This window comes from Lampetra planeri, chromosome 11 (genome assembly GCF_965212315.1).
Source record: "Lampetra planeri chromosome 11, kcLamPlan1.2.h2, whole genome shotgun sequence".
NCBI classification, from domain to species: Eukaryota; Metazoa; Chordata; class Hyperoartia; order Petromyzontiformes; family Petromyzontidae; genus Lampetra; species Lampetra planeri.
The window spans coordinates 13,379,206-13,450,404 of record NC_136117.1 but is presented as its reverse complement, the minus strand read 5'-3'; the positions used below and the strand labels follow the sequence as shown (position 1 = coordinate 13,450,404).

Genomic DNA, 71,199 nt, shown 5'->3' with positions numbered 1-71,199 from the left:
TCCTGGAATCTAAAGATGCTCGAACCTCGATTAAAGCCTCGGAGTGTTGCATGGATGGGCTGTCACCGTGCATGATAGGTGTCGTAAAGCTGCCACACCTCTCTGGCAGCCTGCCACGTGAAGTTGATGGAGGGGATGGTGCTTGGGATGGCCGGCATTCTCTGCTGCGCCCTCTTGAAGTCGTGCGTGAACGGGGCCATCTTCCCATCGGAGACGATGTAGATGTTTTCCTCCAAGCCTGCGCGACATTTCGGAAGGCAACTTATTGTAAATTGTAAAAAAAAAGAGTTTTGATTGGATTGACAAAAGACCCATTTTTCATCTGGGTGGGGGGTGTGAGGGGTGGGGCTGGGTGGGGAGGGGCTGGTCACCCCGTGGTGCCCTTATAAAACTCAACGTTTAACCTACTCCCCCTCACAGTCGGGCATATTTGCGGAATACACCACGCCGCCGTTGACATTGGCACATTGACCGAGCAACCCAACGTTCCTACCAGCTCCCTCCGCAGGAATGTGTTGATGAGGAGGATTCCAGTTCCGGGTTCCACAACCCAAGGCATTTACGTTCGCATCCTTGACCCGATTTAGGGCATTCCACATGACTATGACAGTAAGCCAGTCCACCCATCAGACGGAACATTATTTGGTGATAGTACTGCGTTGGCAGTGGTGCACAAACATCTAACACCCAATACATCCGTCAATGGCACAGTGATAATACGGCTTTATTTGGGTTAGAGCGCGTAATCATATAAATGTGTCGTTCAACCGGCCACCACCTAACACAGCCAATGAGTAAGGTTTGTCACGCCGGTGTGTCGGAGTGGCTTGGCTCTCCAACACACCGGTTAGTGCTGTACTCGTGACGATTTGGCACGTTCTGTTTACGTGACAAACATTACTAGTTGGCTGTGTCGGGTGGTGGCGGGTTTGACGACAAATTTATACATTTACGCGATCTAAACCGAAAAACTTATATTGTGGATGATATTGATCGCGAAACCCTCCTGCGTGTTAAAGAACACAGTGGCCTTCAAACTAAAACATAGAATAGATATCTAATAGCCCGTGTGCTATGAAGAAGGGCCGTTACCCATAACGTCACCTATTTATAAATATTTACGTTAATTTGTTTCCCTGTAAAGGCCACGGTGTTAGTTTGTTGTCCGTCCGCCGCTCCTCCGATGAGCACGGGTGGCCACGTACGGTGCGAAAGAAGTTCAACGCACTCTATACATTCAACGCACTCTACACGCATACGAGCCGATGTGTCGAGTGTCTTGTTAACACACGAAAACACTGACGTTGACTTGCCTACGCTATTCAGTACCTACGCAGTCGAGGTGTTATTAACTCGTTGTCAAATGTATTTTTGAACGCTTGGAAGTGTTTTTCATATCGACACGTAACACGCAAGGTGTTAATGCCCTTTGTTAAACCCAAGAAAATCTCTCAAAACTCTTTTTTTCCGGAGGGTCCTGCCAAGTTAGGATCTTTTTGCAATTTCCATCAAATGAGCATTTTATTTCATGCGGGAGGAAGCTTGTGGAGTGTCTGGAGAAACCCCACGCACACCCATGTAAGGCTTCACGCTCCGCACAGATGGATTCAAGAAAATCCATTGCTGTGCAGCCATCTGGCCAACCTCGCAATGAAATAAATAAGCACACCACATGTCTCTGCATGCATAATGGATTTGTATTCAGCAGGACAATATTTAACTTCCAAAATACCACATATCCCGTATGTCCACATGACAATCCGTTTTGACCAAATCACCCGGAATGTGCCCAACCTCATCATATCTCGGAAGCTAAGCAGGCCAGAGCCTGGATAGCGGTTGGATAGTTAGCCACCATGGGCGGTTCAATGAGTGACCGCCTCGGGCTTTGCATGCGCAGTTGGCATTGTTTGGTAATAGAGCGGTGGTGGAGCGGTTAGCGCCACGCTGCGCTACGAACCCAGCGATCCGAGTTCGATACCCGCTCACGGTCGACATCAGTGACGATTGTCTGAAACGGTGCAGGGCCTCCCCGAGGTCGATTCGGCCTCAAACGAGTACCTGGTGAAATCTGTATACATCACCACCGGGGAGACAAAGGCGGCCGGTCGTGGTGCTGACCACTCACCCCCTCATGTGCCATGACGGCCTTCATAGGTGCTTGCTAATGACACTTTCCCCAGCAGTCTGTTTAGGCTACACGGTGTGGGGGGTGGGGGGATCTTTGTCTGTGTTGATCGTAGAGGGCATGTGCAGCGAACCCAATGTTGTCCTGCCCCTCCCCTCCCCTCCACTTTCACCCGCCTGACAAAACCGGGGGTCCAGCACATGAGAAGTTCTTACACTTATATGGAAAATCAACAGCCAACTGTCCGATGGAACTGTCCGATGGAACTGACCAACTCCCGCCATGGGAACGTGGAAAGATTCACCGTCGGTCCTGATCCGTCGACTGAGACGATCGCTCATCAATGCCGCAGCGTCATCAGCATCATCGGCAGCAGCAGGAGCTGCGATCCATCCCCTGCTCGATGAAGAAGGCCTCTCCGAGCCACCAACCATCGCAATTCAACATCATTCCATACAGCTCCAAGATCACGCGAGCCGATACCAGGGCTCCATCTCCTCGTTGGGCGTTCTCTCGATCGTTCGCCCTCCTAACCCCACCTTTGGCTGTCGCTCCGTCGCAAGTCTCGACTACCGGCCATCGGCCATCGTGCCCCTTCTAGCGACGTGTCCTACCAAAGCCCAGTGTGTGTTTGTAAAAAAAAATATTTTTAAACGCAAAGGTTAAGGCGCAGCCCTGCAATTGCTTGCTCAAGCCACTGCTGGCGGAAGGGGACTTCGCTCACAGAAGCTATAGAGACCGAAACAGGGAGATTTATTCACGATTCTGGCTAATCGCCTAATGAAGTTGGTTAGTAATTACCAGCTAAACGTCACGGTACCCGAATTGTAAATGTTGGAGGTTTACTCTCCAACACACCGGTGTGCTGAAGTAGTAACTAATTGTCACGTTTTGTTTACGTGACAAACTTTACCAACTGGTTGTGTCGGGTGGTGGCGGGTTTAACGACGCATTTATATTTAATCGATCTAACGCAAACAAACCTCTATTATGGATGATATTTGTCGCGAAAGCCTGCGTGTTAAACCAAGCCCATTTACAAGTGATTCTGCCCACACTTCCACACTGGCCCAACATCTTCTAAGAGGTATACCCCCCACTTTACCCCACCACACGTGACCTTCCAGTATTGCCGTGGTGTGTGTTTCCATTTGATTTTGACAGCGCCGGTGAGATTCAAGAAACCTCTCCCATTTTAAACAGCCGCGCCAGGAGATCGAATCGAACCGGCGACCTTTGGAATGCAAGTCACAGCATGCGCATCGTTAACAACGCAGCAGCAGCATCATCAGACGATTGTATCCATCTGCAAATAATGAAATCCCTTCCCGTGCTCTCTGGCGCCGATAGAGCATCGGACATGGTGAAGCGGCATTGTCCAAATCAGCCACGTGGTGCGCATCTAGCAGAGTCTTGTCAGATGCGATGAGATATTTGAAAAAAACGGTGTTAAGCTACCGATCCTTTGGTGATGGTCTCGTTTATTTTGGGCGCAGGTAAAACTCATTGCGCAATAGATTGATGGGGACATATAGCATAGACACCCTGGTTACAGCAAAACAACGCGGACAGAAACACTCCAAAAGCTATACACGGTCAAGTTGCGAGAAAAGTATTGGGTGCACAAAAAAACAGAGTCCGATTAAGATCGGTGAGATTATTAGAAAACAAACACACGAACAAAATCGCACGTGTAACTCAGGGTCTGCGGAGAAGAGCGATCAATTCCACTGAAATACGAATGCATTAAGCACGCACACAAACATGCACTTGCGACATCACGCGAGTGATGTCGACGTTCATGCTGTACACTGTCTCGACAATTGACCACCGCCATCTGAATCCGAGTCCGCGCGCGACAGCACGTCCCAGGAGACGGAGCGATGGAATCGGACCGCGTGCAGGAGGCGGATGGGCTGTTGCGTCGAAGGATCGTGAAAGACGGCAACGGACTTGGGGATTTCTACATCCAGCGGTGGATAGATAGCGGCTGATAAGATTGGCGATTTACGTATTGAACTATGCGTGCATGCTCAGACGAGTGACGTATGAACCGTGGTGAAGTATGGTGGAATAACCTCCATAATTACGTCAGCATGGGAAAGGCATTCGTTCAGCAACTGATTGATTCGAGGCTTTCGATTTATCATAGAAAAATACGATAATTATATTATATATATGTACATGACATTTCGTCTGAAAGGATTGGCACCTGGTTTAAATACATTGTGTAATTTAATTAAATATTACAGACTTCATTCGGTTGCCAAGACAAATACGATTATACTAGAAGAAGTATTTCTCAGGTACTGGGAAAAAGTAACCTCCAAGGTAAATCATTGTCAATGAAGACGATATTGTGCAGACTACTCAATATTCCCAGACCATATAGTGCGCAAAAATTGCTTCGTCATGATCTTTCAACTCTTGACAGCTTCCTTGCATTGTTTACAACTTTCTTTTTTCATCCTTAAAGGTACAACGCTGACCAAGATATCGTCACCGTCCTCGGCACCGTGACTGAAATATCGAGTTCAATGAATGCTGCTGGTCACTCTGCACCTCATTTCTGTACGGGCAGAAGCTGGAAAGGATGATGATGATGATGACGGCCCGTTGTCAAGACGTGCGACGGAATGACAACCAAAGGAGGAAGGAATCACGCCCTGAGAAGGAGCGGTGAACTAGTCATAACCTATAACGCTCGACATTACATTATGCCTATACATTATGCCAAGAGATGTAGCGGTCTCTGGCATGGGATTGTGGAATTTCCACCACTGGCTTAGAACCATTAACGGAGAAAATCACCGTCCCACGCGAGTCCATTCTCCCTTGAAATATAAATCCTTAAGGTTCAATGGGGGTTTCCTGAAAATATCAACGAAAACTGAGAGAGCGCTTTGTCGCGATGGCGAGATGTTAACTACCTCGCCGGGTATACAGGAGGTCGTAGGTTTGATCTCGACCATGACGCCTGGATATTTGGAGTTTGCATATCTCTTTCTCCGTAATCGCATAGATTTTTCTCCGAGTCCTCCGGTTTTCCCCTCCACATTTAGAAACATGCGCTTGAAGTATTCGGCTGCTATAAATTTCCACACGAGAAGCCACTTCGGTGAGCTATCATTTGTGGCCAGGTGGCTTCTGAAAAAGAGCTACACAACTCAGTGGGCCTTACCTGGCAAAATACAAAGTTGATCGTGTTTTAGTCACTGCTAAATGAATGGGCTGCCACCCCAGCTGTTAAAGTGTCACGGTGCCGCTGTGGCATGCAGGCTCTTACCGATCAGGTCACGGGCTTGGGTCGCATCTATCCACAGCGCCAACGGGTCTTGGCTCATCATGGGTCCCGCATGGATGCCCGGGGCTCCACACACGACCACCACCGTCAGGGCCACCATCGCCCACAAAGGACCCATCGCTACTGAACTACCTTCGATGGGCAATGATGAGCTATAAAAAAAAAACACACTGGGGCTATGCTCGATGGGTCTTGTGCTGAAGTGTGGTTATGGTTCAGCAAAGTGAATGTGCTCTCAACTGTCGTGATACCAACAGAACGGATGTTAGGCTAAATATAAAATATTTGCTGAATGTGTGTCAATATGCGCTCTGGAATATATCTATAAAATATGTTATTTTATGAACGATTGCCCTGAACTTTTTCCCTGTATAATGTGACCCATGTAACAATAGACAATGTGTAGGTTGTTATATTTGTGTTGCCTGTGTATGGTTGGGAATATATCGAATATGCATATACTCAGTATAGATCTCGTGAATTTTACACGAATAACCAACGTCAAAATCTACTGACTAAAAGTATTTATGTATATCCTAACCTATAGATGTCGTATTTTAGTTACGTTTAGTTTACTTAGAGATGTAGCTACTTACTCTTGCTTTGACTATCGACTACACATGGAGCGTGACACAAACGTGCAAGCTTATGCCCCATCCGAGTTGCAGCGTCTCTCTCTCTCTCTTATCGGTTGCTCGAGTGACTTTTTCTCAACAAGTGCTGCCCCTCCCTCCCCGTGAGTCTCCGCGTCTCTCTCTCTGTTCGCCGCTCTCCCCCTCTCCACCGACTGCTGTTTCTGCTCTCTCTCTCTGCCTTGCATTGCCCATAAGAAGGTGGTGGGGTGGGGGTTGTACGTAGGAGGAGGAGCCGATTGCGTCCAGGGGTCCTGGCTGGGCACTGGGCGGATCGCAGCTCTCTTGATTAGGAGCCCTGCAAAAAGGAAACCACCGCACACGTACGCACCTCCCAAACCCCACCTACTGGCTGGGTGTAGAGCAATCTTAACTTTGATATGTGTGCCTGGGGATATGATGATTTGGAGGGGGGGCTATTTTTCCACGTTCGATTCCTTCCCGCATTATTTTGTTCACCTCCACACATGCCCAGTGCCAACCACTCCCTCCCGTGGTGCAGCCACCTTGTGTTATTATGAGTTCTCTGGTTTCTCAATGTGACGTACAAAGTGTACGAGCGTTACTGAGCAGTTAAAACGATCCTCTTAGGGTTTTTTTTCGGTAAAGTCACGTAGGTAAAAAATAAAAATGAATAATAAAAATAATTTAAAAAAAAAATAGAAATAAAATAATAAATCACTTGTGATTTCTATTATTATTTCTATTATCTTTATTATTTAGTTTTATTTTTTACCTACGTGACTTTACCGAAAAAAAATTAACCCGTAAAAACAAAGTTTTTCACTATAAATCCTTGATATGCGTGGCGGCTAGAGTCCTCTCGTCCTCTGGCTTGAGATGGCTGCCACCTATGGGTCAGATGATTGTCTGCCACCATTAAGCAATTGGTAATTAAATATTTTTAAAAAAATTGCCTAAACAGTGTAAAATTTAGGAAAAAAATTTTCACGAAAATTTATTGTCACGCACAACGAGTGTGTGTGCAAAATGTCAGCTCGATTGGATCACGGGAAGTGGGTTAAAAAACGACCGAAAGATTTGCACGGTCGTAAGCAAGCACGCAAGCACGCAAGCAAGCAAGCAAGTGAACTTAATATAAAGGATTTAAAAAACCTAAGAGTATGAATCCTTGCAGTCACAAAAGCTTCAAATCTAGAGTTAAAACGATGTTAGATTTGGCCCGTAACTGGAAGCAATACATTCGTAGTGGTGCGATTGGTTTTAATGATAAAGTTACCTCGAGAAATTATCTTCGTGGGAGTAATGCATTTCAACTATTATAAGACGGCACATGTTTATATTTAAAATATACATTTGGCTACCCCCCACCCCTCCCACCCCACCCCACCCCCCAATCACAGCGCCGGCTGCAGCGTCAATGCAGTCCTAATGGGTGGCGAGGGGAGTCGTGGGTCGTGGGTTCGATCCCAACCCATGACGCCTGCTGTATATTTGGAGTTTGCGTGTTCTCCCCGTGGGTCGCATGGATTTTTGCCCGGTTCCTCCGGTTCTTCCCTCCACATTTGGAATCAACATCACGCGCGTGGAGTATTTGGCTGCGATGTATTTCCACGTGGTTATAAGCCACTTCGCTTCTGAAAAAAGAGCTCTTATAGCTGAGCGAGCCTTATCTGCTATAATAACAAATAATTGTTTTAATTTAGCCTGTCGACGAGTTTTTTATACAGTACATACCCACATTTGTGCTCATCCTCTCCGCGCCCCTATGGCATGAACAATCGAGCAGTGTGCAGGCCGTGCAACTGCACCGACGACGCCCATTGGGATGGAGGGGGGGGGTCTATGAGCCTAGCCACAAAGAGGAGGGGAAATGCACCGGGGGGGGGGGGGTTCTCAATCTCCTCGTTGTTGCAGCGCCCGTGCCATCTCTGGCACGTCACTGATGTGGCACGAGGCTGGGCCACGCTCCGAGTTTCTCGCAGTAAATTTGCATCCGAGTCGGGACGGTGGTGGCGCACGGCCGCAATCCAGCACCGTGGACGCGAAGGTTGTTGGTGGATCGCACAAATGCCCGCTGATGCTCGTGCCAAGTTGGTGTCGAGTAGGTGCCATAATTCTAGATTTGAAGTTTTCGTGACTGCAAGGATACATACACTTTGTTTTTTTCGGTTAAGTCAGGTAGGTAAAAAATATTAAATAAATAAAAATGAAAACAAATAAAATAAAATTACGACGTTTCGGATCAATGCAAGCAACCGCCATCAGGTGTTGACTGCTCCAGCTTGGTGCTTGCCACAGACCCCCCTCCCCATTACACCATATATAAACACGGTGTCTCGTAATAACTCTCTTCAGAAGCTTCAGTAATTTTTGCTGGAGCAGTCAACACCTGATGACGGTTGCTTGTGTTGCTTCCGAAACGTCGTGAGTTTATTTTATTTGTTTTTAATTTTAATTTATTTGATATATTTTACCTACGTGACTTCATCGAAAAAGCCAAAGCGTAGGTGCCATAACCCTGGCTCACCAGAAGAAGGCAGCAACATCGAGCACAGCAAAACGTGTGCCTCTGCTCCACCACCTCTGTTCTGCCCGTGCGGGGGAGAGGCGCTCCACTTTCCTCCCGCACGGCAGCACCCGTTCATTGGCCGATAACGCAGCGCGATACGGAAAGGAGCGCAGAACTTGGACCAAGTGTTGATCACGCCCGTTCGCGACGTGGATTCCTTCCTCCCTCCGCGCGCCCCTCACTCGTTCTCGCTCTCCGAGAGCGAGCGAATGCTATGCGACGCGTCGCAAGACGAAATTCTAAACGTCGATCCTGAAGTCGCGATGATGATGCGACGTAAGGGTGGCCACGCGTTGATTTGAACTGCAGTTGAGGGATTTCTAAGAAAGATATTTGTTTGAAAAGCAAGTGCAGCAAAGCACAAAAATAATACAATGCAAGTGCAAATTAGAAGTACAAAGGAACGGGAGACTGATATCACCGTAACGTCATATCTAAAAAAAATTGAATCATTGTGAAAATTGACATTGTGGGCAACGCTGCCAGCCTCCGTGATAACTTTAAGATGCAATGTGGTAATTTATTGCCTGGCCAATGTGCGTGTGTACAACGTGCAGTGCATGAGTCATCCTTAGCTGCAAAACTCTCTGATCCACACAGCTTTGGCCACTGATGAAACAAATCCACACCGTCCAAAATTAAAAGGAAGATAAAGCTATCACAATCAAATTTCGATTTAAAGCTTTCGTGACTGCAGGGATTCATCTTCTTGGTTCTTTCGGTAAAGTCACGTAGAAGGGAAATAATAAAATAATAAAAATAAAACATAATAAAATAATTCTCACGACGTTTCGGCCACAACGCAAGCAGCCGTCCTCAGGTGAAGAACAGGTGTGTCGGAAAGACAGCGTCTAAAATGGCTATCACAATCAGCCTTTGGAAAAAACAACACTCGGTATGCGTCCGATCTCTTCAGCACGATTCACAGCGAGTTATCGTTACGTTTGCGGGAGGTGGTGGGGGGGGGCAATTTGTGGTTGCCAGCGGAGGGGAGGTGCGGCAAGAAAAATTGTTAGCCTGTACTCCTATGCTCCCCACCGTCGCCATCCCACACTGAGCAGCGTGGGTGGAGTTTCATCAAAACCCGCACCGCCCGCACTCATCCATCAGTGGATTGACACAAAGGGCGGATTAGTTGATTGCACAAATATTATTATTATTAAGACTACCATTTTGGCATGGAGGTCGCAGTGGTTATGGACTTGAATTGGAATAACGTCTCAAGTGGAATCTTGCAAATGGCTCGAGAAACACGACGGATTATCTGTAACGGAAGTTTTTTGGGTTAGATCGCGTAAATATAAATGTTGTGTCGTTAAACCCGCCACCACCCGACGCAGCCAATTAGTACTGTTTCTCACGTAAACAAAACGTGCCAATTCGTTACGACTTCAGCAACGCCGGTTTGTTGGAGAGTAAATCCACAACATTTCCCATTCGATGGATTAGGTATTTTCCTTGTTTCCATTCAGAAATTCCGTGGATCGGGGTCGTGGGTGGGGGGCACTGCCCCCCTCCCCCCCCCCCCCACCTTATTCCATCTCGGTCATAAATGTTGCTCAAGATTACCGCGACAGAATCGTAGCCTTGGCCATAATGCACTAGTCCAGTTGGGCTGCAGCCATGTGCTCGACTGCAAGCGAATCAAATTGCATACCCATAGGCTTAACCCTCGAGGAATCGTATTTCACGTTCACAAGCCTATCCCGGTGGGATTCACAGGCACCTTTAACGAGCACGATCCTCTGGGAATCGGGTTGCGTGTTAACAGGCTTAGCGCTCGCCCAATCCATACCCATGCACATTAAAGGTTAATAAGATGGGGTGGGTGGGGGGTGGAGTTGTCAGCTAGAGCTGTGAGCCAAAGGGCAGCGTCATGCCTGGATCGGTTCCATGGGGATCGGCACGTTGACACGCACCGTACGATGTTACGTATTCAAGTCGCTCGGGACTGGGTGATAGGCGAGTGCGTGTGACAAGGCGGGATATGTGAGCGGTGGCGGAGCGGTTAACGCGCTGCGCTACAAACCCAGCGACCCGAGTTCGATTCCCGCTCACGGCCACCAACACCTGTGACGATTTTCTGAGTCGGTCCTGGGCCACCCCTAGGTCGACTCAGCCTCAAATGAGTACCTGGTGCGGTGTGTACATATCGTAACTATGTGCCGTTCCGGCCTTCATAGGTGCTCACAAACAGTATTTGCCCCAACAGTCTGTAAAGGCTATATAGGGAATCTTTGTCTTCGTATGTGAACATCTGTACACAAACAATATAAAGCACACATTCGCCTACTTTAGAAGTACTTTAGAAGTAGGCGAATGTGTGGAGTATCAAGGTTAAGTTGCTGTATGTGAAGAGGTCAGATCTGTCTCCCACGCCTCTGCTTTGTGTGTGTTAAAATTCAAACTGCTCATTATTCATGATTGTGAACATATTTATAAAAATGGAAGTTATGTCGTGAACAAATTCTGCACTGGCTGTGGGCGGTTAATTGGTCGGGAAGAATTCGTCACTCTGGGATATGCGACGTTGACATGTATTTGGATGCCGCGCGTTTGGGTTTTGTTGACAAATGATACGCAAAGGGATTTCATTTGAAAGGAAGAGTTGCTGACGCGAAATTGAATTACATTTGGGTAGGTACTCTGACATGCAATTAAATTAACACATTATTGCAGGATCAGGCTGGAGTTGTGGCACAGCGTTTGGCGTCCTGTACTGTGATCCCGGCGACCAGAGTTCGATTCCAAGACTAGCCCTGGCTCATCTCCCTTCACCAACACACAGAGCGTGGTGAGGTATGATAAAAAACAATTCCATGTGACTATCCCAGCAGTGGACTGACAGGGAGAACGTATAAAACATGCATGGCATTCCTCTACGAACTTTGAAGCTGATTTTGGCTCAGGAGAAACTAAATTTTACAACGGTTGTGCAATAATGGGGCATCTTGATCGACAGTTCAAATTCTTCAAAGATGTTTGTGATCTCCACAACGTGAACAAAAAAGAACGCCTTTTGGCGTCCTCTGGTCTAACACCGTTTGAGACTAGGCTCGAAAGAAATCTGTCTCTGGTGTGGACCAATTAGTTTCAAAGACAATGCATATACAAAATTTCGATTTAAAGCTTTCGTGACTGCAGGGATTCATCTTCTTGTTTCTTTCGGTAAAGTCACGTATAAGGGAAATAATAAAATAATAAAAATTCAAGATAATAAAATATTATATTATTTTTTATATCTTATTATGTTTTATTTTTATTGAAAAATTTTTTATTGAAAATAAAACATAATAAAATAATATCATATTTTAATGTTTTATTTTTGTTATTTTATTATTTTCCTTCTACGTGACTTTAAATAAAAATAAAACATAATAAGATATAAAAAATAATAAAGTAATATAATATTTTATTATGTTTTATTTTTATTATTTTATTATTTCCCTTGTACGTGACTTTACCGAAAATATTATATTATTTAATTGTTTTATTTTTATTATTTTATTATTTCCTTTCTACGTGACTTTACCGAAATAACCAAGAAAATGCATATATTATCAGAGTATTTTTTTGTTTGCATTCCGACCACAAATATTGTGGTTAATGCAGACATGATTCCTTGTAAAAGGTTTCAGTTTGGTGTTTTAACATCTTAACAACTGTTTGTTGCCAGAAAAAATGGGAAAACCTATTCTCAAAAAAAAACAGCTTATAAATCATATACAACAAAATATAGAAAGATACCCCATAGAGGATTTAACAAAATGTTTGGGCAAGTCATGTCGGTGAGCACCTATGAAGACCAGCACGGCACACGTACCTGGAAATTGTCCAGAGTGCTCACCATTACACCACGGCATCATCGAAATTTTCTACTTAACAAGGAATATCATTAAAAAGTAATGTTTACATTAAATGGAGAAACATCACACCCAGTCGTCTTGTCTCCCCAAATGTGTTATGTTCTACAGACGGCACCAGGCACTCATTCAAGGATGAATCGATCTAGGGGAGGCTCGGAAGCAATTCATATATGTGCTACTGTTATCGATCGTGAGTGGGAATCGAATTTGGGTAGCTGGGTTTGTAGCACAGTGCGATCACCATTACACTACTGCTCCCCACTATATTTATATCGTATATACACATACACACACGCTACACTTGGCAATAATAACTCCCTTTTATGAATTACAACTTCGTGAATGACATCACCTGTAAATCATACGAGTTATTAATGTCAGCCACCGAAAGCACTCCCATGTGGGAATCTTACATTTTTATTACCTAGTACTGATTATTCTCGGCTGTTTTAAGTTGCAAGGTGCTACACGTTTGTGCATTTTTTTTTGTATTCACCGTTCAACAGTCCGAATGGCTGCTTCTTAGTCTTAAGTTGCTGCTGCTGTTGTTGTGGTGAATTTTCCTTTAAAAATTGTTTCGCTGTTACTTTTTATTTTTCAATGCTTCATTTTTCTGCATCCTCCTTCTACTCCCCCTGCTGACCCCTTGATAAATATATATTTTAAAATCTCAATTGGTCCCTACCCCGGGTGAACAAAAATAACGCGGTCATCCTTTTTCACGAGGAATTCACATGTGACCCTGTGTCTCTGCCACTCTGATTTTGCAATCAGGCTGCGCCCTCTGATGGTAGTTGGCTGACACTGCCACCTAAATCAAAATTGCCACCTAAAGTCGACCTGCCGCTACTTCAATTCGAAAACTAAAAACACGTGCGTCAACAACACAGACACAATTTCGGCGACGTTTCGGGAAATGTCCCTTCTTTATGACACAACAGAGAGATGATATATTTGGTCTCTCCGCTGGCTGTGTAATGTGTTGAAATTTTTATTATCTGTGCTTGTGGACCGCTCCCAAGGCAGTATATCACGAAACATTTCATTCCAATTCAAGAAGACTTTAAATACCTTTAGCGAGCAGCCACACGTTAACACAAACCTCGGTGTTATCCAATAATAACTGGCAACAAAAGCAATAGCATGCGTGTAAAGCCGAGTATAAAGTGGCACTCGTCGTTAAAAGAGTGACTGAGCGAGCCAAAGCTGCTGAGAATTGTCCGTTGGACGACAGTCCTCCTCCAGTACCCAATTAGTGCCGCCAAGATGCTTGCAGTGACGGATTAAAACAAAATAGTTGATGGTCTCTTCTTGCATGGTTAGGTCGAGTGCGACCACGAGGTCACATTACATTTGTTTGGTTTGTTATCCTTCCCCGCGCACCTCCGATTAACACGGTTGGTGGCTACGTACGGCGCAAAAGAAGTTCAACATACACACGTAGGTCCTCCACCCCTGAATTTACAGGATAAATGAAAAAATAAGCATTGCAGTTTTGCCAATTACAATCACGGGGCATTCAAAAAACCCACCGAATGCATCACTGTTTATTGTTCTTCTAAATCGAATCTCAATGCCCTCCATCAACATCAAAGGCAGCGTATTCGTGGCTTGATGTGAAAAGGGGACATCTCTGATGCAGAAGTATCAACAAAACACCACGATTATGTAAGGTTTTTTAACGTTTTTTTCTAGGACGTTCTCCTCTCTCAGCCTCAGATGTAGGAATATCCAACAGGTACGGGTGCACATTTTATTTGATCCTGCACTCAGACACATATGAAACTCAACACATTCATCAATAACATCACTTCCCTTCATGAAAAGAGCCATTCAGTAAAACGTCGCATATTATGTATATACAATTTTTGGACAAATGTGTTGAGTTTTTGTTCGTTTTGCTTATGCACCACTGCCAACGAAGCATCACCACGTGATTTGTATCGGGTCAAACTTCAGGCATCTCGCCGACAAGCAGACTAGAACACAAACAGTACTCTACGTATCTGTACTTATATGCCCTTACTTTGGAACTCCTGTAAATAACAAACATTAATCTCCAGGTAGTTGCGAGTGGTGATATTTGCATATTACTAATTTATTCAAGACAGTGATGGTCCTTGCCAATAACGTCTGGCAGTTTACCAGCGCAGTGCTTTGAGCAGGTCTGACAACTGATGAGACACGGTGTGCTGAAACCAGTCTAGTTTGCTTGAACTGAATGCTGATTAAATTATACACTCGCAGGGCATGTGGTTACGTGGCCCAACGTTGGAGCAAAGTTGGGTCAACGTTAATCGTTTACTGGGAGGCCTTGGGGCTGATGGGTTGACTAAAATAAACATTTTACGTGGAACACGGAGGGAGCTGGTAGGAACGTTGGGTTGCTCGGTCAATGGCCAGGGTCAACGGCGGCGTGGTGTATTCCGCAAATATGCCCGACTGCGAGGGCGGGCACAAGCCGGCGTGAGTAGGTTAAACGTTGAGTTTTATAAGGGCACCACGCGGTGACCAGCCCCTCCCCACCCAGCCCCACCCCTCCCACCCCCCACCCAGCCCCACCCTCCCCACCCAGCCCCTCCCCACCCTCCCCTCCCCACCCAGCCCCTCTCCACCCTCCCCTCTCCACCCAGCCCCACCCCTCCCATTTTTGGATTCACGACAGATGGACGGACACAATAATCCCCTGTGGGCTGGTGGAACCAGGTGGTTCCTACCAGTAACAGGTTATATGAAGAAGGCATTGCTTATCTATTGTTATATTCGCAATAACTGTAACTTTATTGACAACCAGGCATGTGTAGAGTGCGTCTGGGGCCCCCAACGCCTTATAATTGAGACAATACGGTAATAGTGGTGGATGCGTCTTATAATCGAGACAATACGGCAATAGTGGTGGTGCGTCTTTTAATCGGGACAATACGGTAATAGTGGTGGTGCGTCTTATAATCGGGACAATACGGTAATAGTGGTGGTGCGTCTTATAATCGGGACAATACGGTAATAGTGGTGGTGCGTCTTATAATCGGGACAATACGGTAATAGTGGTGGTGCGTCTTATAATTGGGGCAATACGGTAATAGTGGTGGTGCGTCTTATAATCGGGACAATACGGTAATAGTGGTGGTGCGTCTTATAATCGGGACAATGCGGTAATAGTGGTGGTGCGTCTTTTAATCGGGACAATACGGTAATAGTGGTGGTGCGTCTTATAATTGGGACAATACGGTAATAGTGGTGGTGCGTCTTATAATCGGGACAATACGGTAATAGTGGTGGTGCGTCTTATAATTGGGACAATACGGTAATAGTGGTGGTGCGTCTTATAATCGGGACAATACGGTAATAGTGGTGGTGCGTCTTATAATCGGGACAATACGGCAATAGTGGTGAGTGCGTCTTATAATCGAGACATTACGGCAATAGTGGTGGTGCGTCTTATAATCGAGACATTACGGCAATAGTGGTGGTGCGTCTTATAATCGGGACAATACGGCAATAGTGGTGGTGCGTCTTATAATCGAGACATTACGGCAATAGTGGTGGTGCGTCTTATAATCGGGACAATACGGCAATAGTGGTGAGTGCGTCTTATAATCGAGACATTACGGCAATAGTGGTGGTGCGTCTTATAATCGAGACATTACGGCAATAGTGGTGGTGCGTCTTATAATCGAGACATTACGGCAATAGTGGTGGTGCGTCTTATAATCGGGACAATACGGCAATAGTGGTGAGTGCGTCTTATAATCGAGACATTACGGCAATAGTGGTGGTGCGTCTTATAATCGGGACAATACGGTAATAGTGGCTTCGCTCTCCCTCGCACGTGCGCGTCCCGTCGCGTACACATGCCGCCACTTCCTGTTGCGAGTGACGTCACGTCCGGCTCCCCCTCCCCCACTTGGTGGGGTGGGGGGGATGAGGAGCCCCCCCCCCCGCATGAGAAGAAGAAGAAGATGGCGGCGCGGGTGAGGGACGGCGTCTCGCCTCGCTCCGCCGTCACCTCCTCCTCCTCCACGCGGCTGCCCGCACGCAGCAGACTCGGCAGGCGCTCCAAGGACGGAGATGGAGGAGGAGGAGGCAGCGGCGGCGGCGGCTTCGATCAACGCGACGACGATAAGGAGAGGGAGAGCCGAGTTCAGGAGCAGCAGCAGCAGCGTCACCTCCACCCTGAGCAGCAGCAGCAGGCGGCGGCGGCGAGGTCGGTCGGGAGGCCGCGCAGTCGGCGGATCGGCGTGGGCTTCAGCTCGGACGAGAGCGAGGGAGAGGCGGGTGTGTCCCACCACCACCATCATCATCATCCCGTGTCCCCGTTCCCATCCATTCCGCACCCGCCGCCGCTGTCCCCTCACTCCCCTCCTCGCTACCAACATCCCCCTCCACCTTCTCCCCGCAAGGCCGAACTCAACAACGGCCTCAAGCGCGGCGACGCTTCGCAGTTCAAAGCCCCGGCGCCGTTGCCGAGCCCCAATGGCCGAGGAGGGGGTGCCAATGGGAACAGCAGCGGTAGCAGCAGCAGCGGCAGCGAAGGATATTCGGCATCCGAGGGCGAGGACGACGAGGGGAGGAAGCCCACTGGTGCCGCGAGGTTGCACGGGGACTCGAGGAGGCATCAACACCCTCGCCACCAGCACCACCACCAGCAGCAGCATCAACACCACCGGTTGCAGAGGCAACAACAGCAGCAGCAACAACAACAGGCTGTGGGCAGAGGGCTTGTCAAGTCTTCTCCGGGCGTCCAGCAGAATCCGAGCGAGAAGTTGTTCGGGGCGCGTTACGTAGCTGATGGCACAAACGGCGGTGGAACTGGACGTGGTGTTGAAGTTGATGGCGTTGCTGGCGACGGAGTGGTGGCTGGTGGCGGTGTTGGTGGTGATCGTGCCACCAAGCAGGGTGACCATCACGGCAACTGCGTGGTGCGAAACCGGCAGGTTGCGGGGTCAAGCGAGACCCACGCACCCACGGTCACCACCACCACCTCAACCTCGTCGTCGTCTACTACAACCACCACCACCTCCACCCCCCCGGACGCCAACCACTCTGGCAGCAACCACACGCGAGCGAGACGCGGCTCGGAGACTGAGCGGGAGCTGCTTCGCCAGTTCAAGGTGGAGGAGGGCGAGGCGGTGACCCGCCGGCGAGCCTTCTGTGCCCAGTACCTGTCCATGCTGCTCCTGCTGAGCACGGCTCTCTTCTTCCTGTGCCTCGCGTTCGTCTACGTGAACATCAGGACGGCGAACGAGCGACAGGGCAACGCCAGTGAGTTGTTGAGGCTGGGTGGCCGTGGTCAACGTGGGATGGATGGGGTGGGGGGATGGTTGTGTATCTGTGCGTGTGTGTTGAACTTATTTCGTATCGTGCGTTAATAAGTCTGGGATGCGGGGGAAAGACGACACGCTGAAGGCAAAAAGCAGTTCTAAAGAAAATGTGTTTTTTTTTTTTAAATCTGGATTTAAAAGTGCATGGCTCCCATGGGCTTCCTAATATCTGAAGGAAGAGAAGAATAAGACAGTCGGTTGTAGAGGCAGACGGAGATGAGATAAAGGAGGGTTAGATTAGATCATCTGTTTAATGTTATGACCAAGTAGGACACCAGGAATCCTTTTTGAAAGGGAGACTTGGGAGTTAAATGTAGAGGTTAGATAAGGTCATAGCCGGATAAGTTCATATCCGAGAGGACGTCCACCAGGGAGATGGAGTGATAAAATCCGCTCCAGTGCAGGGTGCTAGGTGGATTATTACACGGCAAAGTTACTTCAGCTGGTGGTGCTTTGGAAAGCCCTTCATTCACGGTGGATTAACCACGGTTGATGATTTGCATCTCGCCTGGAATGCTGCACCAATATCTCAGAAGCCAACTAGGCATGAGCCTGGCGCTAGGGCTTTGGTGGGTGATCACCACACGTACAACAGGTTGTCATAGGGCTTGCAGGCATGCGTGGTTGGGCAGTATAGCAAAATGTGTTGTTCTGTACCTCTGATTCCACGACCATGCTCCACGCCAGTGTTCTTAAATAATTTTCAGAGGGGGGAGGGGGCACTTTCGGCGATAAGACATCATCAGTGTGAGGGCCGCCACACCATTTAAAACCATTGGGTTTGACGACACGATCGGGGTGTTTTCACATTTGTGTGTTGTCGGGGGGGCAGTGGCCTGCAGGCCTTGCAATGAAGACCGCTGCTCCACTCCTTCACCAACCCGCACTGACCAATGCGGTGAATTCTGGTCAAATAACCCCACGTCTCATTAAGATCAAGAGTCTGTTTTGCAAGGGAAACCTTTCAAATATAATGTAGAGGGTAGGTAGGTGTTGTAATGCGTGGAATCATATGTCTATGTGGGTGCCCTTTGACACCAGGCATTTAAATTTGGGTTTAAATTACGACATACGAAACGGTAAAAGTAATTAAACGTGTAAGAAAGGCAGGGCGTCCAAAGAAATGTGTAGTACTGGGATAAATAGTAAAGAAAACCTTAAGTATTTTCATCAACAAATTGAAAAAGCCAAAAAAGATTCACCTGTTCACAAAAAGGCTATAAGCAACTAACTGCTATGTTGCGCCAGTGAACAGGTGGATGTGTGTGAACTGACACATCTCTTTTGTAACGTTCTAACATAAACCCAGCTCTGCTGCTTAGGCAATGCGTTGTAGCATCCTTTATGGATAGGAAGCTTGAAAAAAATAAAACCTGATTTCTGCCACATATAGCCGACCCCAAACCAACTCAGACCAATTCTGTTACCTAAACTGATGGCATATAACCAAAGTGCCCAGAATTTGCCCCATCTCATCGATGCTTGGAAGCTATGCAGCACTGAGCCCGGCTAGTGCTTGGATGGGCGGAATACATCCACAGATACATGGGGCCACCGGACTACTTGGTGGGCAGCATAAAGCAGTGCACCAAAGTGCACTGTTATGCTGCGTAATTTTATGCTCTCACATCTATGCGCTCCGTGTTCACCCACACCGCACACCGCACCAGCGTGGGTTACTTGATGGTCAAATGATCCCGCACGGCGTGGGGGAGCCCCTCGTCCAGCAGCGGATGAGAGGGCCTTCCCCCAATGCTGGCTCACGTGAAGCTGAAGCGAACGCTGGGATTGCAAGCGTGGGACGAGAGTGCAGTTTAGTCGCCCAGTCGTGGTGCATATTTGCTGCGACGTTGGGCACCTTTTGCCAAAACAGACGTATGAGCAAAATGAGGTCGAATGGGTTTCTTGTTTGAATTAAAGGCTCGATCAAACCTTTGCATTAACCCACACGAGCATTAGTGGATGATAGGAAAAACCCACTTTTCAGGAAGGGGCAAATCTTTTTTGCTGTGCTACACTAATATTTAATTGCCAACCACAGATTATTGCTAAATGTGACTTGGTCGACCTGCTTGTCTTGAAATTAGAAGTTTATATTGGGCTTCATTATTGCACAGAATCTATTTCTGTGTAACCTGTTCTGACCAGTATGGTGAAGTATGGTGAAAATAAAGAATCGCCCATGACCAGCAATTGTGTGGGGAGGCCTTTATCCATCAGTTGGTTGCCAAAGGGCTGTAGAAAGAGTAATTTAAGAGATTAAACACACCTGTTATGTGCTTCAATGTTTTTTCTGTTTTTTTTCTGCAGCATCAAGCAGTGCTTGCTGTAACCATTCTGCCTTGGTAAGTTTATAACCGCACCAACAACTTGCATGTGCCAAGACTAGAGTGTGAACCCTTTGGCAAAGAGGAGGGAGAAATCTTTTCCCCTGAGGAGAAGACTACGACGGGCACACCTTGGCATTATTATTTCGAGAAATAAGAGGGCTCGCATTATTGCCTCGTGCGATTTTTTTTTTATATCACGTATGCTTTCCTCTCGCAAGCACATAGTGAATGGCGGGCTGCATTTCTGAAATAAGACATGTGGCTATGATGTTTGCAGTTGAAGGATAAATATATTTTGCTGTCCATGTTGAAGTCTGTAGGCCTTGTGTGGCACCGGGTCGTATGAAGTGAAGTCATGGGCCCTATCTGGGCCATAATTTGCTCAACCCTGCATTAGCACACGTAGTTTTTCCACAAAGGGGCTATAACCCCCTGTTGTTAAATGGTCACGTTGTTGGTGGTGGTTTGTCTGGCAAAAAAGAGATAGGCTTCATTAAACCCACATTACAAGGTGCAATTGCAGCAAAGTAATTGGCCTAAATTAGCCGGCAAAACTGCGGCATTAAACTGCTGCTCATTGGTAACCGGGCACTGGAAGGGGAGTGCCCTTGGGGTGGTGTGGGATAATTTAAAATAAAATGTTCCCCCACCTCCCCCCCCCCCTTCTTACCATTACACTGTGCTGAATGCTAATGTTATAAATACATTTGTAACTTCAGAGTGCCTGACTCTTTTCAGCTGTCGGCTTTGCGAATGCTTGATTGAAACATAGGTTATCTGAGGCAACTTGTGATCAGGCACAGCTGCTGCTGCATTGTTGCCGCCGCAGTTTTCCCGCTTATGCCGCCGTTTAGGTTTTGACTATTTACTCATTCTGATCAATACGAGTCCCCCCCCCCACAACAGAGGTAAGCTGAGGTTAGCTACCGTCTCCGTATGACCTCTATGCCTTCTCTTAATGTCAGCGCAGTTCATGGCGTTTCATAGAACGTTTATTGCGCATTGATTTTTTTTTTTACCAGTAATTTTAAGGTCAAAAACTTGAAAGTTGAGTCCGATGTTCTGAAAGCCTCTCTCTCGTACCAGTGTGTTTGCCTGTGCACATGATATCTGTTCAACTTTGACCAGATTGGATGGTGGTTTTATGGGTTATGCCAGTATCTCAAACTGATGGCTCTGATTGCAGTTTAGCTGGTAGGTCAAAGGTCAGGGGCAACATGCATTTTTTTTCTGTTTCGTATGCCGAGGATTTGATCAACTATGTTTGTGTTCATGTCCGAGGCTGGTGAGTGAGCCAGTGGATGGCGTCAGGAGTATCTTCGTGGTGACTTATCAACATTTCTGCCAGTCAGTTAGCGAAGCGGGCAGTGGCATTACTTTGTGCTTATTTTTTTCAGATCGAGTCATATAGAGGTTCATAAACTCGCATATTCTATTCTTGCCTATGGCGGTATGTTCAGTAGCTAAATGCCTATGAGGTTTGCGAGCCACAAGAGGGCTTCAGGAGAGAGTTGTTGTAGTTTTGCTATTCCTCTTCCGTTGATGAAGCGCAGACTACGGTGGTGTACTATGTGGTCCGTAGTTTGGGTTGCTTGGCCATAATTGCACCGTGGTTTGTCTTTAATCTTTCATATATTAAGGAGATGGGTGCATTAGTTCGTTAATTTTCTGATGTGGTTGATGGTACATCAGTGTCTTCGAGGAATGTCAAAGCTATTTGACATTCCAGATCTGGGTGAGATTCTAGGAGGGTAACAGCACGATCCCAGAAGGGGGGGATCATCAGGACTTGTCAGCTAAGAGTTACATTGATGAGGTCTTCATTGATGGGCAGGTTGTCGTTGGCAAGAAAACCATGTACATTTATTTTGCAGTTCGCATCTCCCTGCAGATATTTGGTGGTAAAAGTTCACCATAACAGGGAGCCAGCGGATTTGTGTCGGTTGCGGTGTACCAGTTATGGTGCGTATCGCATTATTTGCTTGTGCATATAGCAGTTTAGGTTACAAACTCTTGGACCAGGCTGGAGGGCACAGTACTCTGCCACCAGCTTACATAGAGACCCACAGACTTGAATACAGAGTTCTTATTTCGTGCGACGGGGCGTCGATCGGCAATTTGGTATGACGGAGTTAATCAGCAATGTTTCTATATTCATGTTGAGGTTGGTGGGTGAGCGAGTGGGAACCTTCAGGAGTAGCCTCAAGGTGAGTATCTGAAATTCTGCCGTTGAATGATGGAAGCGGGGCAGCGGGCATTTCTATGTGGTCCATGGTTTTGAGACTGGCGACCTCAGTCGCACCCTTGGCTATTCTTAATTGTCCACCGGTGTATGCGATAGCCGCATATGCGATACGATGTTCTTGTGCGGTTCAATACAGGCCATTGTTTGCGTGGGTAAATTGAAACCGGGAGGTTTCTTCCATGGGGTCGGCGATTAGAGTGCTTGTTCAGAACATTGGCATTGTCCCACTGGGAGACAGACATGGGGTGAGCAAGTGAGGAGTTGACGGAGGTCTCGTGAACAGAATTACTGGTTGTATCACGGTGGCTGGCACCGGGTAAAGAATCGGGCCTGTTGCCATAATATGGGGCGCCCAGCTCTTTAAAACCTGGGGAGGAGGCGGGAAAGTGGAAATATTCATAAAAAAGAGAACACGGAGGATTGAATTATAGTTTAGCAACGGGGGGCTAACGATCATTCATTCCTGCTGCCCCTGATGAGTGCCGCAAAATGCATTCAGCATTCGCAGTTCTTTTACAAAAGCACTGTAAGTGCCCTTTGCAAGCATGCCCGTTGCTTTTAACGCTTTCCAAAGAAGGTTGAAAGCAATTAATGCGTTCGCTCTGTCCGTCTGTGGCAGGAGGGGATCATTTTAACTCTAAGAGGTGATCCAATGCGAACACGACTTTGGTGTGAGGGTTGTGTTGCTATTAGGGACTTACCCAAACCGAGAAAACCAGGGAAAGTGATCAAACGGTTTCCCCGGGCAGAGCCGTTATCCGAACGCCGGTGTCTCAGGTTGGCCTCCAAACACACCGCTTCCCGTCTGCCTCGTGAAAATGCTACTGATAGTGTCGCTTTGAGGATGAGCGTATGGCGGAAAGCTTAACAGAATCCACTCGTTTGCTTGATTTCCTTGCTTTTTTTGCCCCCCACCCCCCCCCCCCAATAAACACGGAGGGAAAAGTGAAGATTACGGCACGTACACGTGATGTGCAAGCCAAGTTCCGGCAATGTGTATTCGAGTTCTGGAATTGGGGGCGGCCCTTTGCTTTGTGATAGACTTATGTTGCTGGAATAGGTTAAGTCGATGTGCGATTAAGTGCTAGGAGGATGTGAAGGGTCTGTTAGGAAGTGGTGGGGGGCGGGCGGGCGGGCGTGTCCTGCAGCTAGACAGGAGACTGCCAGGAAATGAGGCAGAAATGTGCAGAGCTGTCTGTGAATTCGAGTCATGTGCAGTTGCATGCGTGCTTGTTCGTAGCAAAAAAAAAAGATGTCTGGCATTGTTCCACCGACACGAGAGATATCCAGTGACTCATGTCCAAGTCCGGCTACTTATTTGCGTGAATTCTGAAAGAGATTGAAGTTCAAACCCATTGTGAGTTCCACTGAATGCGTTTTCTTTGTATTGCCATAGAACGAGTTAATTTTAAATGGGAATGGGGAAAATGCACTTAAAATATGTCGGTGCTTCGCAGAGGCTAGGTTTGAAAAAGGGAAAATAATATGAAAGTTTTGATTTTTTTTAAAATCGAGCGGAATTAAGTGTTAAAACATTCAGTATTGTTTAAACAGCATTGTTTCGGCCCTATATGAGGTTTGGTGTGGCATCATCTGAAGCATGGTTGTAACATGTGATACATCCACTCCCAGTCTGTGCGACCGAGTCTGAACATATCCACAGTTGAGCTCGATGAATATGCATTGTACTGTAATGTAATTATCGGACCACTTGTGGTTTGGCAGTCTTTCACTGTGGCTCTGTCACAGATTATAAGCTACTTGGTACTCTGAATGTCAAGCGCAGCATTCCTTTACCTTACTGTACTAAGTTCATATACATGCCACAGAATAAGCAGTTGACTCCCTCGACAGAGCCTGATGATATCGTGCCTACAGTTTGTGATTGGATTAGGAGCCTCCGTGGCGGGGCGGGGGGCACATTACAAAAGTGCGCTAGATGAATCGCTCCTTGCAGGTTGCACCCCTTGCACATTGTGAGACTTTGCAAGTGGATGCAGCCAATTTGTAACAAGAAAATCTAATTTGTCCGCCGCTATGGAAGCAGGAGTCGTTTGGGCCGTACTTGCAGTAATGCCTAGACGTTTGGAGCCCTCTGCTCTTGTGCGTGCCCATCTGCAGATGCCTCGCTGAGTGTCCTGCAGCTGCCGATGTCACCGCCGTCACGTGTTAGGGCCTCGCTGTCAGACGTGCGTGTATGTCCCTGTCATTATTGCTGGGCCACCTGATTATTTCAGTAATAGATAACGCGGCCGATTTTGAGGTTGATACTCGAGTAATCGTATAATGGCAAAATAGTTGGAGGAAAAACAAGTCAAACCTTACCTCATCGTCATTATCAGACGCGTCACGTTGGGCATTGCTTATAGGGGGTTTTCCCACCTTAAGGATTCAGAATGTCAGGGTCGTTTCCATTCTCAATGCGGCCTGAGTAATCGAACGTACAAAAAAAAGTAGTCGTTAACAATTTTTAGGAGATAAATTGACTTAATCGGCTGATCGTCCCAGCTTCAATTGGGATTTATGGTATTGAGAGCGATGGTTCAGCGGCGAGGGTTTTGTTTCTGTCGTGGCGTTCGGTGCCTTGTAAACGGAATGCTGCCACGGACCCCCGGGGTGCATAATGGATTGGGCAGCTGCAGCGGCACTGCCATGGATGCGCGGCGGTGTCGGTGCGTGCTCGCTGGCGCTCGTTTGGCGGCGGTCGCCCTGGCCTTGTGCCGGTGACGGGTGGGGGGCGGGCGGGGAGTACGCCGGTCCGCGGGCCTGGCGCGCGGAGCGTCTGCGTGAGCGCCACTCTGTCCCCGCTGACCCCCGGATGTGTCTGTGTCCCGTAGATATTTGAGATGCGCACTTAGAGGCATTAACGTTCAATGCGGTTGGTTTCTTTTAGTTTTTCTGCACTGCAATTTGGTTATAACAAAACCACTCCCGAGTTCACTGTGTCTCGTCAGATCTTGGAAACCAAGCTGGTTTTCGTCCTGGTTTTTACTTGGATAGGGTTGTGAAATGGCCAGGAGGTGGTAGTAGAGCACTGGATACTTGAATCCATCTGTGCAGAGCTTTGAGTGTTATCATTTCATGCCAGTGTGTTCTCTGGATGCTTCCGTTTGTCAAATGCGCAATACCATATTTAACCAAGCATCCCAATACAGGAGTCTCCAAAAAAAGTCTTGAGATTCAATTATGGGCAAATCAAGGGCGATTTTTAAGTTAATGTTGAAAAAAAAAGTTGCACAAGTCAGCATAAATAATGCAATATTAATGACCAAAGCATTGGGAGTCGATGTTGAATGGTTCCTTGTTCATTTCTATATCCTGGCATTTCTGAGCAGATTGTTATTGCAACATTAGCTTTAAAAAAAACAATGCTTGACATTGCCCTGAATGAACTAATATTAGATGTACGTATGCATTGAAATAATGCATACGTACATCTCATATCTGAGGTGGTTGTGAAACGGTTGTAAGAGCCGGTTCTTTTTGTGTTGACATTTGCTATGCTTCTTCCCTGACAGGACGATGGCCCCGAGTGGCAGATCCTCAGCAAACTCTACGATCATCTGGCCACCATCGCCGGTACATTGACAACAGCAGCAGTAGCAACAGCTGGTTCTCTTTGACGCGAATTGTCTTGCTGTCCACAATAATTGCAGCACAGCATATCGGATCAATTTTATCTGTACATACCAAATTAGCTGATAAATTATACGCCGATACTCCAGCGGTGTTTAATTTAGTAAAAAAAAATTACTTGGCCAAGGCAATGTGCTAGCAATTATTTCTTGAGCGTGTCCTCAAAGTTCGTGTAAATTTTTTTCCAAGGCATTCAAAGAATCCGGTGAAATAATTGAACCTAGAATTAACCGCGGGCAAGAATAAGTTGTTTTAATTGCCCATTTAAAGATGCACCCAAGTCAAAGTTCTTTCGCTCGCTTGTAGACTACAGCAGTGCAATTAGTAGTGGCGATTGCACCTTTAGAACACTGCACAGGTAATTACACGTGAAACGCATGAATAACTTGGAGCTCATTACAGTTAAATCTGAATTGGCGCAGCGTAATTGTTGCGCGGCGAGCGTAGCGCCCGATCGCCGGAGTGGCGCGTGTGTAATTGAGTGCAAGGTGGTACCCCCCCTTCCCCCGCCTGCGGGTTCAGGTCTCGTTCATTACCGCACCGCAGTGTTTCTGGGAGACGGTGGAAAGGGCGAGATTTCCCTCCTCGGGTTTTGATTTCGAAGAGATTTCTCTTGGTGGGGGGTGGGGGCGGTGAGCACCACTGTGCCGGTAACAAGGGGGGAAGTTTCCGCATATTGGGGCAATCTTGGAGCAAAAGTCTTAGGGTCCTCCGGTTTTTCCCTCCACATTTATAAACGTGCATTCTTTTGATTATTTTTTTGCTACAAATGTCCAAATGATAAGCCACTTTGTTGAGCTGTCATTTGTGGCCCAGGTCACTTCTTCTGACAAATAAGCTAATACCTCGGTGGGTTTGACTGGTAGGATGGGAATGGTTTCGTTGTATTTGTATGTTTGGGTGATTTGTTTACCTTGTACTTTGCACGACTATCGTGTTTTTGTATTTTTTTATATTGTTGTAATGTGTTTACCCGCCCCTTCTGGACATTTGTGAAAAAGAGCTTAATAGCTCATCGGATTCCTCCAGTATAAATACATATTCTGATTCTGTTCATGCACATGGAGTGTCATTTTGATGGTAATTTTAGTTGTAGAAAATGTGGCTTATTTATGGAATGAGTGAATGGCCCACGTACGTGAAACTTAATGCACCACTGTCGTCCCTGCGCTGATGAAATCGTGAGTTCGTCTGGGTGCATCCAACACCGCGGTATTTCATGAGCATTTCTCCCGTATGGGGAGAAAGTTGGACAGTATTTATATCTAAAGTGCAGTCCTAGTTAGTTGACTCGCTGCCCACTGTTCAAGTGCCTGTGACCGACTGCCTCTCTACGTAAATGAAATGTCCAGTATTTCTGCACAGCATAATTTGCGGAGATACTGTAGCATTTGGATGCTATGGGCATCAAATTGTATTGTAATGTATTAAAACGTTAGTTCAGCTGGGTGTCAGACAATTCAATATTTTGAGCATTTCTCCCCTTGTCACATTACTTTTGCTTGAATTGCAGTCCTGGTTGCTTTTTATGCCGTACCTATGTGAAAAGAAAAGCCACTTAGCCGTTATACCAATGATTACTCGCATCGATAAAATGTCTGGACCTGCTCACGAACGCCACGTGTCTCGCACAGGTGACCTGGACTGCGGGGACCACGTTCACATCAAGAGCCGCAGGATTTCGTTTGTAGATGCATACGCGTTCATCACGGTAACTTTCGGTCGGCGCTGCACCATTCTCGCATCGCGACACTGAGCGATCCTATATAGTCGGGGGAGGGGGTATGACATCGGTGCCATTTAACGATATACCTAAACCGGTTCAAGCCTGCCGTAAAATCACGTGATTTCTGTGTGGCCACCCCCACTCTAAATCCCTCCCTTCTCCCCCCTCCACCCCCTGTGAACAGCCGCTGCTCCGTTACGGGTCACTCTGTTTGCTCTTTCCTCATCACTCCCTCTCTTCCCTCCCCTCTCATCCCTGACATCTTTGCCGGGTCATGCCTTCTCTTCCCCTTCCTGTTTGGCTCTCTCCATTTCTTCCCGCTCCTCATCTTGAGCCGTGTCCACTTTGCCCGTCTTGGGGACTCTTGTCCCAGCGGCCCTACCCTATCCCAGTCTACTTGCTCATCTGCCTTTCTGTGCAACCGACTCTTCTCGCCTTCCCGTGGTGTCCCATGGGCACAAAGTTGTATCAATCATTAATTAAGTTATGTGTAATGGATATACTATCCTGAGTTTTTTCCAAATTTAGTAATGATATTCATTCAGCCCCCGATGACCACATCACCTGGAATGCACCTCATCTCATTAGATCTCGGAATCTAAGCTCGGTTAAGTGTGGATAGTGCTTGGGTGGGTGTCAACTATGCACAGGCAGGTTGTTATAGGGCTTGGGAGGAGACATGGTGGGCATTAGCTTGGGAAGAGCAGCAAATTCGATTATTTTACTTTTCGCCTATTCTTCCGGTCTTATCGAAATCTGCAGCTATCATCGTGGTAAAGTATGGTTAAATAAGCTGTGGGGAGGCCGTCATCCAGCAGTGGATTAACAAGTGAGTAGTCATGCAGCTGTGTGCAGTGTACATATTGATTCTGCTACACCATTGCTATATTTTGCGAAGAAACACAACGGAGGGAGTGTTACCCCCGCCCCCTCCCACTAGTACGTTTATTTTTGCTATGTTATCTCCACTGATGTGTTTGATGGTTTTAGACTCAAGTTTTCCCTTGTGCCTTTGGCGTAGACACCGAGAGGTCTCCTAATTGGCGGACGTCATTTGCTGCTCGTGAGTTTGCGTCGTCTTTGTGTTGCAGTCGACATCCCCATTGGTCAACGAGTCGATGTTCAACGCTTCACTCCAGACGATCATCGGGAGCGAAGCCGACCTCGGCATTCGGTGAGTTTGCATCACCCCCCAACACTCTGTGCACAGGACACCGTGAGCAGGACCTCGTGTGAAAGATGAATATAGCGTGCTCCATGAATCGCAGAGCAGTCGGCTACTGGTTGACAAACGACGGTCTTATTCCCACAACTGATCCCAGCTGTGCTGTCGTCATCGCGTCATGCGACGAAGCATCCATTTCGCACCTGTTACAGGGCAGTGGTAACCTTTCACGTTAGAGGAACGGTCCATGAAAGAGGATGTTGCAGAGCTACCTCTGAAATCCCTTGAAGTGACCCTCTGGTCCAGACAGTCGTGGACAGCAGTTTCCCACCTGCCTCTACACGACAGTCAAACCCATATCTTTAATTCTAACCAAATTAAGTACGAAAGCAAATGTGATTTATATCATTTATTTGGTGCAGTTATTGGTGACCAGAATTCACTTTGATTAAACTGAACCCAAACTCTCAATGTTTGAGTCACCGGGCCACCCCGCACCTCCCTTCAGCTCGGTTGGCTACGTACGGTGCGAAAGAAGTTCAACACGCGTACATTTTAATCCGCTTGATGCTACTTTTGACGTTCGCCACCATTTTGCGTGTCACCAGGTTGCTCGGCGAGGACACGGAGCAGGAGGTCGCGAACCTCGTGGACGTTCGATACCTCGAGTCGACGCACCCGCAGAGGTCCTTCATCTGCCGCCTGCGCAGGGCCTTCCTCACAGTGCTGCACAAGCTGTTCATTGTGTTTGCAGGTGAGGGGCCACACACACACACACACCCTCTTGCCACCTTTGTCGCCACTACCAGCACCGCCACCACACTTGCGGAGCCGTGAAGATAAACTGAAAACGACATTATTTTGTATTCTACCAGGTAAAGCCCACTGAGCTATGCTGCTCTTTATCAGAAGTGATCTGGTCACAAATGATGGCCCAACGAAGTGGCTTATCACATGTGGAAATGTATAGCTTGCCAAATACTCTAAACGCATGTTGATTCTAAATGTGGAGGGAAAAACCGGAGGACCTGGAGAAAAATCCATGCAACCACGGGTAGAACATGCAAACTCCAAATATAGACCCCACAACCTCCTGTATACCAGGCGAGGTAGTTACCATCTCGCCACCGTGGCAACATTAATTACCTCGGGAAGAGGTGCCACTGTATAGTAAATCAGCGCAGGCCTCACGGTTTGACAACTGTTTGTCAAACCGAGTAGTCGGTAAGGGAATTTACATGGTGATGGATTATTTACATTGCAAAATTATAGATGTGTCTAAGTGTTACCGCATCTCAAGATGTTGTACAGCAACAGTCATCATATTTATGTAATAGAGAATGGCAGTTTGCCAATGGCAGAGGAGAACAGGATGTTTTTTTTTGCCTGAACTTGAAGAGGCTTGGAATCAAAAGCACGGATGGCTGGGGTAAGGGAGCTGCAGATTGGGCAGCAGTTTGAAACAATCTTGATGTAGCCTAGATTTTGTACTAGGATTAATTGCATGGCAAAGGTGAGAGCTAGTGATACGATTACCTCTAAGCTTCAGGTAAATTCCTCAATGTAGATAATCTTATCACCTCTTCCCTATCAACCGGCCCTCGTCGAATCGACATTTGCGACATTTGCGACGCGTTCTCGTGACACCACCGGTTGAAAAATTTCCATAGCCGAGTGCACACGGCGGTCAAACCTGGACGCGTGTTGTGTGCGCCCACAGGTGTGGGGATTGTGCTGGGCGTGCTGGCCTACATGAAGTATCGCTGGCGGAAGGAGGAGGAAGAGACCAGGAACATGTATGACCTGGTCGAGAGAATCGTCGGTAAGTAAATCACCTTTCTTTCTTAACTTAATTTGAAAGCCCATGACTGTTATGGTGAGTTTCTAAGGCCGTTCAATGTCATCTTGCATCTATTTAAGACCGAAACAGGAGGAATTATCCACAATTCTTGCCATCGCCTGTTGAAGCTGGTTGTAATTACCAGCGAAACGCCACGGTACTCGAATTGTAAATGTGGGTTTACTCTCCAACACACCTGTGTGCTAAACTATTATCTAATTGGCATGTTTTTCTTACGTGACAAACCTCACTAATTGGCTGTCAGGTGATGGCGGGTTTAACTACACATTTATCTGTACGCGATCTAACCGGAAACCAAAAAAAACCTCTCATGAATCGATTCCATTTTGTTTCTCCTGCAAAAGCATCCGTGGCGATGTTTGGTGATGCGAGAGAGATTTAATTTCACTTGACTGCTGTCACAAATTAGATGATGGAGGGAATTACCTGCCACGTGTCGTGCTAACACGGTGGTTAAGAGACGAGGAGAAGCCAGGTGGTAGTTCCTTTGTTGAATCTCCAATTAGGTGACTTGTTAGGATCATCGCGTGCGGCCACTTATCCTGCCCCACCGGCTGTCGGTGCCTTTCCCGGCTGACAAAAGCGTCGAGGCGTCGAGTGGGTTTGAAATGAAATGGCTTGAAGGAGAGTTGGCGCATTCCTAATTGGCACAGTTACTCCAGATTCCGGGCTTTGAAGGTCGAACATATTAATAGCTTCGCTTTCGGTGGTGGCCGTCTTTCGCTTTGACGCTTTGGCTGTCGGCAGATCTCGCACGCCATGAACCTCAGGGGGATGGTCCGTGTGTGAAATCTCGATTGCATTCTTTCCCCCCACTCCCCCGGGTACAGCGCAAGTTAATACAGCGGCATAGGACCGGTCGCTCCGTAACACCGGTGCTGGCGACTGCCGTAGTGTGTGTAACGATTGTTACTTTGCAACTGGTTTACATGCCCTAAGATTACGGAGTTTGGAGACATGACGGCGATTCTGTGTGTGCGTGGTTTTTTTGTTTTCCGTTTTCATCATACAGTGCACAATGATGATCGCTGTTTACTCCTTGTGACATTTCTAACACATTTTTTGACCTGCAATAAAACAGGAGGAATTATTTACTTTCACGTGAATACTCAACATGCACAGAACATATTGCAACTATAAATTACTGATGTGGTTATATATTTAAATATAGAACGTTTAAACCTGCAGTTGTTTAAATACCATTATGTGTGTGTGTGTGTTTCGTGTGGCTATATGACAACTCATCTGCAATGCACTCAATCTCTTCAGATCTCAGAGACTAAGCTGGGGTGGAGCCTGGATAGTGCTTGGATGGGCAGCCACCAAGCATGACAGCTGTGGGGGCTATGTGGTTGTGGGCAGCAGAGGGCAGTGCAGCATAATACAATGATGTACTGTACTTTGCTGCCCACCGTCACCAATCCACACTGACGGGAGCGTGACGGTGCGGTCAAACAAAACCCCACAACCCGCACAACGCGGGGAGGGTGCGATTCAGTCGTGGATTGTACGCACGTGGAACGTCTCTCGCACCGTACGTAGCCGACCACGCCAATCGGAGGTGCGGAGAAGGACGACAAACAATGAGGTTGTAAGTGTACAGATAAATGAGGTGGGTGAATGGAAGATGTGCGTTCATTTGTAACTGAAAGGCCCGCTCGTTGTTGCAGAAATGCTGCGGAGCCACAGCGAGAACTGCGTGGAGAACAAATCCCTGCAGCCCGTGCTGCCTCTTCCCCACGTCAGGGACACGCTCATTCCGCTGCAGGAGAGGTGAGTAGCTCGTGGGGCAACCTCTTTTTAGAATCGGAATCTTTATTTATCCTGGAGAAGCTCTTGAAGACAAGGGCGGGCTTCCCAAAAACGATTCCGCAAGGGAAAAGGAAAGAGATGAGGAAGGGAATGGATCGGTTTGTGGGACAATTTGAGCAGTTGGACAGGACTTTCCATGAGAGACGAAAGGTTGAAAGCATCTTTTGTGGGACACCGACCCACCCATCATCCCTCACTTATCAAACAAGCTCAACACATTCGACTGATGAGGATGACAGTAGATGTGGGCAGCGGAGAGTAGTGGAGCAAAATCCATCGTACTGTGATTTTATGCTCTTACATCAATGCTCCCTGCATTCACCAACACGCAATGACCAACGTGGTGAATTTTTGTTTTTTAAACTTCCACGACCCACACGGCATCGGGAGGCCCTCATCCAGCAGTGGATTGACAAAAGGGGCTGTACATGTGCGTGTACAACAGCACTTGTCCCAACAGTCTCTGCGGCAGTGGGTGATGACGTGCCCAGTGGGAGCACGTTCACCACTTTCTGCAGATGTTCACGGTATGAATCAGAATATTTATTTATTAGAGGAATCCGATGAGCTGCAAAGCTTTTTTTCCACAGATGTCACGGTGTAAATCCAGCGGCCGCCCTGATTAATACTGCGGTGGGCATTAACCGCAAGAATACGCTACGTGACTGGGCCCTTGTGTGCCGGCGTCGTGGTTCAAATTTTGCCAAATAAAAAAACGCACGCATATTACTCTTATTTGTTGACATCCACAGATGGAATGCGCCTTACAAATGTAAATGATTAACACATTCCTGCGGAGGGAGCCAGGGTCAACGGCGGCGTGGTGTATTCCGCAAATATGGCCGACTGAGGGCGGGGCACAAGCCGGCGTGAGGAGGTTAAACGTTGAGTTTTATAAGGGCACCACGGGATTTCCAGCCCCTCCCCACCCAGCCCCACCCCTCCCACCCCTCACCCTCCCCACCCAGCTTCTCCCCACCCTCCCCTCTCCACCCAGCCCCACCCCTCCCATTTTTGGATGCACGACGGACGGACGGACGGACACAATAATCTCCTGTGGGCTGGTGGAACCAGGTGGTTCCTACCAGTATTATTGCTCACAAATGTGGAAATCTGGCAGACCTCTCCTGAAAAAGAATTGTGCGATTAAGTGAGGCTTTCCTGGATAAAGAAGCCTAAATATGATAATGGAAAAATGCGGGAGGATCTTTATTTTGTGGGTGTGTGACTACGCACACGAACAGCACTTGCTCCGACAGTCTGCTAATGCTATACGGGGGATCTTTGTCTTCGTCTTTGTACGCAGGCGGAGGATGCGCCGGGTCTGGCGCCGCGCCGTGGCGTTCATCGCCGCCAACGAATCGCGCGTGCGCACGGAGCGGCAGCGCATGGCCGGCGAGGACTGCGAGGTCTGGCGCTGGACGCAGGCCGCGGTCACGGCTCCGCCGCCGGGGAAGCTGCCCGCCAAGATCTGGCAGGGCAAGGGTGAGCTGCTCGGCGTGATCCCCCCCCCTCCGCTTTGCTCAGCCGTGCGCACGCGCAGGGTTCGGGCCTTTCGTATGTCCTGCATGTTGAGCTTCTTTCACGCCGTACGTACGTAGCCAACCGTACTAATCGGAGGTGCGTGGGACGAACCACGAGTTAAATACAGCGTAGGCTTCCCAGGAGTGGAGAACATGCCACCACGGCCCACCGATAACAATAATAATGATTATTTCAACTTGTAACACACCGCCCTGTTGTTCGCTCGCTCTCGAAGAGCGAGAGAACGACTGAGGCATGAGGAACCACAGGCAAGCCGGGAGGCGGCAGCCGCGCCATGAGCCGGCGCCAATAATTTTCCCCAGCTCTACGTGAAGGTGTTAGCGGACATTTACTGAGTGTGTTTACTTGCAGGAGGAGACTGGAGCACCTGTTTTTGTACCCACTAATCGGGTACCAGAGTCTCAAAAAAAAAATTCTCACACCGGTTGCCATGTGTAGTAGTAGTTGCGAGTGTTGGCATTGATTTTAATCGATGACTCATTACGTGCCTATCATTCAGCCCTAATTACAATGCAACGCTTGCCTTGGGAGTTTATCATACTTTACCCTTGAACATTTCTTTCCTGATATTGCGGTAGTTTAATGATTACTCGGTGTTTGTTCTTCAAAGTGCATGCTGGCATGCTCTGACTGACGTGGCAATGTTTTTCTGTGCCTCTTTGCAGCCTTCCATCTGGATCGGAGGAACTCCCCACTGCACAGCCTCACTCCCTGCCTCAAGATACGCAACATGTTTGACCCAGACATGTATGTACACTGTCTTAAGCGGATTAGCCTTCCCGTCTGGGAGGGGGATGAGGGGGTGTATTTGTGGTGAAGTAGCTTACTTGCAGCTGGAGTGGCCGCCGAATACAAATGTGCCTGTGCAGGAACGTTCGTAATCAATGCAAAAACTCCCTTCTGTGGCGTGTGGATCAAAAACATGGACATGAAATAAATGAATTGAACTCAACCTGTGAAGAAGCACACACAGATGCCTGCTTGGAAACACATTGAGACAAAGGGGAACATAGGAATTAGACAACACGTGCAGGTTCATGATAAAATTCTGACCGTTAAGAAAAATTATTTGGCTTGGGCAGCACGCGTCGCTCAGAACGACGGAGCAGCAGCCAAGGCATGGGACACATCCGGGAGGACATATTCTGACATCGAGCGATAAAACCAGCTCATGTGCAGGTGCTAGGCGTGTTCTATCGCACGATCGTGAGAGACGGCAAAGGTTGATTGGCACGACGCGTGAGCTTCGCTGTTCGCGCTGGGACCTTCTTCAAGACCTGAATTGAGCAGCTCATGCCGTATAAACGAGGAGGCGGTAGTAGAACCTCCCAAAACATTGGGCGAAACCTATGACATGGCACAGAGCACGCTGTGCATTCCGAGAACACATGGGCGAGCTAGAGAGCATCTTATTTTCTCTGCTGTGGAGGCGAGGCATTAATTCTTGGATTGCTGATATTTTGTCATAAAAAAAAAATCCTCTTCTCGGTTCTTGCCACTGGCACTGCGGAGGCTCTGCATCTCTGTTGATGATGATGTTTTGCTGCTGCCGATGATGTTGATGCTTTGCTGTTGATGACGATGATGCTATTGTCCTTTTCAGGGAAATTGGGGAGAACTGGCACCTGTCAATCAACGATGCCATCATGGAGAAGTGCCATGACAACGGTGGCATCGTCCACATCGAGGTGGACAAGACCTCGCATGAGGTGAACAGTGCAGCTGCTGCGCCCACCACCCCACTGCCTCCGATTTAGGACGGTTGGCTACGTACGGTGCGAAAGAAGTTGAGCATACATACACACAGACTCATTCTGCCTTTCGTGTGCTGCCCAGGGCTGCGTGTACGTCAAGTGCCTTTCGCCTGAGCACGCTGGGAAGGCATTCAAATCGTTGCACGGATCGTGGTTTGACGGTAAGGAGCACAACCATCACCCTCCGCGCCTGGAATGGCAATAATTAATAACCGTGGTATCGCAGCAAAGGGGTATTTCTTCTCCTTGGTCGCCTTTGCATGTGCCAATCCCATATTCCTATGTCGGGAGCGTAGAGGAGGAATTCAAAGGCAAAAACCTAGCTCCCTCTGGAACGATCACCATGACCAGAGAAAACAAGAAGTGGAACACGTTCATCCAGCCTTATCCGTCGACTGCCTTGCGGCGACTTTTGGAAGAAAAGAAAGAGGGAAATATCAGGAGGCAGTCTACCCATACGGACAGCCACTTTGACTTGCCACGAAGTGTTATTAATTCAATCGACCCTGGAGGGAAAGGTGGGGCTGGTGCCTTCATTGCTGGAGGGACAAAAGTGGTTATTGTAAACAAATGACTGGCGTTTCCTTTTACGTTAAAGCGCGTGCCACTGTTTCCCACAGGCAAGCTGGTGACGGTGAAGTACCTGTGGTTGGAGCGGTACCACCAGCGGTTTCCGCACGCCGTCACCAGCAACATCCCCATGCAGCCGTCGAACCGAGCGGCAAACGCGGCCCCCTCCTCCTCCCCCCCCGGTTGCCAAGTGGAGAGGCACGGCGACAAGACAATCTAAAAATCACGCTGCTTCCTCGCCGCAACACCGCGAGTCCCCTCGCCTTCTTCAAACCGGCCTTGCCTGCCTCAAGTTCTCTCTCCTTCCTTGACCGTCCCCTGCTACCCGTCGCGCCAACACTCCACTCACCCCCCCCCCCCCTTTCCCGACCGTGCTCCCTTTTTACGCATGGGAAAAATCACCCGTTGAGTCGGCGTTGATCTCAGACGATCGCTTGATGCTTCGTTTTTCTGTTTATCCCTCCTACGGCTCGACTTTTTTGTGTTTGACCCTTTGGACTACTGCCTGCGAGTGCCCGTATGTACGCTGCTATTCTGTCAAAGTGCAGTATTACTAATGGGGGTGGGGGGGGTTTGGCATATGCTTCTTGTTGTAGGACCCTTGAATTCACTCTGGTCTACAGATTCCAATCCCATCTGAAAAATGTGCATTTAAAAAAAGCCATTTTTACAATCAACTTAATTGAACTCAATTTTCCTATTTTTATGTAAGAAGTAGCGTCAACCTTTTTTACATGTGAGAAAAAAATTACAAAAATCTTTTAAACAATAAGTCTGATGTTTCTTAACGAATACTGCAAATTGCGGTGTTTCGTTATATATTTTTTACCTTGTATATTTTGTTGCAAAGGCCTCCTTGACAGCCGTGGCAACCCCGTGGACTGTTTCGCCATGTCCCCGTGCGAGCCGCAGCGCTGCTTGATCACCGTGGGTCCACGGTGGGAGACGCGTTGCATAACCGCCACGGCCTCCCTCTCTCGCTGGCATTCGTTTGCACAATAACGCCGGGGGGGCTTGCCTCTCCGCCTCCCCACAGGGGATCTCCAGGCTAAATTCCTCGCACCCCCGCCACGGTCTGCCTTTTACAATCGCCGAGCGAGAGACGCTTGCTATCCGCCGCCTTGTTGACTGGGGTCGGATCGCTCTGGACACCATGCCGTGTGTGCGAAAACACCCAAGGTTTTTGCAGTGCTGTGCGCTGGCCACCGGAAAGTAAAGCAAATAGTTTGCGAACAGGGTGATCCATTTTATCGACTGACCTGAGCTCGCGCGTGATTAAATGTTGTGTAAGCACGTCACACCCGCTACGTTGGAGTGCATCGGGAGGGCATTGGTGATGTAATGAGTGGAATGAGATTGTTAGGAGATGTGCCGGACGCTTCAAAATGAAGTTGTGCTCTCCTTATAGTTTTTCGCTTATTTAAGCGGGGTACTGGTAAGTGGATCGCCCATGTATTTCTCTTTCGGAGTACGAGAGTGTGCCGGTTGTTGCCAAGCGCGCCCCCACCCCCCATGTTCGCGTGCAAGTGAGGAATTGGCCGAAACTTCTGAATGCGGGACCCTCCTCCTGAGAGAGTCCCGAGGCTCGGCCACGACTTCCTTGGATTCCAAAAAAGTACAACACTCTTCTGTACGACGTGAAATTGTGGTTTTATGACGTGTTCAGTCTGTTGAAGCGAGACGAAACAAACCTTGGCCTGTGGTGGGGATTGAGCACAGGAGTTTGAGGGTCCCCCGGTACACAGGGTGTTTTAAAATTCTTACTGCAAGCAAGATACACGGCGAGTCACCCAAGCTCCCGTATTACAATTTGTTCCTGACGGTCCACTCTTGGTGTTGCGTTTGCGATGGATTCGTTTATTTTAGTTTTATATCTATATTTTCCTACCTAATCGCATATATTGATTTTCGTGTCTTTTTTGGGACCTGTTAATAGGTTGTGTTTGTATTGGATGCTACCTGCGTTAGGAGAGTGGGGAGGCGGGGTGGTTGTTACAAATGTTTTAAGTGGGTGCATCTCCCGAGTGTAAATGCAAACTGTGCATTTTATTTTTTCCGTCGGGTTATTTTGCAAAGATGTAAAGTTGTAATGGTGATGCTTTGTTTGCGTGCCCGCCTCTCGGGTGGCGATGTTGGTCCGGAACAGACCGCGATCCCCCATCCGAAAGCGCACTCGAATCTCACAAAATTTTATGAAACTCTTGAAACTGCTGAGCAACAATTGCGCAAAGTGTGAATTGAACAATTTTTTTTAAAGGTCTCGTTTTTTGTACAGGTTCGGTGTTTTGTTTTAAAGCGTTTTTTGTAACGACAGTGCTGAGATTGCAATTCCATTAAAGCCATTTTGTGACTGAAACCATTATAAAATGCGTAATTGCAAGGGGCACTTGCTTTTCTTATTTTTAAACAATTGGACTTTGTACATTTTTAAACATGTATTATTATTAATGCATTTATATTTAAACATTTTGCCATTTGCTTCATTTCCATTGCTGTGCACTTGAATGCATTTGCATTTCCGTCAAGAAGTGGCCGCATCGCAAGAGAGTTTCCGTTGGAGCCGTGGTTTCGTTCACAATCGCGGTGTTTATACGAATACAACAAAAAAAAACCACCACGTGACCCCTTGACCCACCATTGCTCACGACCTCTTCTCGGGCTCTTGCAAAAAAATGTTTGGCCAAAAAAAAAATCTGACCTCCATTTCCAGCATCTGTTTACAAAACGGGCCCTGTGAAACAACCTTGTACTGACAATGTTATCTGGTGCTTGGGTTTGGACAGCACAGTATATTCCAGGCTCAATTATGTCTCAATCCCCAATTTACACTGCAGCAAAACCGCTTAGATTTTCCAGTTTATTTCTTTTTTTAAGTGCGCTTTTGTTCACCAAACACCTAAAGCCGGTTGTGGAAACGTTGACGTCCCATTGCATGAGCATAGCCTTCTGTTGACAGCTGAGCAGCTCCCTGTTATATTTTTCTTTAAAAATGTATTTCCAAAGTATTACAGCAATACCACCGCATTGCGTACGTGTACCTAAAGTGCAAAGACATTATTAGACAGTGTTACCCAGCTTGCGTACTGGCGATGCATATCTTGTTGGTGTGCCTTAACTACAAAAAGAAACTGCATTTCATGCTTGAAGAGGCTGCTGTTTGAATGTTGTTGCACGGCGTTTTGGTTTTTTTAATGGGGGTGGTGGTGGGGGGGGATTCACGCGTAAAGTCATGTCGGTGTGTCTGACGTGTGTGTTCCTATATTACAAACAATAAAAAGGTGCTTTTTTATTTTAAACACGTGCGTGCACGCACACGCGCGCGCACGAGTGCATGTGGCGCGTAGTGTTCGCGCGCGCACTCTGCGCTCTCCGTGTCGGGGACAGGGACGGGGATTTGCGTTCACCTCGCTCCCTCGTCCGCGCAAGTTTTGGAACACGGTTCGATTTAAATTCCGTGAACTGGTGCGAGCTTGGGGTTGGTTTGGCTTTTGGTTGTGGTGGCGGTGGAGTGCGCTCGGAACACGAGAGGACGCGTCGTGGCCGCTCGCCCCGCGTGGACGGGCGGAACTTTTTTTGTCTAAAGGCTGCAGCCCTAAATTTGTTATCCGAGTACTGTACAAAGGTATTTAATTAAAGTTTACTCATTTTTCAGACGCCGTCTCCTCTTCTGTTGTACATTCACAGCTGTGCGGTCAGTGGTACAGGTTGGCCCAAAATGCGGAACACATACGGTTATATTTTGATTTCAAGCTTTCATGACTGCAGGGATTCATATTCTTGGTTCGTTCGGTAAAGTCACGTAGAAGGGAAATAATAAAATAATATAAATATAAAACTATAAAAATTCTCACGACGTTTCGACTGCAACACAAGCAATCATCATCAGGTGTGAAATCATCGCTCCCTCTTGCTGTGGATTTCACACCTGATGATGATTGCTTGTGTTGCAGTCGAAACGTCGTGAGAATTTAAATTTTTTATATTTCTATTTTATTATTTCCCTTCCACGTGACTTTACCGATAGAACCAAGAATATACATACGGTTATTTCATTTATTTAAAACATTTTAATGTATTATTTAAGTTAATATTTTATCTCAATATATTTTCTTATTTCTGTGGGGTCACCTCGTATGCGTCATGTACGAAACTGGACCAAGAACCCTGAATTAATTGAAACAAAACAATTGGTGAATGCTTCAAGATTACACAGCTGTAATCTTTTTTTAAGTCTTAAATTAATTTCAAAAGAATCCATGCATACGTTAGTGTTCAGAGAAGTGGGTTTGAATATTTGTGAAATTGAAAAAACCTTTTATGTGATTTGTTCAAATATAACCCTTTGTGCCCTGACTTGGGCCACCTTGTAAATTATCTCAATTTCAGCGAAAGCTGATGCACTGAAGTGGTTTCTCTACTCGGGTGGAAAATATAGTTGTAGGCAGTGTTGTACAAAACGAAATCCTACATTTTATGTTGAACTTATTTCACGCCATGCGTAGCCAACCGTGCTAATCGGAGGTGCGGGAAACATTACTGACCAAATCCACCTTGAGAATAGGTCAGAGTGGTTTCCTACTCTTGAGCATGGTGCATTGCTTACTCAAAGGCCCTGAACTTGTGGTGAAAATACCACACTGCTTTTGCAGGTTTAATTATTTAAATCAATAACTTGATTACCTGCGAAGTGCTAATTTCATCAATCCCAGAGGAATTAAAAGCTGACTCCACCCCGACTGGGATTTAAACTTCGAAACTGCATTCGGAAGCCACACACTCCACTACTGTGCTGCCCCAGTAGTCATGATCAATCATACACTGCTAGATGAAGGCGTCTCCAAACAGCCGTCTCCAAACCGTGGTCGGCTCACGGACTCGAAAAGCAACGATGTCATCGAGCTCCTGCACGCGAGCTGATGTCAACGCTCCACCTTCTTGGTGGACCCTCGACCACGGCTTGCCTGCCTGCTTTGCCTGCCATCCCTTTTTGCCACGTGTCCTGCGCAAGCCCACTCACGCACTCTTATTAACAGCCGAAAATTAAGTCTAGCTTTTTGTTGTGTAGTGTAATAGCGCCGGCTGCTGCCCAGCAGCGGCAACTGCGGTGGACAAACAGCACCTCCACGGGTGCGTGTCGGCAGGGCGGACGAACTGGGGCAAGGGTCACGGAAGACCCCATCTGGAAGCCCCTGGAACCTGCTAGTGAGTTCGAGAAGGGAGGCGCGGCCAGGGCGGAGCCAGGCCGCGCTGGGAGCATAAAAGCAGCTGAGAGCGGGGGCTCGAGGCTGCCGGTTCTGGGAGTGAACTCGTGTCGTCGTCTTCGCTAGATATTGCGCGGCCGGATAGTTGTTGGCTGTCTCGGTCAGCGCCATCAGTGTTACACGGTCAGGGTTGTGTCGAGGCTGGGCTAGACGACGAGCGAGAGTGCGAACCTGTGAAATGTGAAGGTCTAAATAAAGAAGGCATCTCCTGGAAAACCCTTGTCTCCGAATCATTGACACCAGTGGCGGCTCCTGCAAAATCTCTCAGGGGGGGCAAATGTCTGGATGATTGATAAGGATAAGGTCCACCCATGCAATGAATAAATTAACAGCTTAAGCATGTAAAGGCAACTTCACTTCTTTAATATTAATGAAAAATAAAGTGACTCTTACAATACATCTTGTTTGTTTATATACTCACTATTAAAACAAACCACTCAAGTTTATTTTATTAAAGATTCCACTAGGTGGCGATAAATTATATTGTTGGATGAAACGTGCTTACGTATGATGACGTTAGCACGTATGATGACGTAAGCACGTTAGTGCATGCCCTCCCGGAAGCCATAGAGAATGCATTGCAGCGCCCCCGTTCGAAAAAAAACATCTTTGAATGTAAGTCTATGGGGCCACTCGGGGCGATTCTCAGCCGGAGTGAAATGGCCCAAAAAGAGGCGGTACTCCACAGAACGTGACATGACGCTGATTGGACTATATCCAGAGGCACAGTGACGGCTAGCGTGACTCTGTGGTTGAATGACATTGGTGGTGCGTCGCCCAATCGCCCTAATGAAGAAACCGCCCCTGATTGACACTACATATGCATCTTACAAACTCATCTCTTTGCAAGAAGTGGACAACTCGCTCATCGATGCCTCATCCCATGTTGAGGAGTCTGTCTGCCAGACTGTTTCGTCCCATCCACACTGTGCTCCACCACCATCACTGCAGGTCACAACAACAACAGCAGCAACAACAACCGCCATTCTCCACTAAGTGGCGGTGACGTCACTACGGCGTTTGTGCCAGGCTAGGTGCACCGTCAGGCCACGTGAAACTTCGAAGGCTCGCTGGCAGGAGGTCACGGAACAGAAGACCCAGGTGCCATGGGTTTGACTGACTGAGATGACTGGCAGATGCACCACGTCTGCTCCCACCCAACACACTCACCCACGCTCAACCACGACACAATCCACACTGCAGGTAACAACGCTTTTCTTTCTGCTTCTTCCTTCGCATCTCTCCACTTTGGAATTCCCTCCCCTCGTCTGTATTCTCTAACTCTCAGAATCATAACCTTGTTCAATGATCTATTCTTAATTACCTATACTATGCTATAAACTGTAACATTTTATATGTACACAGAAATTTGCTGAATTAGTTGTCCTTTCCCCGCACTTCTGTTAAGCACGGTTGGCGACGTACGGTGCGAAAGAAGTTCAACCAAAATTTCGATTTAAAGCTTTCGTGACTGCAGAGATTCATATTCTTGGTTATTTCGGTAAAGTCACGTAGAAGGGAAATAATAAAACAATACAATTCTTGTGAGAATTTTTTTTTATTATTCTTGTGAGAATTTTGTTTTATGTTTATTATTTTATTATTTCCCTTCTACGTGCATTTACCGAAAGAACCAAGAATAAGTTCAACTTACATAAATAATCTATTCTGTCTCCAGTGGTGTTGTTTGTTATTGACCGCTTGGCGTTTTTGGCCTGTGCTCAGCAACTGTTACATTCAACAACAACAAACATACAATGTCAATGTGTCTCATCTGATTCATTCTTTCATTCACTTACCACGCGTGTGAACTCATTCATTTTTTATGAATGACCCTAACGATTCCAGCTGTCATCGATTCCAAATGTCCCCCACTTTCCGATTTCCACAGCCTCGGCGCTAAATGACATTCACCGAGAATCGACTCCCCCCCGCGCCTTTGTCGATTCTGTCGATTTACTTTCTCGTTTAATATCATTGCGGGAATCGATTTGGCACCAAACGGCAAATCGAATCGATTTCCTCCCCTGCTCGCCCCCCACGTGACATCCAGGAAGTGCCGCCCGCTCCTGAGTACAGCGGCGGCGTTGATTTTGCTCCCCTTGGCCGCCTTCTTCAAGTCCAGGGTCGTCGTCGTCGTCTTCACGTCGTCGTCGTCTCCACGTCGCCGGTCGCTTCCCTCGAATCGCTCCGTTTTGCGTCGAGGGTAACGCGCACACACACGCGCGCACATGGCCGAGCTGCCCAAGCGCATCATCAAGGTGAGGAGAGGGAATTGTTCGACCCCCCCCCCTCACCCCCCCGCCTGACTGCCTGTCCAGCCCCGCGGACGTTGAAGATTGACGATGACGATGGGGGTGTGTGTGTGTGTGGCCACCATTGGTGTGTGTGTGTGGCCACCATTGGTGTGTGTGTGTGAGATCACCATTGGTGTGTGTGTGTGTGTGACCACCATTGGTGGGTGTGTGTGTGTGTGTCACCATTGTTGTGTGTGTGTGTGACCACCATTGGTGTGTGTGTGTGTGACCACCATTGGTGTGTGTGTGGCCACCATTGGTGTGTGTGTGTGGCCACCATTGGTGTGTGTGTGTGTGACCACCATTGGGGTGTGTGTGACCACCATTGGTGTGTGTGTGTGTGACCACCATTGGGGTGTGTGTGACCACCATTGGTGTGTGTGTGTGTGACCACCATTGGGGTGTGTGTGACCACCATTGGTGTGTATGGTGTGTGTGATCACCATTGGTGTGTGTGTGTGTCACCATTGTTGTGTGTGTCACCATTGTTGTGTGTGTTCACCATTGTGTGTGTGTGTGTGGCCACCATTGGTGTGTGTGTGTGATCACCATTGTGTGTGTGTGTGGCCACCATTGGTGTGTGTGTGTGGCCACCATTGGTGTGTGTGTGTGTGGCCACCATTGGTGTGTGTGTGTGTGGCCACCATTGGTGTGTGTGTGTGTGGCCACCATTGGTATGTGTGTGTGTGGCCACCATTGGTGTGTGTGTGTGTGGCCACCATTGGTGTGTGTGTGTGTGGCCACCATTGTGTGTGTGTGTGTGTGGCCACCATTGGTGTGTGTGTGTGTGGCCACCATTGGTGTGTGTGTGTGTGGCCACCATTGGTGTGTGTGTGTGTGGCCACCATTGTGTGTGTGTGTGTGTGGCCACCATTGGTGTGTGTGTGTGTGGCCACCATTGTGTGTGTGTGTGTGTGATCACCATTGGTGTGTGTGTGTGTGGCCACCATTGGTGTGTGTGTGTGTGACCACCATTGGTGTGTGTGTGTGACCACCATTGGTGTGTGTGTGACCACCATTGGTGTGTGTGTGTGACCACCATTGGTGTGTGTGTGTGACCACCATTGGGGTGTGTGTGTGTGTGTGAGACCACCATTGGTGTGTGAGTGTGTGTGTGTGACCACCATTGGTGTGTGTGGCCACCATTGGTGTGTGTGTGTGTGTCACCATTGTGTGTGTGTGTGTGACCACCATTGTGTGTGTGTGTGTGACCACCATTGGTGTGTGTGTGTGTGTGACCACCATTGGTGTGTGTGTGTGTGTGACCACCATTGGTGTGTGTGTGACCACCATTGGTGTGTGTGTGTGTGACCACCATTGGTGTGTGTGTGTGTGACCACCATTGGTGTGTGTGTGTGTGACCACCATTGGTGTGTGTGTGTGTGTGACCACCATTGGTGTGTGTGTGTGTGACCACCATTGGTGTGTGTGTGTGTGACCACCATTGGTGTGTGTGTGTGACCACCATTGGTGTGTGTGTGTGTGACCACCATTGGTGTGTGTGTGTGTGTGACCACCATTGGTGTGTGTGTGTGCGACCACCATTGGTGTGTGTGTGACCACCATTGGTGTGTGTGTGACCACCATTGGTGTGTGTGTGTGTGACCACCATTGGTGTGTGTGTGTGTGACCACCATTGGTGTGTGTGTGACCACCATTGGTGTGTGTGTGTGTGACCACCATTGGTGTGTGTGTGTGTGACCACCATTGGTGTGTGTGTGTGTGACCACCATTGGTGTGTGTGTGACCACCATTGGTGTGTGTGTGTGTGACCACCATTGGTGTGTGTGTGTGTGACCACCATTGGTGTGTGTGTGTGTGTGACCACCATTGGTGTGTGTGTGTGTGTGACCACCATTGGTGTGTGTGTGTGTGTGACCACCATTGGTGTGTGTGTGTGTGACCACCATTGGTGTGTGTGTGTGTGACCACCATTGGTGTGTGTGTGTGTGACCACCATTGGTGTGTGTGTGTGTGTGACCACCATTGGTGTGTGTGTGTGCGACCACCATTGGTGTGTGTGTGACCACCATTGGTGTGTGTGTGACCACCATTGGTGTGTGTGTGTGTGACCACCATTGGTGTGTGTGTGACCACCATTGGTGTGTGTGTGTGTGACCACCATTGGTGTGTGTGTGTGTGACCACCATTGGTGTGTGTGTGTGTGACCACCATTGGTGTGTGTGTGTGTGACCACCATTGGTGTGTGTGTGTGTGACCACCATTGGTGTGTGTGTGTGTGACCACCATTGGTGTGTGTGTGTGTGTGTGACCACCATTGGTGTGTGTGTGTGTGTGACCACCATTGGTGTGTGTGTGTGTGACCACCATTGGTGTGTGTGTGTGACCACCATTGGTGTGTGTGTGTGTGGCCACCATTGGTGTGTGTGTGTGTGGCCACCATTGAGGTGTCTGACCACCATTGGTGTGTGTGTGTGTGTGACCATTGGTGTGTGTGTGTGTGTGGCCACCATTGGTGTGTGTGTGTGACCACCATTGGTGTGTGTGTGTGGCCACCATTGGTGTGTGTGTGACCACCATTGAGGTGTCTGACCACCATTGGTGTGTGTGTGTGTGACCATTGGTGTGTGTGTGTGTGAGACCACCATTGGTGTGTGTGTGGCCACCATTGGTGTGTGTGTGTGGCCACCATTGGTGTGTGTGTGTGGCCACCATTGGTCTGTGTGTGTGTGACCACCATTGAGGTGTCTGACCACCATTGGTGTGTGTGTGTGTGGCCACCATTGGTGTGTGTGTGTGATCACCATTGGGGTGTGTGTGTGATCACCATTGGGGTGTGTGTGTGTGATCACCATTGGGGTGTGTGTGTCACCATTGATGTGTGTGTGAGATCACCATTGGTGTGTGTGTGTGTTTGTGACCACCATTAGTGTGTGTGTCACCATTGGTGTGTGTGTGTGTCACCATTGGGGTGTGTGTGTGTGAGATCACCATTGGTGTGTGTGTGATCACCATTGGTATGTGTGTGTGTCACCATTGGTGTGTGTGTGTCACCATTTGTGTGTGTGACCACCATTGGTATGTGCGTGTGTGAGATCACCATTGGTATGTGTGTGTGTCATCACCATTGCTGTGTGTGTGTCATCACCATTGCTGTGTGTGTGTCATCACCATTGCTGTGTGTGTGTGTGTGTCATCACCATTAGTGTGTGTGTGTGTGTCACCATTGGTGTGTGTGTGTGAGATCACCATTGGTGTAACACGTAGCAGGCTTTCGCGACCAATATTATTCATAATAAAGGTGTTTGGGTTAGATCGCGTTATTTATAAATGTGTCGTAACCCTCCACCACCCGACACGGCCAAACAGCAAAAAAGTGTCACGTTGACAAAACACAAATAGTTTACTATTTTAGCCCACCGGGGTGTTGAAGAGTGAATCCACATTTACAGTTGTTGAGTACGACGTTTCGCTGGTAATTACATCCAGCATCATCGGGCAATTTGCCCGATGATGCTGGAATTGCATACCAGACGAGGTAGTTCACATCTTGCCACCACGGCAAGTCGAGAGGTCCGGTTCGAATCCAGGAAGGAATGAATTGAGGGGGGCAGGCGGGGGTGTTCTGGATACAATTTAATAACCCAAACATTTTAAAGCAACACTTAACTCCAGCCCACCTTTGATCATGGTGACGATTTAAGCAGTTCACACAACGATGATGTCATTGCATCATCTCTCCACAAACATAACCATTCATGGACGAATCGCTGACAACCAAACAGTACTGTCGATGTGTCAATGAGGACTGCCCACGACCATGCCAATGTGGAACTTCCACCACACCTCAGTGGCCACCAGCTTAGACGATGTCTCCGTTAGAGCGGGAAGACAATGATGGTTACATTTCACGTGAATCCGGGTCATCATCGGCAGCCATGATCTATCCACTGCTGGATCAAGGCCTCCCTGTCATCTATGGCCATTCGACGCAACACTCTTTATATCGCTCCTGCACGTGAGATGATCATATAGCCCCACATCTCCCTGGTGGTCGGTCCTCCCTCCCAGCCACGTCCCCGCTGCCGCTTCATCTTGAGACTGGACCACCGGCCAGTATTCCTTTCCTGCGACTTGGCCCACTTGGCTCCTTCACAGTCAATGTCATGTTTCTAACTTGGGTTTATCTGGTCAATGTCTTCGTCATTCTGCCTCGCACGGTAGTTGCAAGCCTGCATCACGGTACGCTTTTCTACTTGGGTTTTCTTTTCTTTGGCATTGTCCACATTTCAGATCTATAGGTCATAGCAAGTTAACACACACACACTGATGCTTTCATCTTGTAGCAGTTTATTTATGTTAATCCACATGCCCTCTTGCTCTCAGTTTAATTACCGAGTTGCACCTCTCTCGCCATGCCTCTCCGTATACTTTTCCGCTCGTCACACTTTCTTCAAAGTGTCCACGTGTAAGCTCTATAGGTCACAGCGCGGTTAATACTCACCGATTAAACAAACAAAATATTGACTTAACTTTCGTGACTGCAGGTATTAATATTCTTTGGTTCTTTCGGTAAAGTGACGTGGATAGAATAATAAAAAAGTGAATAAAAATGATTTTTTAAAAACTATTAACGTAGACTGTAGCCTGGTTCTTAATCGGAGTGAGTGTACTGGCAGTCTATAATGTAGACTGTAGCCTGGTTCTTAACCTCAGTGAGCATACTGGCAGTCTATAATGTAGACTGTAGCCTGGTTTTTAAGTTTGGTGAGCGTATTAGAAATCTAATGTAGACTGTAGCAATGATTATTAAACTGAGTGAGCATACTGGCAGTCTATAATGTAGCCTTATTCTTGGTTCGTTAAGTAATTAAAAATAATAATACAAAATAAAGATAAAAAAACTAAAAATCTTCCTCGGCCGTCCGCAGGAGACGCAGCGGCTGATGACGGAGCCCGTGCCGGGAATCAGCGCCGAGCCGGATGAGAGCAATGCGCGCCACTTCCACGTCATCATCATCGGGCCTCCCGACTCCCCCTTCGAGGACGGCACCTTCAAGCTGGAGCTCTTCCTCCCCGAGGACTACCCCATGGCGCCGCCCAAGGTGCGCTTCATGACCAAGATCTACCACCCCAACGTGGACAAGCTGGGACGCATCTGCCTGGACATACTCAAGGGTAAAGGGTACAGCAAGCGGACACTGGAGGTCGATTGTCGTGGCCGTCACTAAATTTTCAAAGTGATTTGTCTTGGCGATAAACAAGCGTTTTGGATTTAAAACGCACCGTGCAAATGCGGGATAACAGCTCGCTTCCTGCTTTCCCTACGGTTCACACTTGAACTGTTCACATTTTCGTAGCCTGCCAACGGGGCCCTGATCAAATCATTCGCAATTCACCCCAATCTCGTCAGATTTCGGAAGCTCGGTAGGGCTGCACCTGGACAGTGCTTGGATGTGAGACACTGGGCTACGTTGTAAACAGTAGAGAGCAGTGCACCAAAGTACATTTTTGTACTGTATTTCCCCCCCCCCCCCCGTATCTATTCTCCATATCTTCACCAACACACTGACCAGTGTCAAGTATGGTCAAATAACCTCAACGACCCAAATGGTGTCAGGAAGTGCTGGTCCAATAATAGTTTGGCAAAAAGGGAAAGTGTATATGTTTGCAGTCTTATCCAGGAAATGTTATTCAGTGTTTTTTTTTCTAACAATGAAGGCCAAACGGAGCACCAAGCATCGCAAACACTGCCGGTTCCTTTCGACTCGGTAAACCATGCTCAGTGTCTCATCACCTTATACCGTTTTAGGACAGAGTTGACACGCTTGTGCGCTACTGCCACAACCCTCGGTCAATGTCTTGCAACAGTCGTCACCGATTTAAGTTCAGCTCTATAATTCTTGCACCGGTAGCAGCTTTTCACGAGAATGCGAGGGCGGGGCAGACGATGCAGACGATTGTCTTCTCTTGCAGACAAGTGGTCACCGGCGCTGCAGATCCGCACGGTGCTGCTGTCGATCCAGGCGCTGCTGAGTGCACCCAATCCGGACGACCCCCTCGCCAATGATGTCGCCGAGCTGTGGAAGGTTAACGAGGCCCAGGCCCTTGAGAAAGGTGAGTGGGTGAGCGGGGTGGGTAGCCGCGTGGGTGGGTGGGCGAGCATGGTGGTTAGATGCGTGGATGGGTGAGCGGGGTGGGTAGACGTGTGGGGTGGGTGGGTGAGCGGCGTGGGTGAGCATGGTGGTTCGATGCATGGGTGGGTGAGTGGGGTGGGTGAAAGAGTGGCGTGGATGAGCATGGTGGTTAGATGGGTGAGTAGGGTGGGTGTGCTTGGTGGGTTGATGTGTGGGTGGGTGGGTGGGTGGTTGGGTGGATTTGTGGGTGGGCGAGCGGTTGGGTGGATGCGATTGGGCGAGCGGGTGGGTGTACAAGTGTGTCGGTAGGTGAGTGCGGGCGTGAGAAAGTGTGTGGGTGAGTGAGTGCGTAGGTGCGGGAGGGTATGTGCGTGGGTAGGTGGGTGCTTGAGCGGGTGATTGGATGAGTAGGTTAGTTTGTGGGTGTGCGAATGTGGTGCATTTAGTGCATGGGCGAATGGGTGTGTCGATGCTTCTGGGTGTATTCGCGAGTAGGTGGATGCGTGAGCGAGTGAGCAGGTCGTTGACTTTGTGGATGCGAGTGTGAGTGGGTGGGCGAGTGCTTAGATGCGGGTAGGCAACTCGCCGCTCACAAAAGCTGCATACAACCGTACGTGGTGGCGAGATGTGTGGGAGCCCCTGTAAGGGAGCATCAGGTCCGGGCTACGTGGAGTGGTATCTCGAAGGTTTTCAGCAGAGGTTGACAGCAATTGCTTTGCTCGGTTTCACTGGGGGTTGTGATTGCTCTAGATAAATAAGCAGCGTGTTGGGAGGAAATCTGCACGTTCCCAACAACATGTGCACGTATATATTAATGTTTTAGAAGGGTGCAATTAAAATTGTTAAATTATGAAGACCGTTAGTAAATACCAGCACAAGCCATCATAGGTCTAAGGACACGGCAGTAAACAATGCATATTTCTACACTGTAATGTTTGATGTTATATACCCCCCGTAGACGGTAAGGCAGTCCAGATATTTAAAAAAAATTAGTACCACCCCGAGACAAACCTCGCGTGTTACGTTTTCTTGTCAGCCAATAAACGTAAATTACGTGACCTTTTCAAATGAGTAAGCCATCACAGATTTGTTTAATTGGATATTTGATGAAAATTGTACCGTTTAATGTGTGCACTTCAGCTTCTACAAATCTCCAGTGACGCAGTGGAGTTGGCATGGGGGCCCCCTCCCCTGTTACCCGGCACATGGGGCCCCTCTGGCCTGTCGAGCCCATGGCAGTTACTATTTTACCAGCCCCTTGAGCTTTCTGGCTCTTTTTTTTTCAGAAGTGACCTGGCCACAAATGATTGCTCAGCGAAGTGGCTTATCGCGTGGAAATGTATAGCAGGAGCCACTCTAAAACGCACATCGATTCTAAAAATCCACACGACCACAGGGAGAGCATGCAAACTCCGAATATGGAGCAGATGTCAGGGTCCAAATCGAACCCACGACCTCCTGTATACCGGGCGAGGGAGTTAACATCCCACCACCATGGCTGCTCACCCGAGACCCGCGCTACTGCCAATTTCTGTTGAGGCCCTTGGACTGTGGGTGGATCGTGTGCTATTATAACCATACGATATTTAAGTATTCTAATGTCAACAAAATGTCACTTTGTGTTTACAGCAAGGGCTTGGACGAAGCTTCACGCGAGGAGCAATCAGTAACGAGGAGTGCACTTGAGTTGCCGTAATGCTTGAATCTTCTCGACAGGATGCTTTCCAACTTGCGGCTAGCTGTGAAAACGCACTCTAAAAAACTCTCACTCTGCTGACGTATGCCGTTAGGTTCACTATTAATAGCGTTTTGGTTTCCACGGATGTGTTTTTTTGTGCTCGGCAGGATTGTTAAAAGCACCCGTGCGCGCTCAGCGTACTTGCACGCCCGCAGCAACGCGCCGGTTGTGAAGTGCGTGCGTAAAAACTGTCAAAAAGATCCATGACGGAAGGCCCGAGTACGCTGCTTCAAATGATGTGCCTGTTAAAATGATGCTCTCACCCACGACGGGCCTGCTCCGATTCACTCTGCACGCTCATTTGCACGTGCAATCTACGGCAGCATGCGCAGCCAGATTGCAGGGCAGTTGCGTTTGTGAATGGGCCTTTGCAATTAGTCCTTAAATTTTCTTCCTTGATTCAATGTCATTAAATGTGTTGCCCTTGGTATTGAAATCGTACTTGGAATTTCCAGGCATATCTAGACCTCAACAGTTCATCAATAACACTTCCCTCAATAAAAAATATATATACACACACGACAGGTGACATTTTGAGCAATGGCCCTTCAGCTTGGAAAGATGATCTCTCTGCTCATGAATGTTGGCTTCTTGCTGTGTGCACCACTGTCTACGCAACATGTTTGGTCCAGCGGGAGCAGGCTTATAAGAGCGGTGTACAATTAAAAAGTCTAAAAAAATTACGAGCGCATCAATTCAAGATACTTTGTGGTTGTGTATTAAGGAATTACTGTTCAGGAATTGCTTTTCCAGAGGTGGAAAAGGATTGGGTATGTATAACTGCTTGCATGCCATACGTAACCAACCATGCTAATCAGAAGCGTGGGGAAGGACAAACTAAATACAAAAAGCAGTTTAAGACTTTTTCAATCTATATTTTAAAGTGCATTGCTCTGGTGGTTTCCTGATATGGAAAGAGCATTCCAGACTGCCACGGAAATGCATCTAAAAGCGCGTGATGCGGTAACTGTCTGACGGCGAGCCAAGGATAAAAATTCTCCGTCACTAACATTTGCCGCTTTCAAACTGAAAAATGCTCCTTTCTGCTAAAGAGCAATTACACAAAATGTAAGTGTACTAGAAGCTTTTTGTGAATCAGTGGTTGGCGTACTGTACGATGAACTGACCCAGGTTCAATTCTTGGCGACGGCAAGCAATGGCATGGGCCTCCCCCCCCCCTTCACCAATCCACACAGACCAGCGTGGTGAAGCATGATCAATACAATCCCTGCAACGAATACACCATTGGGAGGCCTTTATCCAACAGTGGATAGGCAAAGAACTGCACATTATTACACTAAAGAAACGGTGAAGTATCTCCAAACAGATGCGTCTCCAGTGACATTGTCATTCAATTGTCCATGCGCTCCCCATTTACACCAGGTACTTAACACTTTACCACACACTATCCGATCGAATTTCTCATGCGACATCGGCACTTTGCGAAAGCTCTGGCAAAGCTTAAGGGCTGCTGGTTCTGAACAAGTTTGCCCTACAACCTTATTTGCAGACCTTACCATTTTTATTTTCAATCCGATGCATCTGACCACTGGATACACCGTTGCGTGTTGAATTCTTGAGTGTAAATCTTCACGCTCTTTATTTCTTAAATAAATCTTTTTAAAAACTATAAAAGTTTGCGGTTCAGGTTTGGTTCGAAGGGTGTGGATTATTACACAAATAAACATTGTAATAAATTTGTTGAAAAAATTCTTAAAAGTTGTAGGCATAATTGTGGGGTGTTCCCCCCTGCGAAATAACAGACCACATTGCTTCACTGGAATGATATAAGACGACAAAGTAATCTCCGTTGTGTATTTCCAACTTAACTTTATAAATGAGTTGTTGCATCATGGGAAATAAAGTACGTGAAAGAGTTACAACCGAAAGGACGGCTTTCCAGCTTCGTCTAAATTTTAGAATGACTCCATATTGCAGGCGAGGGGAAGTGCTGTGCAACACGTACACCTTGGCTGCAAGTTAATATCAGGAATCCGACCTGTCTTTGGGTGGATTTTTTTTAATCCTCCTCAGGTGATACCTGCAATGAACAAAGAAAAGCTTTTAGCCACAATGTACGCCAACCCCACAGTTTACACCACGACCCCACAATGTCCATGATACTAAATCGCATACTTTTAAGTCGTACATTTCAATTAACATATAGTTGATATATTCATCGTGGTAGTGTACAAAACGTTGTCAATCCGCTGTTGGACGAGGGCTTCCCCACACCAAGCAGCTCGTGGGGTCGGGGGGGTCGTGAGCACGCTGGCCCACGTCGGTCAGTGTGGGATGGCGAAGGTGGGCACCGTAGACTTGCAAACACCGAAGCGTCGCACAACAGATTTTGCTGCTCACAACGTAGCCCTGCAAGCCCTATGACAAGCTGTTTGTGCGTGGTGGTCACCCACTGTTCAAGCACTGTCAAAGCTTGATGGGCCCCCTACCCCACTTAGCTTCTGATATCCGACAAGATTGGGCACAAGGTGGCACAGTTTCCCCACACGCAGTCTGGATGTAGTTATTTAAGATGTCAACTTACTGTCCGACAGGGAACCAGCGGTGCTTGCTGGTGTAGAACAAGCGGCTCAGCTCCTCAATGGCGTGGTGCGGTTTCTTCCTGAGCTGCGTCAGCGGGTTCACTTTGAGTCGAGCCTTGAGCATCTCCTCGTAGGTCTCCTCCGTGTTGTTTACGGGGTCTGGCCTGGGCATCGGCTGCATGGGGGGGGGGGTGGGGGTGGAGGGAGGGGGGGGGACAAAATTAAATGTGGCGTGAAGACCGAGAGGAGACAAAAGGAGGGGAAGACAATTGGAAGAGATGGCAAGATGAACTCGAAACGTTTGGTGACCGCTGCTGGATAACAGGAGAAACTAAAGATATCACGGAACGGAAGTAAATAAGAGAGACCTTTTGCCCAGCAGTGTTAAGCTACAGGCCGATGACAACTTGTTTTGTGGTCGATTACACTGGTCAACACACTTTTTCTGGCATAAGGTATTCCAAAGGTTCTAAGGTAATTTTGGGGTGCTGATTCCAAATCTGGCATCAGTTTTTGTCTATCACATCAGGTTTTTGAGATATAAAATATAGCATTTTCAATAAAAACTGCAGAAGAAAAATATAAAATAAATGTGGATAGCTACATAAAATGATATTATAAACACACCATCCTAAAAATACAGCACCATATTTTAACACTAAAGCAGTCACTGACTCGCAACAACTTGCAATCATAAGTGACAGAGTTAATTTCGGGTAAAATCAATGAAAATAGGGTATGCCGATAGCATAAAAATGAGATGTGATAGAGCAAATCTGAGATCAGATTTGGAATCAGCACCCTGAAATTAGTCTAAAACAGCTGCAAAAGTCCAAGCCAGAAAAAAATGTGTTTTTTTTGTTGACCAGTGTTATCTGGGCCCCTTTCAAAATGACAGCCCCCCACATCCTGTCTCCCACAAGCCACAACCAGCGCGACGCGGCCGATGATGTTCAGTCACCAAGCACCGCCAAATCACCTCCCGTCCAGCGGTACGTGTTATTCAATTAGTCGAGAAATCGAACCGACAATTAGTCGAGATTACCAGGCACGGCAATAAACAAATACGATGGAAATGCCAAGCACAATTTAAAAGTTAGGGGAAAGTGATCTCGTGATTATCGTTCATGGCGTGAGAACTGACATTATATCGTAAAGGTCGTAAAAACAAAAATGTTGTAGATGCAAGCAGCACAAACCTGTGACAGCTCGTATGGGAACTCCAGGGCCGGGTGGTGGCAGACGATGGTGCGCCCATCGGACGTCAGGGCCAGCTCCACCTTGCTGTATCACGTTTTAAAACATAAGATATAAATGGAAAAAAACATCAATAACACTGCCCTAAAAGTAAGAACTGCATATGATAAGACGTTCCTGGCAATGGCACTTTTTCATGGGCACGTGTTTATGCATCACACATCTATTTTCTTGCGTATAGAAGTATGTTCAGGAGCTAAATGGCAAAATTCGAGGTGTTCTAGCCACTAAGAGGGCCTTCAGCAGAGAGTTGGCGTAGTTTTGCTGTTCCTTCTCCACTGAAGGAGCACAGGCTACAGTGGATTGATTACTCGACGGTGGATAGTTTGGGTTGCATGGCCACAACTCAAACTATGGACAATTTAGTGAAACACGAGCAGTATCACAAACACGGTGTTTACTAATAATAACTCTGATAACATCAGTGTTTCATAATAACTCTGATAGTTTGCTGTCCTTCCCCGCACCTCCGATTAGCACGGTTGGCTACGTACGGTGCGTAAGAAGTTCTACATACATCACAAGCACCGACTAACCGAGCCCATGCGAGTGTAAAGTGAACGTCGTACCAGTTGTAGTCATCGGGCAAGGCGGAGTATGAAGACTTGTAACACGGGTGGAGCCAGCCTGCGTTTCCAGACCACAGTTCAAACGCAGTGTTTAACCTGGGGGTGCGAGATGCGCTCTGGGGGTGCGAGACATGGCCACATTTATTTTAAAAGGTAAATCATCAAAACACAAAATAAGCCACGGGCACGTAAGTACAACTTACTTTGTTTCATCAAACCCATGTATTTAATAACATTACATTTTTGAATGATTGCGAACCAAATGGGTGTAAAGCAAGCCATCGTCAGCCAGGCTCGCTCCACTGCTGAATAAAAGCCTCCCCGTGCAGCTGACGCCACATCTCTGGATCCTGCGATGCAACACTCCACCACCTATGCCCACAACACCTCCACACACCACGAGCCGAGTCCATCGCTCCATCTCCTTGGCAGACGTCCTCTCCTGTAAACACCACCGAACTACCACCAACGCAAAGTTTGTTGCGTGCTGGTGAAGTCACGTGAGTGTAGACGTGGGGAGCATACAAGCACAGTACAACAATGATTTCGCTGCACCGCCCGCTGTTGACGTACAGGAACCTCAACAACAGCCACGACACTGCGCCAGGCTAGGTGCACCTCGAGGCCACGTGAAGTGTCGAAGGCTCACTGGGCAGAAGGTGATGGGGGGCAGAGTAAAAGGTGTTGAGGGTTGATCGACTGGCAGAGCACTGTCCAGGGTCAGATGTACTTAGGTAATTGCCCTACCCAGGCACCTTGAATAATTAGCACGCTGGGCTACGTGGGATACGACGAAGGGTTAAACACACACACACGCATACTTCTCTTACGAGATGCGTAATTTGAGTGCCCACAACGCGTCCAGCTCTTGATCGATCCACTGCTGGACCGAGGGGCCTCAATCCACGCCTCCGTGACAGGCCAGTTCGGTGAAACAACGCCTTCAATGTTTAAATGTTTAACAAAACTAAAAACAAGCGCCGAAGGTTGCCTCGACTTGAGGCCTTTCCCCCCCATCCACCCCCGTCCCTCGTCGCTTACCCAGCCGAGGCAGACGCACCGCGCTCCGCACAGCGGCCAGGCGAGCCAGCGCGTTCATCTCCTGCTGCGGGCTCGCACTCCTCTCTTTGAAAACACAAATGTAGTTAACAGCGACGACTAAACTAGACTGAAAACGAAGGAGTTGAAGTATCTAAGGGCTGCGACGAGACGCCGCCTGGCCACGCGTGGAAGCGACCTTGCGTGACGTCACGCTCGGAATAACTTTATTGGAACGGGGCAGCACCACCAAGGCCCCGCCCCCAGGGGTGAACGTTGGAATAACTTTATTGGAACATCGGGCGATGCAGAATATTGAAGCATTGGGTATTTGATAATTGGGTTTTTACCCTTTTATCTGGCAACAAAACTGGCACCTGTTTTACAAGGAGTCATGTTTGCATAGACCACAATACCTGCAGTGATAATGCAAACAAAAAACACAACTCTGATAATGTATGCACTGTCCTTGAAGTTGATTGGTCCACACCCGAGACAGCTTTTCTTAGAGCCTAGTCTCACATGGTGTTGGGTATATCGTAAGAGGTTTTTTTTATTGTAGGTTAAATATAGACGCGTCGTTAAACCCACCAACCACCAACCACGTCACACGGCCAATTATCAAGGTGTTTGTCACGCAAATTAATCAAAACAAATGTGCCAATTACGGTAGTTACGTTTTCAGCACACCGGCTTGTTGGAGAGTAAACCCAGAATAACATTTACAATTATTCAAAAAGCATCAACGACCTCGGGTTGAGTCAGCGGCGTGACTAGCGTGGAGGGCAGGCAGGGGGAGTGCATTGGCCCTCCTGGTGGGTAAAGCTACGAGATGTGGCCCCTTCCTTGACGACCGCCATCAAATACAGATTGCTTCAAAAAGTGATAACACTTAAATGGCACTATCGTTTTTAATAGGAAAATAACGGATAAAACACTGTAACATGATAACAAATGTATGTTAATAGCTTCAAAAAGCTAAAGAGAATCCTACTCGTTCGCCATCATTGTCAACGTTTCTTGTGGTTTTGTTGCAAATTTTAATAAGTGTTTTTTAAAAACAATGTGAATCACCCTGTAATTGTTTTCAACAACAGTGTAACAAGAACAACACACGATAATTTAAAACACGGTTTAAATGTACTGTACTCTCGTGAAAATGCTTTCATGTTACGTGCCACGTTTTATTTTAACTTAATTGGAGCAGTAACGTTTCGCCTCCGCAAAAATGCGCATGGCGTGTTTGTGTGTACGTTGTAGTCATGATCATTACCATCGTGTAACCAGCAGGTAGACGAGCAGCGCCGTAGTAAACGAAACGATTCCATGGAGGCAAGAAAACAAATTGAATATTGGGGCCCCACGGGGCCAATTTCCGCACCCCCCTGGGCTGATAAAGTCGTCACTACGCCACTGGGTTGAGCAAGTTCTATCTATGGGTCCCTTTTCGTCGGTATCATTTGTGCTTCTTGGTTCTTTCGGTAAAGTCACGTAAAATGGAAACAATAAAAATATTAAAATAAAACATAATAAAATAATTCTCACGACGTTTCGGCCACAACGCAAGCAGCCGTCATCAGGTGAAGACCAGGTCTGTCGGGGAGACAGCGTCTGAATATTTGTATTGTTTCCATTCTACGTGACTTTACCGAAAGAACCAAGAAGATAAATCCCTGCAGTCACGAAAGCTTTAAATCGAAATAATTTGTGCTGTTCGGCTTTTGGCGTTCTCTCGCCTATCACTGGCTGGTGAGACAATGCCATCAAGGAGGCCAATCAGTTTAAAAAACAATGCGTGCATTTTTCATGGTTCTTTCGGTAAAGTTACCGGTAAAGTTACCGAAAGAACCAAGAAGATGAATCCCTGCAGTCACGAAAGCTTTAAATCGAAATTTAATGCCTGCATTATTATCGAATCATTTTTGTTTGCATTTTTCACCACAATCATGTGCGATCAATGCAGACTTGATGCCCTGCAATGGGTGTCAATTTGGTGTTTGTACGTCTTAACACCTCGTGTATTACAACATTGCCGGAAAAGGGTAAAGCCTATTATTTTATCATCGGATTAAAACGTCGTAATTTGCGTGTGAAGACGCGACTTAGTCTTTGTTTATCTTTGCTCGTATTTCAATGAGGCTGCGCCATATTCCATGAAGTATTCAGATGTTTGAATACATGTGTTATCATTTACTTAATTTAAAATACGTGGGGGTCATGGTATACGTTGTAATAATAGAATCCCACACCAGGGTCACATCGTCTTCATCCTCATAGTCAACTCGGTTCTTAAGGCCCAATAGAATAAAAGGGCCTCAATTGTCATCAGCCATGATCAATCCACTGCTGGATGAAGGCCTCCCAAAGCAGTCGCCGACTATCTCTCACGTTCCTGCGATGCCATAACTCCATGGTCGTGATGGTGGTGGTGGGCGTCCTCCCAGCTCTGTTCCCTACTTTGGCTGCCATTCTGTCATCAGTCTCGACCGCATGGTTATCATCCGTTCTCGCGACCATGCTCTGGCCAAGCCCACTTAACAATAGTCAATATGATGTCTCTACCTTTAATTTTTTACGTGTTCCGGCCAGTGTGAATTTCACGCGCTTCTTTGTGCACTTTTCAGCTTTTGGTTGCATTTTCATTGTGTATATTTTTTCTCAAATCTACGTGTCATAGCAGAAAAACATGCGTGTTGTGTGAACACCACTTCCTTTAAGCGTATCGATACGTTGCTTTTCAAGAGTTCAGCAAACACTCAAATCTGACTGTCTCGCTCGTCTCTATGTCATCATTGTTATCCAGGTACTGTTTGAAAAACTGCCCTTAGGACATTCTACTCTGATGTGTTTTCCAGTCGATGTCATGTACTGGCTTTTGTTTGGTGGCGAGATATTAACGACCTCGCCTGGTATACAGGAGGTCGTGGGTTCGATCCCGACCCTGACACCTGCTGTATATTTGGAGTTTGCATGTCTCTCCCCGTGCTCACGTGGAATTTTCTCCGGGACCTCTAGGTTTTCCCTCCACATTTAAATTTCAACACGCGTTTAGAGTGTTTAGTCACTGCTATAAATTTCCACATAAGCCACTTCGTTGAGCTATCATTTTGGCCAGGTCGCTTCTAAAAAAGAGATACATAGTTCAGTGGGCCTTATATGGTAAAATAAAATATAGTTTAGTTTAAATCGTTTTTCGTTAACTTCTGCATTAAGTTATTCAACACTGTTCTATCGTTCATAATCAACGTTTTTGGGTTTAGATCGCGTTATTTATAAATGTGTCGTAACCCTCCACCACCCGACACGGCCAATCAGTAAAAAAGTGTCACGTTGACAAAAGACAAATTAGTTAACTGCTTTAGCCCACCGGTGTGTTGAAGCGCGAAACCACAACATTTACAATTTGAGTACGACGTTTCGCTGGTAATTGCATCCAGCATCATCGGGCAATTCGCCAAAATGGTGAGGCTCTGCTGTGTCTCCCGTTCTTATATAGAGCAGCAGCAGGGTGACGTCATCATTAACTCATTAACTCATCAGGTGCAAAGATTTGGCCGTGTCGGGTGGTGGAGGGTTACGACACATTTATAAATAACGCGATCTAAACCCAAAAACGTTGATTATGAATAATATTGGTCGCGAAAGCCTACGTGTTAAACTGACTGTTCTATCGGTTTCTATACCGACTGGCATCAGCAAATTTCAGACGGTTAGTATTCCCCTCGTTTATATGTATGCCTTTATTATTTCATTCTAATAATCTGTAAACATCTTCCCATGTTGTTCTGACTAACTTTCGCGAGTGTATATCTCATTTCCCGAGGCTGCTAATTAATGTTACATGTGTGCACTGTTTTCAATTTATTCTGTAATTCCTTTAGGGTTTTTTTTAACTGTGATTTCTATGTCAATTTAACACGTAGTAGGCTTTCACGACCAATATTATCCGTAATAGAGGTTGTTTGGGTGAGATCGCGTAAATATATAATGTGTCGCTAAGCCCGCTATCACCCGACAGCCGATTAGTAAGATTTGTTACGTTAACAAAACATGCCAATTCGGTACTAGTTCAGCACACCGATGTGTTGGAGAGTGAACCCACAGCATTTACAATTCGGGTACGACGGTTCTGCCGCTAATTACAACCAGCCTCATCAGGCGGCAGCCAGATACATCTGGCGGGTTTCACGACGCATTTATATATTTACGCGATCTAACCCAACAACCAAAAAACCCAGTCTATTACGGATTGTGTGGCTATGGGCGACCCGCATTTCGCCTCTAGATGGCAGCATTGTCAGTCGAACGTTCTCTCGTTGGCGGCACGTGGAGCGGCGAATTCGCGTTCTTACTCCAGGCGCTCTGCGCGTCGAGGCTTCGCCTGGCTGGCTTCCCTCCCCACACACGCAAAATACAATCATAACGACCCACGCCACGCAAGCTTCAAATGTTAAATGGACTTACACACTCAGCAGGAAGAGGGGTGGGGGGGGTGCGATAAATCACCCGTTCGCACGGATTCTGTAAATCCAACATGCCTTTGTCCGTGTACGTTTAGTTCATTCAAGAAACAGTGCTGTATATAATAAGATGACGGATTGTGACACCGGGGAAACCCGTCTGTTCACAGTTTGGCCTTTTGGCGCAGATTTTTTTTTCAATCTCCCAAGTTATGGGCAATCCTTCAACGCTGTGACCGGCTTTCAACAGCCTAAGTGCCTTATAGCAACACAGCGTTACAATCAGTATACATTCTCATTTATATTCGAATCAACTTTCCGCCCACCGTGACGCAACCGATGTCGATGTCGCCAGCGAGTCCCGCCCGTCACCTCCCGTCCAGCGGCACACGTTTGCCCAACTATCTTCGTGCTCTCCGGCTAGCCGAGTAACCGATCGCTTCTTCGTCTACTTGCATGGCGGCGAAGACGGATCGCCAGCGTGTCCGTGTTCATGTCGAGGTTGGGTGGATGAGTGAGCCACCACTGAGCCGCACCTCCGGTTGGCTACGTACGATGCGACAGAAGTTCAACGTTCTGTACATAACAGAGGAGTGGCCTCGTGGTGTGACGAAACTGTGATTGTGCCCGCGAATAATCGAATCGGGCAATTGCGTGATTGTGTGCGGTCCATGGTTTGAGATAAGACTCACGCGCATATTCATAGACTTACACGGACACCCATAGACTCGCATAAGAGACTCATGGACTTACGCAGAGACCCCCACAGACACCGATATACTTTGCACGTGGACAGCGACGTCTCTCTGTGTGCACGTTGAGGTCGGTCCGAGTGAGCCAGTGGGTGGCTTCAAGAGTCGCCGCACGGCGGATGTCTGCGGTGCTGCCAGAGGGAACTACAAACACATTCCTCCTGCGGAGGCGCTGGTAGGAACGTTGGGTTGCTCGGTCAATGGCCAGGGTCAACGGCGGCGTGGTGTATTCCGCAAATATGCCCGACTGTGAGGGCGGGCACAAGCCGGCATGAGTAGGTTAAACGTTGAGTTTTATAAGGGCACCACGGGGTGACCAGCCCCTCCCCACCCAGCCCCACCCCTCCCACCCCCCACCCAGCCCCACTCTCCCCACCCAGCCCCTCCCCACCCTCCCCACCCAGCCCCTCCCCACCCAGCCCCTCCCTGCACGACGGAGGACACAATAATCCCCTGTGGGCTGGTGTAACCAGGAGGTTCCTACCAGTATAAGTGGCGCTTTCAAAGTGGCCCCGTGGCTCGAGACAAGCTGACCGCAATTTCACTGTGGGCGATTGATAATCGTCCGTCGGACGGAAGATATCCCACTATCGATCGCTGAAAACCATCGGCTATCCCAGCTCGACGCGAATGACTATGTTGCTGTTACGATGGCTCTGTCTCGTCATTTACAGAATCTTCCAGGCTAAATAAAGATTTTTGATTTATTCGATCGACAACTATTTACAGACAGGGTCGCCTTGTATGTGTGAGATGTTGTGAGCTGTTGAGCCGTTGATGGCGGGGAAAGTGCCAAAGACAAAGGTCACCCGTGTAGCCTTATCAGACTGTTGAGCCAAGTGCTCTTAGCGAGTAGCACCTATGAAGGCGCACGAGGGGGGGGCGGCCAGCACTACGCCCTGCCGCCTTTGTCTCCCCTGTGCAGTGACGATGTTTACACACCGCACCAGTTACTCATTTAAATCTGAGTCGACCTAGACGAGGCCCATGACCGGTTCAGATACTCGCCACTGGTGTTGGCCGTGAGCGGGAATCGAACTCGGGTCGCCGGGTGCGTAGCGCAGCGCGCGAACGGCTACACTGTCACCACCACCACGACCACCGACATCACAAGCGGCAGCAGCAGCAGCAGCATCAGCAGACATCTGAAATGCACCGTGCCGGAGGAGGGCAGCACGTGAGCGTAATTCCTGGAAGCTTCCAAGAAATCGGCTCGGAGAGGAGGCAACGCTCTCCACAAACCCAGCCTCCACGCGAAGCCAGAAGGAACAACCCCACGCCACCACCAGACGTGCGCCGGGTCTCAGATTGAAAGCTCCAGGATCCGCACGTCGCCAAACGGGGCTGGGTGACCGGCATCGAAAACAACAACAACAACAACAACGTCGTCGTCGTCAACATCATCACCCAACAGTTGCAACATCGTCAAGAGAAAGCGACGGACGCAAGGACGGAGATAGAGAGGGTGGGGGGGCAGTAGAGGACGAACAGGAGGAGATACGGGTTCGCGCGCGCGCGCGTGCGCGTGCGTGTCTCACTGGATGTGAAACTCTTGAGCCCTGGTTTGCACCCGAGCAAGTGCGGCAGCGCCACGAAAGCGCGAGCACGTTGTTGCACATTGTTACACATTGTTACACGCGCGACAGATTTGGCAAAGGGTGGGCTCTGGTGCGAGTCTAAAATTAAAACACCCGCCAGACAAAGTCCGAGACGTTTCCACTTCGCCTCTCAGCAGGCGACCGACCGTCTTCTGCTTTTTTGGGCGCAAGCGACACTCCGACCCCCGTCCGTCACTCGCAATATTTGGTAAGTGTGCGCAGCGGCGGCATTAGCAGTAGTTGTTGTTGTTGCAACCGTCGTAGTGAGTCGTTCTCGTCTTCCCAATCGTAGTTCTTGTGGGCTTGAGTCACTGCGTCTGTTTGTCACGCCTGTCTGTTTGTGGTCGGCGTGCATTTGAATGCGGCCGGTGTTGTCCACCCGGTACGTGTAAATCGGTGTCACGGGTAGAATTGTTTTGAGTATTTGTTTAGTTGTGACTGGGAGGGAGGCGGACGGAACCTGCCAGTGATTACCACTGCGTCTGTTAGAATGATGCAAGTCATCTTGAACCGAGTTGAGTGCGCCCACCATTATATTGCGCATGGACAGAACAGCACGTGTCGGTTCAGAGGTGTAAAAAAAAAGGGCAATTCAGAACGCGCGCAAAATGCAGTCGGTTCGCGTGCAGGTGGATTGTGATGCCGTGGGATCGCACGAGGTGGTGGTGGCGCTTCGCCGAGACATTCATTCAAAAGTGAATTGACGATGACCCACGACGACGACTATGATGGTGGTGGTGATGATGAAAAGCGAATTAGATGCAAAACTAGCGCGCGCGCTCGCTAGTTCCGCGTCGTGAGTGCGTTCACGGTGGTGGTGGTGGTGGTGAGCGCGCCGCGCTACGAACCCAACCACCCGAGTTCGATTCCCGTTGACGACCAAAAAGCAGTTGACGGATATCTGAGCCGGGCATCTAGGCCGCCCCTTGGATCGGCTCAGCCTTAAACCAGTATCTGGTGCGATGTGTGTAAATATTCGCCGCTAGGGAAGACAAAGGCGGTCGGGCGGGGTCTTGGTTACCCGCCGTCTCGTGTGCCGTGCCGGCCTTCACAGGTGCTACTCGCTAACAGCACTTGCCCGAACCGTATGTCGAAGGCGATACGGGGCATCTTTGTCTATTCCGTGCGAGTCTGCGCTCGCCACAAGAGCAAACTCCGTTGTAAACCCGCCACTGCATCTCGTCCCGAAACGTCGCTCTCCTCGGGTCGAACGAGTGCTCGGCGTGCCTGCCTGCTTGCGCGCGGATCGCTCGCATTGTTGCGCCTCGGTGTCGCCTCTTCGCCGCGTCGCACGGGGGGAGGGTGGTGTGGAGTGGTGGTGGTGTGGTGGTGGTGTGGAGTGATGGTGAATTGCGGTGTGGTGGTGGGGAGCGGTAGTGTAGCGGTTAGCGCGCTGCGCTACGAAGCTGGCCACCCGGGTTCAATTCCCGCTCACGGCCAACACCCAGTGACGATTATCTGAACCGGTCCTGTGCATCCCCTAGGTCGACTCAGCCTCAAATGAGTACCTGGTGCGGTGTGTAAACATCGCCACTGGGGAGACAAAGGCGGCCGGGCGTGGTGCTGGCCACCCACAAACCTCGTGTGCCGTGCCGGCCTTCATAGGTGCTCGCTATAGCAGCACTTTTCCCCAAAAGTCTGTTAAGGCCACACTGGGGATCTTTTCTGTCATCTCTCTGTGACCAGGGTAGCCGTCCTGTCGGATTCGTCAGAGCGCGGCGAATTTTGCCGCTTTCGAATTTGACGCGCACCCCGAACCGACAACGGCGGCGGCGCAAAAATGTATCACCAAACTCCACGCGCGTAAACGTCGCCGCGCCTGCGTGTCCGTGACAAAGATCCCCCCCCCCCCCGTGTTGCCAATGTTTTTTTTTACACGTCACACTAGGTACTCATTTTAGGCTGAGTCGACCTAGATAGTCGTCACTGGTGAGGGCCGTGAGCGGGAAGCGAACTCGGGTCGCCAGCTTCGTAGCGCAGCGCGCTACCGATCCTCACCTTTGACGTGAACCCACAAACACACACACACACATATGTACATTCACAAAAAAGACAAAGGATCCTCTGCATCATAGCGTTTAACAGACTTTTGGGGCACGTGCTGTTAGCACCTTATGAAGGCCGGCACGACACACGAGAAGGGATGTAGTGGCCAACACCACGCCTGGCCGCCTTTGTTGCCCCAGTGCTAATGTGTACACACCTCGCACGGGCTACTCATTTGAGGTCGATTCGACGTTGGGGGGTGGCGCAGGACCGGTTGAAATAGTCGCCGGGGTTTCGAGGCGCAAGTTGCGCTCACCGCTAACAAACCGCCGTCGTCTTCGCAAACACACGCGTCCGCACTTCGTACGTGCAACACAGCGGCCTCGGATACTGAACGTGCCTCGTTAATTATTCCGCAGACAATAATCGCAGTAATGAATGCGCCACGCAGGCGTGCGGTGAACGCACCAAAAAAACACAAAAACGCGCTTGACGCAATTACCCACGGAACGCTGTCTGCGAGCAAAGTGACCAGGAACACTACAAGACTACACACGACCCATTGTGTGTTCGTCTTGCTGTTGTTGTTTAGTATGTTCAGTCCGACACGGGTGGCACAGGCAGGCATATGTTGCTTCTTTGTCTCAAGTGCCCCCCCCCCCGACTATACCTCCAGTAGAAGTGCACCCTCGATGACAAGTTTATGGATGACAGCGCGCCACGGACGCATTGGGGAAAAACGGGATAACTCGATACGGATTCTAACAAACGGGTTTACTCGACACGGATTTTAAAAACACCGGATAACTCGACACGGATTTTTTTTTTATAAAACGGGATAATTTGACGCGAATTAAAAAAAAAAACGGTATAACTCGATTACATTCAAAACAGGATAACTCGACACGGATTGATACAAAACTCCGGGTTAACTCGACACGGATTCTAACAAACGAGATAACTCGACAAGCATTGAAGAAGAAAACCCCCCAGGATAACTCGACATAAAATCCAAGTGCGTGATAATTTTGACACGAATCGAAAATAAACTCGAAGCGACTTGAGCACGACTGGTTTTGACGTGTCGCTTGTAAGAACGATGATGGTCTCTTCTCCACGTGTGCAACCTGATCGCCGCTCTTTCATTAAACCCACGCGTAATGTAATAATCGTGAGTAACCCTTAGCGACAAATGGCAACGCTTAATCAGATGCGCATGAGTAATGGGTGTAGAAATGATGCCCTGACTAATGATCACCTCATTTTAGGGCTTAGGGGGGGGGGGGTGTGTCGTGGGGCAATTGTGCAGGGCGTAAACTCCACGCTAACTGCGTCTAAAATGGTTCAATGTTGGCCTAATTGCAGTTCTTAAAGATACCACCACCACGCTCTGTCGTACGTTGTGCGGGGAGCGGTGGCGCGGCGGTTAGCGCGTTCGATTCCCGCTCACGGCCAACATCAGTGGCGATCGTCTGATCCGGTTCTGGGCCTCCCCTAGGCCGACTCAGCCTCCTCAAATGGGTACCCGGTGCGATATTTAAACGTCGCCACTCGGGTCGACAAAAGGCGGCCGGGCGTGATGCTGACCCCCCCCCCCCCCGCGTGTATCTTGGCGGCCTTCATAGGTACTCGTCAACAGCACTTGCCACTAAAGTCTGCTAAGGCTACACGGGGGAGCTTCGTCTTATTCCCCCCCCGCCCCCCCCAGTTATCGCCGAGTAAATCGCTTTAAAACGCGAGCTACGTTGAAGCCGCTGGGGCGGTTGTTCAAAGAACAAAGAGAATCCCGTTTTATAGCGAGCGACACCGGCGTTATGACCCCCCCCCCGACCCACACAACGCGGCCGCTTCTGCCCCCCTCGTGGAAACGTGGACGCGTCGCAGCAGTCACTCGCTCGAGGCCGAGTCGTCGACACGAGCGAGGCCAGGGACCGCTTCGCATGGCCGGCACTAACGTTAGCCGTGAGCGGAGATCGAACTCGGTGTCGCTGGGTCACGCAGCGCGAGTGGCCTACGAGGCCACGGCGCACGAGGAGACGCGATGGATGATGTGTCCAACGTGCCCGGTCGCCCTTTGTCTCCCCCAGTGCACGATGTTTTTAAAAAAAAAGTTTTTGTTTTACACAACGCACCAGGTGTGTAGAACATAAACGGCACGGATATCAAGCGCCACCGGCGGTAGCCGTGAGCAGCGTTGTTAAAAGGCAACCGATAAACCGGCAAACCTTGTTTGTTGTTGTTGTTGTATAATTGATAATTACCGGTTACGAAAGTTTATGGAACGCCAGGAATCGTTTTACATTCGAATTCAGCAGAATATATTCTGCTGGGTGGACACAGGACACACACGGAAGACGTGGTGGGGGTGGTGGGGGGGGTTAACAAACTCAGAAAGTTTCTCCGATTGACGCGTTCCAACTGCGGCACGCGGGGAGATGGAATTGAAGCAGGTGCCCCTTCCAGAATGCCCAGGTTGTGTGTGTGCTGGGTGTACATGTGTGCTGGTTGTGTGTGTGCTGGGTGTATATGTGTGCTGGTTGTGTGTGTGCTGGGTGTACATGTGTGCTGGTTGTGTGTGTGCTGGGTGTATATGTGTGCTGGTTGTGTGTGTGCTGGGTGTATATGTGTGCTGGTTGTGTGTGTGCTGGGTGTACATGTGTGCTGGTTGTGTGTGTGCTGGGTGTATATGTGTGCTGGTTGTGTGTGTGCTGGGTGTATATGTGTGCTGGTTGTGTGATTCAAGTGTCATGTATTAGGAATAGCCCTGTGAGCCATGCGGCTCTTGAGTCGGGTGCAACCGCAACAAACTAAATATGAACAGAGAACATCTTAAAGCGACGACGCGCAACAGAAACATCCTGGATAAACCCGTGTGTGTGTGTGTTGCGGAGGCTGCCTTCGTTTCAGAGTTAATAACGTGGAAATGTGCAATGATGTCAACGTCACGTTCGACCTTTTTAAACAGTACGTGCGGAAAAATCGTTAACCGGTTTTTTTTGTTCGTTACTCAGAAAGCAAAACCACCCCCCGGTGTTTAACAAGAATAACAACGACACAACCTTAGATCGTAGGCGCAGTGCGCTAACCACTGCACCACCGCTCGCCCAACAATGAACAAAAGACAAAGATCTCCCCCGTACAGTCTAGCCTTTGAACAGACTGTTGGGGCAAGTGCTGTACCTATTTGAAGGCCGGAACGCCACATGATGTGCGGATGGGTGGCCAGCACCACGCCCGGCCGCCTTTGCCTACCCCATGCTGATGTGTACACACCGCGCCCACGTGTTCAGTTAAGGATGAGCCCACCGGTTCAAATATTCGTCATCGGTGTTGGCCGTGAGCGGGAATCGAACTCCGGTGCGCCGGGTTTGGAGAGCAGCACAACTAACCGGCTCTGCCACATGTACACCACGCACGCTCTGACACGCATGTAGACACAAAGATAAAGACCCCCACCCCCTATATAGCCTCAACTAACTGTAGGGGCAAGTGCTGTTAGCGAGCGCCTATGAAGGCCGGCACGGCACTCGAGGGGGTGGGTGGCCAACACCACGCCCGGCCGCCTTTGTCTCCCCAGTGGCGATGTTTACACACCGCACCGGATACTCACTTGAGGCTGAGTCGACCTAGGGGAGGTCCAGGACCGGTTTAGATGATCGTCACCGATGTTGGCCGTGAGCGGGAATCATACTCGGGTCACCGGGTTCGCAGCGCGCTAACCACGACACTACCGCTCCCCACGTACACACGCGCGCACACACGCAACTTACTACACATTGACTGATGTAGTTTCATTTTACCCACTTACGCCGTTGGGAAGCCTTGGGACAATACATTGTTTCGTTGAAAATCAAATACTCTCTCTAACATCTTAGAATGCATCGCGTTATGAAAGCCCCCGAGCTTCTCGATTTGAATTCAATCAAGATGATTATAATTAACTCTCCATTAACGTATTGCTCTTTATCGTCTGCTTCTTGCTGGTTGTATGCGCGTCCATCGGGGTGTGTGTGTGTGTGTTTGGGGAGACAAAGGCGGTCGGGCGTGGTGCTGGCTATCCACCCTCTCCTGTATCCGTGCCGGCCTTCATAGGCGCTCGCTAACAGCACTTGCGCCCCAACAGTCCGCAAATCTTAACTCGGGGTCTCTGTCTTGTTTGTTGTCTTGTACCCTGTGTATGTGTGTACCTGTGTATGTGTGTACCTGTGTTGTGTGTGTGTATGTGTGTGCCTGTGTGTGTGTGTGTATCCTGTGTATGTGTGTACATTGTGTATGTGTGTACATGTGTATGTGTGTACCTGTGTATGTGTGTATGTGTGTACCCTGTGTATGTGTGTACCTGTGTGTGTGTACCTGTGTGTGTGTACCTGTGTATGTGTACCCTGTGTATGTGTGTACCTGTGTATGTGTATGTGTGTATGTGTATGTGTGTATGTGTGTACCTGTGTACCTGTGTATGTGTATGTGTACCCTGTGTATGTGTGTACCTGTGTATGTGTGTACCTGTGTATGTGTACCTGTGTGTGTGTACCTGTGTGTGTGTGTACCCGTGGGGAGCGATAGTGTAGCGGCTAGCGCGCTGCGATATGAATCCGGCGACACGAGTTCGATTCCCGCTCGCGTCCAACACCAGTGACGATTATCTGAACTTGTCTTGGGCATCCCCTAGGTCGACTCAGCCTGAAATTAGTACCTAGTGCGGTGTGTAAACATCGCCACTGGGGAGACAAAGGCGGTCCGGCGTAGTGCTGGCCACCCACCCCATCGTGTGCCACACGTGCCCCAAAAGTCCGTCCAGGCCATACGGGTTTGGGGGATCTTTGCGCGCCCGCGTGTGTAGTGTGAATGAGTAGATCTGTGCGCGCGAGATTCACACACGCAACACAAAACACGCAAGTTCGATTCCCGATTAGGGAAAATAACCGCGTGGGGTTTATCCGAAGCCTGCGGTGGTTGCATTTGGGGCGACTCGGCCCTTAGAAGGTGGAACCCGGCTGAGTGAAACTTCAAACGCAAATTGCAGACAGAGGCGGATGTCGGCATTGTGGCTTTGAGCTTGGGCATTATTTTCCGGCCTTTTGCAATTGTGTGGCTGTAAGTGTTGGTGGGGAGGAGGGGGGAGGGGAATAAACTTTCGTCTGCGTGTGAGCGGTGCATTCGTATACATTCACGCG

General features: G+C 48.3%; 4 protein-coding genes across 4 annotated transcripts in view; 2 read left to right on the top strand and 2 right to left on the bottom strand.

Moving 5' to 3' along the window:
- LOC144721438 (wnt inhibitory factor 1-like) overlaps positions 1–6,312 on the bottom strand; it is a 28,337-nt gene extending 22,025 nt beyond the window's left edge. The window contains 2 exon segments of the mRNA XM_078599053.1: positions 99–238; positions 5,415–6,312. Of these exon segments, the coding sequence (XP_078455179.1) occupies positions 99–238; positions 5,415–5,550 (276 nt within the window). The 5' untranslated portion in view covers positions 5,551–6,312.
- Positions 6,313–16,398: 10,086 nt separating this feature from the next.
- On the top strand, positions 16,399–40,081 carry LEMD3 (LEM domain containing 3). The gene is made up of 13 exons (XM_078598904.1): positions 16,399–17,725; positions 20,095–20,129; positions 25,878–25,938; positions 27,630–27,706; positions 28,813–28,895; positions 29,495–29,640; positions 30,607–30,708; positions 32,418–32,520; positions 33,866–34,044; positions 34,770–34,851; positions 35,708–35,813; positions 35,941–36,019; positions 36,479–40,081. Exons 1-13 carry the CDS (start codon positions 16,423–16,425, stop codon positions 36,646–36,648), a joined length of 2,526 nt encoding a protein of 841 aa, XP_078455030.1. The 5' UTR covers positions 16,399–16,422; the 3' UTR covers positions 36,649–40,081.
- Positions 40,082–43,695: 3,614 nt separating this feature from the next.
- On the top strand, positions 43,696–53,457 carry LOC144721339 (ubiquitin-conjugating enzyme E2 N-like). Its single transcript, XM_078598892.1, has 4 exons — positions 43,696–43,950; positions 48,879–49,125; positions 49,924–50,064; positions 51,714–53,457. Exons 1-4 carry the CDS (start codon positions 43,921–43,923, stop codon positions 51,752–51,754), a joined length of 459 nt encoding a protein of 152 aa, XP_078455018.1. The 5' UTR covers positions 43,696–43,920; the 3' UTR covers positions 51,755–53,457.
- A 178-nt stretch (positions 53,458–53,635) lies between these two features.
- MRPL42 (mitochondrial ribosomal protein L42) lies at positions 53,636–57,458 on the bottom strand. The gene is made up of 5 exons (XM_078598893.1): positions 57,233–57,458; positions 56,192–56,249; positions 55,565–55,649; positions 54,368–54,540; positions 53,636–53,863 (listed from the first exon to the last, which is right to left on the bottom strand). The coding sequence occupies exons 1-5, from the start codon at positions 57,288–57,290 to the stop codon at positions 53,809–53,811; spliced, it is 429 nt and encodes a 142-aa protein (XP_078455019.1). The 5' UTR covers positions 57,291–57,458; the 3' UTR covers positions 53,636–53,808.
- Positions 57,459–71,199: the final 13,741 nt, after the last annotated feature.

Bases quoted from the DNA above. Each gene is read 5' to 3' on its own strand.
- LEMD3 (XM_078598904.1), top strand. From the start codon at position 16,423: ATGGCGGCGCGGGTGAGGGACGGCGTCTCGCCTCGCTCCGCCGTCACC. The intron at 25,939-27,629 runs GTACATTGACAA...TGTCTCGCACAG, and splicing joins TCATCTGGCCACCATCGCCG to GTGACCTGGACTGCGGGGAC. The intron at 29,641-30,606 runs GTGAGGGGCCAC...GTGCGCCCACAG, and splicing joins GCTGTTCATTGTGTTTGCAG to GTGTGGGGATTGTGCTGGGC.
- LOC144721339 (XM_078598892.1), top strand. From the start codon at position 43,921: ATGGCCGAGCTGCCCAAGCGCATCATCAAG. The intron at 43,951-48,878 runs GTGAGGAGAGGG...GGCCGTCCGCAG, and splicing joins TGCCCAAGCGCATCATCAAG to GAGACGCAGCGGCTGATGAC. The intron at 50,065-51,713 runs GTGAGTGGGTGA...TTGTGTTTACAG, and splicing joins GGCCCAGGCCCTTGAGAAAG to CAAGGGCTTGGACGAAGCTT.
- MRPL42 (XM_078598893.1), bottom strand. From the start codon at position 57,290: ATGAACGCGCTGGCTCGCCTGGCCGCTGTGCGGAGCGCGGTGCGTCTG. The intron at 56,250-57,232 runs GTAAGCGACGAG...CTGGAAACGCAG, and splicing joins GGTGCGTCTGCCTCGGCTGG to GCTGGCTCCACCCGTGTTAC. The intron at 54,541-55,564 runs GTTTGTGCTGCT...CCCCCCATGCAG, and splicing joins TCCCATACGAGCTGTCACAG to CCGATGCCCAGGCCAGACCC.